The sequence below is a fragment of the Impatiens glandulifera genome, chromosome 4 (genome assembly GCF_907164915.1).
Source record: "Impatiens glandulifera chromosome 4, dImpGla2.1, whole genome shotgun sequence".
In the NCBI taxonomy this organism is placed as follows: domain Eukaryota; kingdom Viridiplantae; phylum Streptophyta; class Magnoliopsida; order Ericales; family Balsaminaceae; genus Impatiens; species Impatiens glandulifera.
The window spans coordinates 35,349,287-35,421,375 of NC_061865.1; the positions used below are offsets into that span (position 1 = coordinate 35,349,287).

Sequence of the window (72,089 nt, forward strand, 5' to 3'; positions counted from 1 at the left end):
CAGAACAATCTTCAACATAGGCATCAGGAATCCCTACTAAAGCATTGGAAGCATCGCTTGAAGCATCAGGAAAAAACCTATAAGACTTTTAAGCTGAAAACGGGTGGAAATAGGGTCGTTGTCCATTTTCCTCGGTCAAATGGTGAACAGAAGAAGGAAGCGGCTGATGATGCGGTCTTATGGCGAGAAAACTCAGTCGGGTGAAGAACAACAACATGTAGCATCAAACGGGTGCAGCAGCGGAAGTGTAGTGATTTTTTTTCTTTCCGGATGAAGTAGCAGCATCGGTCGAATGAATAACAATAGCAAGGAGGAAGTGTCTAAGCGTCGGGGAATCGTCGACTTTACTTTCTCGGTTGAATATTGAAAAAACATCCAAAACTAGGTAGGATGGATTAAATCTTGGGTCGGTTGACTAAATTTCTAGACGCTCAAGGGTGCAATTGAAAAAATCGAAACAATCGTCATCATAGGCGTCAGGAATCCTTGCTGAAGAGATGGTAGCGTCCGTTAAAGTGTCATGAAAGCGCCTTGTCACGGACTATTGGTATGGGGTGCACATGTCAAACCCACAAGGTGTATTTTCCAGAATATTCCAGGTTTTGTGGTAATTTCTAGAACTCTCTAGAATCCTCTAGGAGTTCCTAGAATTTGGTTGGTCATGGAACTCTCTAGATTTCTCTAGGAGTTCCCTTTTTGTGTGTGAGGTCATGGAACTCCATATAATTCTCTAGGAGTTTCTCTTTTTGTAAGTAGGGTCATGGAACTTTCAAGAATTCTCTAGGAGTTCCTTTTTGTATGTAAGGTATGAGAACTCTCTAAAATTCTCTAGGAGTTCTCAAGTATATAAGTGTTAGTAGAATTCTCTAGAAGTCTCTAGGAATTCTTATGTCTAGATTAGTAATAGAAGAGTCTAGAAATCTCTAGAACAAGGAAGATCTAGAATGATCTTCCTATTTGTATATAAACAAGTCCTGGCCATAAACCAAGACACTCAAGAATGTTCAAAACACTCAACACTTGTAATATCTCACTCTTATAAGCAATAAACAAGATATTCTCCAAACTCTTTCTCTCTCAAATTGTTCCATATTCATGCATCTATTAAGGGGATGACTAGTTAGGATTGAGGCAATCTAGCCTAGTGTCACGCAGGACGAGAAAATATTCGGTGACTGAGTTTCTTCCCGTGACAGCCTGTAAGCCTTTTGAGCATCGCTGAAGCACAAGAATTGGCTGCTCCTTATGTATTTCTCGGTCGGACAATCGGGGATCCTATCCTTTCACCAAAAGGTAGACAAGAAGGCTCCTTAACCAAATTATCCTTGGGCTCAATTGTTAAATTTAATACATTTATGCAAGCTATGCAAAGAAAACATAAAGCAAGACCTATTTTAAATTAAATGCATGGTTTGGGGTTATTTAAAACTTTTCTCGATCACGATACTTTAATTTACTTCTAAACTCAAATATTATTGGGATCAAATGGTTAATATATGATATAATTATAATGAGCAAAATAAAATCAAATTCTTAAATCAAATTTAAAGAAAATGACCGAGCATGGTAAAGAAGACCATCTTATGGTCGGTTTTGAGTTTTTAAATATTTTTCAGTCAACATATTTTAATTTGATCTTAGGTTCTGTTATCTAGTTTTATTAACATATTATACAATATTTATAAGTTTGGGGACAGAAACTAAATCAAATTCGTGCAAGATCAAGAATAAAACAAAAGTTAATAAAAGAAAGACAAGCATGCATGCATGCATGCATGGAAGTTTAAATTTTTTTTATTTAATTGAGAATGTAATGGAAAACAGGAGGTCAAGAAAATTTACATTGGAAACGGTGTTCTTGATTTTAAATAGATCCATAAATCCTTGAACAATAAGCTTTTGAAACCAACTTCACTAAGTTGGTGTTCCCTAGGGGCGTAGAGAATGAAAATTCATGTGTCATTGGATAGGTGCTTAAGGGTTGGTATTTGGAGATTAAGGGAAATCTTAAGGCCCAAGTCCACTTATAACTAACTACCTAGTCAAATGGGGAGTTTTTGTCATGAGACATACCTTATTTGAGTGTTGTATCAAGGGGAGAGCCACTCATCTTTCAAAAACTAAGAGTTTTCTTTAAGTTGTCACATATAACCAAGGAATTCCTTGATTATGACTTCATGACTTAGCTATTTTGAATTCAAAAGGAAAGTTCTTCCCTCCTTCTTCATGACCCACAATTTGGATGCTTCAAGAGGGTCTATTTCACCTTTTTGTTGGATCCTCAGTCAGACCCGATCACTCTTAGTCGGACCTTCGGTTGGGTCCTTGGTCGGGCCACCAGTTGTGTCCCTAAGTTGGATTCATGCTTTGACTTGACATTAACATGACCTTGAAATTGACCTTAAAATTGACATTAACCTGAAGTTGAATTGCACTTTCTTAGCCTTTCTTGATTTTACAGTTGGACCCTTAGTCGGACACGGTCGGCCGCTCGATCGGTCCTCAATTGGATACTCCATACACCTTTCGGTTTGTTAAGAACCCTACAAAAATGGCCATTCATAAATTAATTATTAAATTCAATCATAACTAACAAACTAACTAACTATTTATTAATTTACAAAACTAATTAAATAATTTTTAAACTAACTAACTTTTAATTTTTAAACTAACTAACTTTTAAAAATTAAAAAGAGGAGACCAAGTCATTTAATTTTTAAAAGAGTCATAACTAACTAATTAATATATTGAAAGTAAACTAATTAAAACCAAATTTTATAATAATGTTTTTTTATTTAAGATAATTTCTAAATAATCTTAATTTTAAAAAAAAATACCTTAAATAAACTAAGTATAATAATATCCCAAAGTGTTTTAACTTAAGCTAATTATCACTTTAACTTATTAAAAATCCGATATCAATTATACTTAGAATCTCAACTACTTCAAAAATAATTGCTCGTTTAATATTTCATGCAATGAACCTATATATGAATTTTGAATAACAATAGGCTCGGGATTTATTAAAAATATAAAATTTAAAATTTTGGGGTGAAAAGTAAATGTCTACAAAGTGATCAAAAAATTAGTGTCTATAAGTGATTTTTTTTAATTCAATGTTTTGTTACATGTGGGAAATAGCTAAAAGTGTTATGTCCATAACGCCACGTAGGACTCTACTATAATAATTTTGGTCTTTAGAAATTTATTTTTAAACTTTAAATTTTAGTTTTTTCATTTTTCTTATTTATTCTAGTATTAAGGGTGATGGTCTACATTTGTGTGGATCTTTTTTGTTTTGTTTACAAAGTATAGACAAGTATATAGACATATATGTACAAGTAAATAAAATACAAGAATGAAAATATACAAGTATATAAAAACTTACAACAGAGAAATCCACATGCATCACATCTCAAAAATAATCATTCCTTTCAAAGTGTCCTAGAAAATTCATAAAATGTATGAGTGCGGTAGGAAATATTACGGTGATCTCAAGTCAATCAAATTTAGAATTTTAGACTAGTGATTTAAAAGATGTAATCATGCAAAGTGAGGAAATTTTCATTTTTTTATGTTTTAGTTATTTTATACTTTTTTGGATGTTTTTTAATCAATTTAAAGGCATAAAAACACATATATAAAACAAAACAAAACTTACACAAAGCAAACCACAAAAACCAACTAAAACCTCGAAAAGTAAAAATAAGAAAGTAACTAAAAGAGATCGGTCGGATGGCTTCAAAAACATGGTTAAGCTCTCGGTCGGCTGCCCAAAAATGTGGTCAGACTCACGATCGTTGGATAGAGATTTGTGGTCAAGTTCTAGGTCGGGAGCCAGAAAACTCGGTCAGACTCTCGGTCGGCTGATTGAAGAGACAACCAAATTTCTTCATTCAGACTTTCGGTCGGTTGGGAAGCTGGCTAGTTTTCTCGGTCGGCTCCTCAATCGCTCCTCAAGAACACGATTAGAAAGTTATCCAACGACTAACTATCTTGGTCAGTAGTTCCTAGCCAAGAAAACAACCAAAATTAACCCAAAACCAACAAAAACCAAAATTATTTTGGGCTTGAATTTTTATTTTAACATTAATAACAATAAGAAGATGGATAGAGGTAGGGAATTTAGGAGAGGGAATGGGAGAGTGAATTACGTGGCATCACCTCATTAGTTGGAAAAAATAAAAAGTGAGGAAAAAAGATAAGATAGAGAAATTCTTTTATTTTTTGAGATTGTGTCATGTCATTCTCTCTCCCAAATTTTATCCCCAATCATTTCTCTAACAATAATTTACTATCAAATTTCAAATCATAACATCAATTGATCAAGATCATTAAAAAAACCGTTGAAAATTCTTGAAAAAATTTACTTTTGTTCTTTTAATCATGTAAAAACATTGTTTTTAAAGTGCTATTATTTTACTAAATTAATATACAAAAATGGGTATCTTTTGAACCATTTACTTTTATTTAACCAATTCAAGAAGACACGCCAATAAATTCATCTAACTCATTCAAATTTAGTTTTTTATCTAAATTAGGTTTAGGCAACTGGAAAAGACAAAAACCTCCTAAACATATTTAATTTCAATAATATTAACACAATTCATCAATTACAATAACATACCATCAATAAAAATCAACAAAATCGAAAGTAATCAAGTGCGGTTTTATTAGAAATTGAAAATTGAAATGAATGAATTACAAAATGAGGATCCTTACCATGGTTAAGGATATTCCCTGTAGGAGAACTATAAATTTCAAACTTTTTTTACCTAGTTAAGGCACCAAGAAGGTAATTCTTGGGTTTTTTCTTATAAAATTCGAAAATAGAAAATTATAGGGTATTTTTTATAGGTTATTCTGTTAGAATTATTCTAATTAGATCCTAATTTAATGTGTAAGAAATTAAAATTTGAATGATGCGAAAGCGTACCTTAATTTGATGAATCGTGAATCTTCTCTCTTTCTTAGACTTTACATGGATTGAATGATTCTTTAATCTCTTTCCTTGATCTTTGTGGAATGGTTCTTCCATTTGATGAGTACGTTCTCTTTGTTGATGGGGACTGTTGATGGGGACGCAAAGGAGAATTGGTCGTACTTCAATTGGGGACCATTACCGTTACATATAACTAACATTAAGTTAGTTATTATAGTTATGTTATTTCTAATTTAGCCCCTTCATAAAATTAGAAATGTTACTTAGGTATCCTCACTTTATATTAATGACAAATACACTCATAAGACATAAACTTAATTTCATATTAGATCACATTCTTTTGGCTTATATTAAAGATGATATTTGCACAATTAGTTTTTTATACTAGTGACCCTAAAAATTCCAACAATCTCCCACTAGGTCACGTATGTACAAAAATAAATGTATCAACAACCATAATGCGCCCGAAGTTTTGTGTCATCTCAATTATATGTTGTATAAACAATTTTATCAATTAAACATATCAATATAGGACCAAAGAGCTCGTCGTTGTATTTAAGCACAACTAGGCCCAACAATGATCACATAAATCAATACAATTAATTGACAAATCATATCATGAATGTGAGGAATGAAAAATCCATGCAAGGTGATCTTTTCATGTCAATATTCAACTGGTCTTACCTAACTTTAGTGAGATCATACATTAAACATAATTATAAAAAGTATAAGAACTGAATAATACATAATTTCTGATCAGAATAAGAAACTTCATAAATATGTATAAAATAACTAAACTGAAAGACAACCAAACTACAAATTCCCACTGAAGTTAGAGATCATCGATCTCTATGATACTCATACGAGCAATATTCTCATGAATTACATTAGGCGATAAACTCATTGTCAAGGAGTTTATAACCACAGAGCACATAAATATTTTATAGAAATCTATCCACTTTGTATCATAAAATAAACTTGATATCAATATTACTTAATTTGATGTCTAATAACATATCACAAATTCTGGTACAATATTGGATGATGCCTTAAGTGTTTGTTTGACACTTCTTCAAGAAACGATAAAACTAGCTAGCGAAAAATATAACCCGAAGTAGATTTCATACTATTTTGGCATCCCATAATATCGGAGTCTAAATACTCAATGATCTCAAGACTATCCGACTTCCTACATGTGAGCATTTAATTCTTAGTTCTTTTCAATTATATCGTAGTATTAACTACTTAATGGCAAGCAAAATTTGTGACAAACAAAATGTCACTCATATATAAAACCATAAATAAACGTTTACTCCCACTCAACTTGCCCAAAGTCTTACCCTTGGAGTTATCACCAAATGTGATCCTTGATCCAGATTCCTTTACAACGTTGGTAAGTAGCTTGTCATTTCCGGTCATATGCCTGGAGCATCCACTATCTAAGTACCATTCTGAATCCTCCAGGTATCTGACTTGTTTAGCCTGTAAAATAAAACTATTTACACTTTTTGGTGCCCACATTTAATTGGGTCCACAGTTAATCAGTCCTTTGGGGATCCATACTTGTGTTATCTTGATTAACCTCCTAGTGTTAGTCTTAATAAATCTGTTTACATTGGCTTGACATCTCTCTGTCTGCCTTAAGATGAGTCATAGTGTCTTGAGGGTGAATTTTGATGATACCTCTTTGAGTGCTTGTCATGTTTATTTCTAGTCAACCGGTTGGTTTTCCTTCTCTCATGACTAAGCCACCGTGACTTATCGGTTGGCTCCACATATTTTATTTCCCTTTTTGTTATTGACTCATCTACGTAGTGACTTGTTCGAATGTTGGTTGAGGTACCCTTGACAAAATTAATAAAGGGAAATTTGCCTTTCTTGGATTTCAACCCCTTGCATGACTTGTCTGGGTTGTTGTTGTCATATCTTAATCCAAACTTGCAGTTGGCAGGCCTATGATGGTTTGTCATTGATTTACTGCATCCCCAGACTTAGTCCATGCAGCAATCACGTAGTTTGTTCTCTCGTTTTCCTTGGTCAACAGTTGAATTGTCTCCTTGAGCTTCTCGTTCTCAGAGGATAGTTCATTTATTTCCCGGATTGTGTTATGAGGTTGAGTTGAGACAAGGACGGACAGTTTCTTGTACTTAATGACTATGTCATTAAGTGTAGTAACTAGATCGTCTCGAGTGAACTCTTTAGAGGCGAAATCAAATATATCTTCATCGTTGGCCATGAAGCACCTAACTTCTTCATTATCACTATCCTGATCACTTTGAGCCCATTTACTTTTGCTCTCCTCTGCCACCATTGATTTCTAATCCTTATTGTGCTTGGATAGTTGATGATCCTCCTTGGGTTTCTAATCGGCTGGTTTTTTTCGTCTCTCCTTGGCTTCCGACATTCTGACTTGTAGTGACCTAAAGTATCACAATTAAAACAACGAATGTTAGCCTTGTAATCATAAGAGTGGTTGGTGTTGTTGTGGTAGGCTGAGTTGGATTTCTTCATGAATCTGCTAAACTTTTTGACAAGTAAGGCCATTGCATCTTCGCTGAACTATTCAGCTGACTTGATGGGTTCAGGAACTGATGGCTCCACAGATGACAACAATGCCCTAGTTACGTTTGAGGATGATGGTTCATCTTCATTCCTTGAGTTCATCTTGAACTCATAAGCTTTCAAATCATCGAACAGATCATGTAACAGCATCTTGTGGAGATTTCTAGACTCCCTCATCACCGTTGTCTTGACTTCCTAGGCACTGGGAAGAGCTCTCAATGCTTTGACTATGATTTCCTTGTTCCCATAGTCCTTTCCCAATATGGAAAGCTCATTTACGATGCTGGTGAAACGTTTGTCAAATTTGTTCATCGTTTCTCCGGTGTGCATCTTGGGCCTTGTTTAATGTATGGGTTAGTTGGATAAATCCTATATTTTTTCCAAATAACCCTTGTTTGATGAAATTGATAAAAAAAACTAGGTTTTTTTAAATATAATAAAATAAATATTAAAAAACTATATATATATATATATATATTAATATTAACTTTATTAATATATAAATAATTTTTTTTATAAATACTTATAAATAACTATTATTATAATTCAAATATTACATAAAATAATATAATAGATTATAGTTTTATTTATATTGTGTATTTATTTTTATTTAATATAATTAATATAATTTTTTTACATAAAATTAATGTTATAAATATTTTTATTTAAATATATGTCACTTTATTTTCTAATATAATTATTTATTTAAACTATTTAAATTATATTAGATAATATAGAATGTTATAATTTTATTTATATTTTAAACTTATTTATATTTAATATAATTTTTTAAAATGAAATAATTTATTAATTTAATTTATATGAAAATAAATTTTATAATGTAATAAAATAATATAAGATATATATATTAATTTTATAAATATAAAATAAAATATTTAAGTAAGGGTAATTTGGGTATTTTAATTAATAAAAGTGTTGATTTGATTGATGATGGGATTGTTGGATTTTGGAATAAAATCTGGGTTTTATTCCAAAAACCCAAAGATCAAATGAGGCATTGATGTTGTCGAACTTTTAAGTGGCCACCATAATTTTGTTCTCTTTGGTTTGTTCATTGCCTTCATTCAGTTGGATGATCTTCTACCATACTTCCTTGGCAGTGGTGCATGTTCTAATCTTTGCAAAAATGTTCTTGTCCAGAGTAACGTATATAGCGTTTCTGGCCAAGTTATCGAGGTTGTTCTTCTTTCTATCATCATTTATCCAATCGCATCTTTCCTTCTCAATCTTGATCGGGCCGTCAGTAACAACATACCACATGTCATCATCTAATGATGTCAAATACATGTTCCTACGTAGCTTCTAGTCAATAAAATCTTCACTTTTGAATATAGGAGGCTCGGTGAAAGAAGTCATGATGATATTTGAGTGCTTGAGAATAGAAACTAGCTGCTCTGATATTAGGATCGGGATCGACGATGGAGATGAGGGTCTCACAAAGTTGAACGCGTACACACTTCGTTTGATATTAACCCTGTTAGAGATTAATATCGGTTTTATTCTACGTAAGACATCACAAACTCTTGAACCAAGTTCAAGTGCGGAAATGTTTGTTTCGACTTGAAGCAACACAACAGGATTAGAGCAATGCAATAGGAAAAAACACACGACACAAAGGATGTTTATAGATGTTCGGAGATAAAGCTCTTATGTCACCCCTTCTTCTCAACCTTGAGAAGGATATTCACTAGAATATTTGATTGAATACAACACTTGTACACAACCCAGTTGAACAACTAGGACTTAGTTACTGTCTGTTTTCGAACTCCTAGCACACACGCTCTGTTGAGCAGAAATAAATTCTGTCAACTTACAATACTAACAAACTCACACAGAATATGTAGAATTGTAATACAAATTTAGAGCTCTAACACACTTGAAGACTTATGACACTTTTAGAGTTTGAAAGAGTTGATGTCTTAAGGTTCGTAAAAAGATTGTTCAGAGAAAATCTGGTGTCAAGCAAGTTGTCATCTATCTTCTTAAGTAGGCAAATGTCAACGGACATATTTTGCTTCATAACAGACATATTTTGCTTCATAAGACATCTGTCTTGATCTTGATTGGTTGAGTTTCAGGATAGTACATCAGATGAGATATTCTTTGGTTTTGTCTGTACTTGAATGATAATAAGTCAAAATGGCATTAATGGGATTATGATTTATGAGGAGTGTAAATCTTAGGAGTTTGACTTGTCTTTGGTTCTTCTAGCAAAGCTCTACTACTACCAAAAATGTATTCATCAGTCTTTGCACCAAAATAGAAATAACTGCTTGAGAAACATAAAGTTGACTTCTGATAAAACCGGAAGCGTTCCAATGTATCACCAAAATAGAAAAGTACCAGACGCGCTCCAATTCGATATAATGTGGAAGTCACAAATTATCGGAGGCGATTTTTATAATATCGATATAATATCGGATGCGTGTTTTGCAAAAAGTCGACTTGAAAAATGTCGAATTGATGTAAAATACCGATTCATAAATAACCGGCTACGCTTCACAGATTGTCGATTTATGAACTGTCGGACGCGCCTTGTAAAAATGCCAAACACCTATGAAGCCGGATACGTTTTTATAAAATGTCGGATGCGTGCTTTTGATATAAAGTCGATCTGTAAAATACTGATTTTCCAAAATGCCGATTTGCCAAAATGCCGATTATATATAAAGTCGGATACGTGTTTGTAAAATTCCGATTTTATAAACTGCCGATTTGCCATAAAGTCGGACGCGTGCTTTTGTAAAGTGCCGATTTGCAAAATGTCGGACGCGTGTTTTTGATATAAAGTCGATTTGCAAAATACCGATTTGCCAAAATACCGATTTGTCAAAATGTCGATTATATATAAAATCGGATACATGTTTGTAAAATGCCGATTTTACAAACTGCCGATTTGCCAAAAAGTCGGACGCGTGCTTTTGCAAAGTGCCGATTTACAAAATGCTGGACGCGTGCTTATGATATAAGACCGATCTGTAAAATGTCGATCTTATAAAATGTCGATCTTTGATTAAATGCTGACTTTAATATAATACTAGGCATCTTTATTAACTTAATTATGCACAAAATTAAATTAACAAAGTTAAATTCTTTATTTAATTGATACTAATATTTAATTAACTATTTTTACTTAACAATTTCTCTCTTTTATTATTTAAACTAAATATTCAAAATAGTGATCTATTTCTTATTGGTTATTATTTTTCTTCTTCCCGCTCTGAAACTTTCCCTCTTCATCACATTTTACTTATTATCTTTTCTTTTGTTTTTGTTTATCCAACTTGTTATATTTTATGTCGTTTTCTTTATCCTTCATATTTATTTTCGTTTTTCTTTATCTCGATCCAAAAATTTTCATATTTATTTTTTATTTTTGATGAATGTGTTCCACTTTTTATATAAATAAAGTAAGAAAAACCCGAATATAACTCTCTTTCTCTTTTGTGCATATATAAAACATATTATCTTTTTGTATAACTTACATTTGGTTGGGTGGATTTTTCCATCTTTATTTTTTCCTTTCCTCTGTATTTTATATTTTGGTGATGTACACTTTATCAAATGACCTTATAATAAATGACTCTTAATTAAAAATAAAATATAACTTAATTCATATAAAACTGAGTCAACTTACATGAATGGCAAGAATAACGTTTAATTGCATTAAAATGCTAATAGCAGTAAGAAAAATTGAAGTGTTTATTCTTATTTGGTAAAAAGAACCATGGAAAACAAAAACAAAAAAGAAGGAAAGAATGAAATAATGTTGGACCACATTATTATTGTCCACAAAATATATGTACATCATGACCACCTCTAATAGAAGGCCAAAAAACTTCCTACAAAATGAATGAACGAATAGCTTGTACTCTCACTACAGTTATCGCTTTTGTTCACCCCATGTCTTCCCTTCAAAAAACTCGGCCAGCATTCTCTCAAGATCCTCTGGTGTAAACCTGATGTATTTTTGCGGGTTTTTCCCATTCTCAATCATATGCCTGGAGATTCATTAACATCATAATATATAATTTTCAACCATTTTTGTAACAAATGAGAAGACAGTTACAAATTTTTTAGACTTTTATTACCCAAATCGTTTGATGAAAGATCTGTAGGCAGGCAAAAGGACTTCAGCCACGGCAAGTCTAAGAGACTCACGCAACTCACTATCAGGAACTGTCCATTGTGATTGTCTCTGATGAAGCTCTTCAAATTGAACATTAAATGTTTTGTACCGATCTTTTACTCCTGCCCTTGAAATCGCTCCTCCACTATCATTTCCCTGAACCGTCATACACTGAAGGATCTACATAACCACCAATTATTTTGTTGAATATTATTATAACAATATTGCTACTCAAATTATTTTATGTTTAAGCAGCATCATTGCTTCTGCTTTTGATTATAATCTAACAATAAAACTATATGTTACAATAATAAAGACTTATGAAGCTACTATTCCATATTTTTACATTTAAAATGTTAAACTTATGTGGATGTAGCTAAGTGATTAGTTAGAGTGTCTGCTTCCTAAATGGAATGTCACTAATTCGATGACTACTTGCCATGGTTAAAAAATTTAAGTTATAATTAATACAAAGTCTGGTTATAGAAACTATTAACTGATGTTTGTAGAAACTATTCATTATATGTTGTTGTTTTGTCCCTTTTGTAAAAATATGTGAGACATGATTTGTCAAGTATTCAATATTTAAAAGGGACTGGAGGATGTCTGACTGCCCTTTGGTGAACAATATGGGCGAAAGAAAAAAGAACATTTGAAGGAACGAATTTTAATCAGGATAGAAGCAAAGAATTACTTTTCACATCTTTCAAAAAGGGCGGGAATGTCTCTAGTTTGGAGGTTCATAACATGATCGATTAAATGATAACAAATAGTAAGCATTTCAGGTTTCAATCTATCTTCAGTTAGTTTTGAATTATGATGGTTTTTGTTTAATGTTTGTTCCACATTGATACACATTGATGATTTTATGGGCATGCAAGCAAGCAGCCTATTTGTTGCTCTCTTTAGGAGGCATTAGACAAGTCTTTTTTATTTATGCTCTCAATTTTATTTTACATAAATATCTAGCTAAGGTCTTTTTATTTATGCTCTCAATTTTATTTTACGTAATAATCTATCTAAGGTCTTTTTATTTATACTGTCAATTTTATTTTACGTAAATATCTAGCTAAGTTGTTTTAAATAATAATTGAATATGAGACCTCAGCCTCTTACTTCAGTTCAAGATTCTTTACCAGTTGAGCTATTCTAGATGAATGTTGTTTATTAACAAACTCAACATCAGGTCATGTTGAATTTTAATTTGATAAACTATACAAGAAGAAATTGTGAGGAATATGGTAAATATAAAAACCTTGGACCACGATATCCTCTTGTATTGATTTGCATGTTGCTGAACTATTCTTCTGTGAATTTGTACCCAATCGTCACCCAACATGTCCTTCGCCTCTGACCTGAATAGAACTATTAAATGCTGATGATATAAAGAATATTTTATGTGTTATGGGAAAAAAAAATTTAACCTGCGGACAGATCTAACAATATAGTGGATGTTGTTCATAAGAAACAGTTGAGTCAAGGCAGGATCTTTATACTGCTTGGACTTCCCGTCGAGGTTATTCTGAAGAGCCTGCATGACCCGTGTTGTTATATTTGCCAACTGCTCATCTGGATCAGTTGCATCAAATTCTTGGAAAAGTAGTTTCAATGTGGACTGATAGCTGCCAATAAATTTGATTCACAAAGTTTGCAACATTAAATGGATCCAATGATTACTACTCGTAAAGGAGCAAACATAAAAATAAACAATCTATATTATTCGATAATGAAAAATAAATAACATTGTAAAGGACTATATCAACTTACTCATAGAGGAACTTCACATAATTTATCACATAACTTGTCAGCGGATGGACAGTTCCGTCTAGAACAGCATTCTTGGTTGCATCTTTTTCAACTGCATCCTCAAAATCAGCAAAGGTCTCCTGGGCTGTCTGTGCCAAACGCTTTGTCAAAGCAGCAGCAGAATCTCTCATATCCGCACAATGCTTTCCTTCAAAAATTGTTTCCATCTGTAGAATCAGAAGTGAAATGACTTTAACGTAACAAATTCAGTAAATAATGAATAGTAGAAAAAAGAAAAATTGAGTTCTAGACTACCGAGATTGGGGGGAAAAGTTAAGGCACCTACTCCCTAAAAATTGAAGATAATGCATCTTGATCATAGCTATACAGAAGACTATTTGGAGAATTTCAGGAAAAAGTAGTGTCACAGTCTTATAATTTCAAACAACCTGTTTAAATTAATGCAATGATTAAACTATTAAAGACCCAAAGATATCAAAACAGTTTAGATATTAATAGAGGTTCATCTGAAGCAGGGGTATAGTCATACAATTAGCATTTTAAGTATCTATAGCCAGTAGAACAAAGCAGGAAAAAGATCACCATCATGACCTAACATAAACACACCCATTATAGAATCCATCTATTCAAGTTCACCTAAATATATAACTTAGGACCACAAAATCAGGGAACTCTAAGAAACGACTGTGTTGACCAACTTTCTTCTGGCTATTGAAAAAAATATATAGGCAAAAACACGTAACCCATTAGAGAATTATGCTCATACCTCTGGCTGAAGCTCTCTCATTATCTCATACATGTCTAGAAGAACAAATAATTTCTCAGGTGACCTCTTGCTTTTGGCAATAGCTTCCCCAAAGCTGAGTAGTACACCAACACTGGCACCAGTAATTTCTGCAAAACACTGCTCCCTAAGAGAATCACAACCTTCAAATATTTGATCACTAATTTTCTTTTCCCCAGCAAACAACAGTTTGACCTATTAGAATTCCAGTAATAAGATTCAGAAAGGAGCACCACCTTCTATAATCATTGAAGGATTTGGGAATCAATATTTGAGTCTTACAGAAATTCGCATGTAATGAATCCAATTTCCAATTTTAGATTCCAAAACCTCCCAGGGCATCTTCTGCACATCATCTTTACTTAGTTTCTCCACTCCTAATTTTTTTATGCTTAGTTCCAAAGCTACGGTCCGGGTTTCACTGTCAAAAAATAGTCGCAGTTAAACATAAGCCAAGAAAGAACTATAAATATTTTTTAGCTCCTATATGCACATACAGTTTATCAGAAAAAGATAACTATGAATATAGGCATGTAGATATTTCTTCTTTATCATGAAATTGTTGACATCATTAAAGAGGAGTGGTCCAATAAACATAAATGCACTTTTGATATGAAGGCAAACAACCACTTTATTAGAAAGAGCCAAGTTTGATAACTCCATTCTCCGTCAAACTAGATGGAAAATTTCAGTATAAACGAGGAGACCAAAAAGATATTGATTCAACAAAATAGAGTAAGTTTGATAATCCTACCTTATAAAATTGAAATTATACTAATCCCATTATATATCAAAACATAGCCTTGATGTTATTGGAAGCAAACTTAATTATAAGACAATCCTAACACATTTATGTAAACTACGAAGACAAACTATACTCACATGTTAACTCAAACTCAAATATTGTTAAACCAAAGTCTACCCACCATCAAACACCTGCTTAAATAATTAACTCAAGCCTATTATGACATCAATATCTTTATTCAGAAAGACAATGGCACGCCATTGGGGACCATAGCAACAAGGCCAAATGAACTGAAAGAATACAAAAATTTATGGCAATATTTGGATCATTAGCTCCAAATAGGCAAATAAGCAAGAAAAACAGTAAAACCAGTTGAATACTAGGGTAAGAAGTGGAGAAAAAGAATAAAAGATACTCCAACATTAATCATAAAAGACTAAATAAAGGTTCCAAAGTTGAACCCGAATTAGATTCAACTTACATGCATGTAAGTATCTAAAATATAGATTAGAAAGCATGAAAAGGATATAAAACTGTATAATTAATTTCACCTATAAATATCAAAGAGTTGGTGTTGGTGCTCAGCCTTAATCATCTGTTGAGATAGATCATGTAGCAATGGCAGAATCCTTGGTGGCATAAGAACAGGAGGTGTGAAAACAGTAGTATCCAAGCTGGCGTTGGATGGTCTCTTGTTGCCTGATTCGCCAGCTGATGGTCGCATGTTATTTGGTATTAGGTCAACAAGACGATCAGGTTCCACAGGCTTGCTAAAAATACATTTGAAAATAGTTTAGTAACTCTAAATCATCAAGATTAAATAGAAATGTACAATGCAAAAAAAAAACAGAATAATTTGTGTTTTAGGATCACATTTAATCTAGAGAAGTGATATGCCAATCAAAAATACTTCCACATCATTCAACTTTATATCAAATGAGAGAGCAACTCAAGTACAAGCATAATGTTTCTGGGCAACACGTATCCTCTAACAAGTTGTCCTCACATCTTCTTTAAAGTGTCGAAAGATTTCACTCACATGACAATCTGTGAAGGGGACATGTTAGATTACATGGAGATAAACAAAAACTTCTTTTAAACATTCAAAGATTGGAATTTATAGTTGTTTTCAATTGTCTAAACAAGAATTCAAGTATAAGAACTTTTTTTTGAAAGAGGTCAACTTTTTATGAGCGCAAGAAGCGTTCAAACGTTACAAAGATTTGAAAGGGGAAGAAAAAAATCAAAAACAAAAGCACAAGAGCTTGGCTAATGTTCATGAAAAATGCAAGTATTTTGAGAAACGAGTCTGGTAATAATTAAACATTCAGTATACAAACCATGTATATATTACACATATTACACATGCTTAAATGGCACTCTCATTTTTCCATATCTAGAGATGGGATCCATAAGAAAATAATGCAACCATTATAGGACAAAGACTATATAGAGGTAGAATAAAAGAACAAGTCTAGAGAATTTGTGACAAAAGCAGGTAAGAATTGAATGTTGTATATTAATATGCTCAAAAAGTGAACCTAATAATATTTGTTGGATTTCTCCGCCATTTTACTTCACGTTAGAATTGAAGATATAATTTTAATTCTAATAGAATTGGATTTTGATTATATTGAAAATATTTTATGTTGGAATAATTCTTGGAAAATTTAATTCTTAATGAGTTGTTATTTTTCTTCTTCCATTTTATTAATTTCTCATTGCAACAACCACTATCATTCCACATTAGTCATGCCATTGGTCTTCAAAACTCAAAGTAAACAACATGAGGTTTTGTCTCCCTTTTTTTCCAAAACATGAAAGGAAACTATACTGCAATGCAAATTAATCGAATCTATAAATCATATAAACCTGTGCAATGTCAAGATCTGTCGAAATTCCTCTTCTAATTTTAGCATTGCCTTTGATAATAAGTTGTTCGCATGGTTAAGCACCCCCATACTACTCTTGAGGCTTTTGTTACTACTAAAAAATGTCACAATGTTCCGCATCTGGTTAACCGCTTGTATGTAACTCTCCAAATCTTCATGCGGCCCTCGCAATAACTTTGCCTCGGCCTGAAGAGGAAAACTAACAAAATTTTCAAAACCCATCAAATGCATGTCTTAAGATAATGTATCATAAATCAAATGAAATTAAGCATGTTTCAACCGGGATCATAATGTATTCTAACACCAACACGATTTCTCTTCTTTTAACTTCTTACATGATTTTGATCTAGAAAAGGCCCTCCAATTAATCTAGACTTTTGGGCATACTTACTATGCTACAATATTTAAGAAATTCCCTTATTAATTAATGATTGTTTTACCCTTTATTAAGTCATGATCCTAACTTGAGTGCAGTGATATCTTCATTAAAAGCATTACACTTCACACTCCTGTCTCTGTCTAATTAGATATGCATTAAGTTAAGACCAAAGAGAGATGACAATAACCTGTCGTGATAGGTCAAATTGACCTAAATACACTTCAGCAGACTTCAGTGCCTTATCAATGTTCTCATGAGCCCTCCGAATCGAATGCGTCTTTATCTGCCACAGATAACCTAAAGCGTTAGCATTAAGGAAATATAAAGAAACCTAACTTGTACATACGTATAAATAGAAAGATATAGGTAAAATTACAGACGTGGAGAGAAAGATGCATGCATGAAAATATGGAGACATTTTGAAATGCATACCTGGGTGGGGCGCATGGCGGTCTCTAGGGCGGATAGACGGTGATCGAATGAGCCTAGAATGGTAATCATGTTGTCAGTGATGATTTGGCTCTTCTGCAGTGACTCCCTCGTCATTATTGCCCTCTCCGCTAGGGTTTCCTTCGCAAAAGGTCCAACTGCCATGCCTCCTGAGTTTTTCATCTCTCTGATTATGCGATTTCCACCTTCTCTCAATCTCTCTCCTCCATGGATGAACTTTGCATGAGAGAGAGTCAGCTAGACGTTACTTTACGTTCATTATATCTTTATGTTCCTACTTAATAAGGAATTATATTATAATATACATTATATTACATGGAGCAAAAGACCAGGGATAGGGATGAGGTTCAAATCTTACTCTACCTTACAAAAATTAATTATTGCATAGAATAAGTCAAAAGAAAAATAAGAAAAGGAATGAAAACTCTTTCTATTTTGTGAAGGTTATATAAAATGAAACATAAATATTGGAACATCATATATAAGGGTTTAAATGAGCTTAGCTGAGTCGCTCGGTAAAAATTGAATTCGAGTCAAGTTTGAGCCAGCTCGTTTAAGATTCGAGTCGAATTCGAGCTTAGGTAAGACTCGCTTGATGGCTCTTCCAACTTTTTCGAGTCTAATCATATTTTTTTTTTATATATTTTTTTTAATGAAAATTTAAAACACCCCTAAGACTATTTATAGGCTTATCTATATATATATAATGATGCTTAATTTTTAAAGTGTCCGGATTGCCGGGTCGAGAGCTGTGGTTAATTTGGATACTTGGGTCGGATTGTGGTTGACCCGTTTTTAAATTTAAAACGGTTAAAAATAAAATTAAAAATGCTAGAGGTATGTTTCGAACTTGCAACCTAACAAAACAAGTACAACTCTTTAACCAACTAGGCTACAAAGACTTTATATTTTAAATTCAACACCAAATTTGATAAACGCGGGACGTTTTAATATTAATATAAGTTCAACTTTTTAACTAACTAATCTATATATATAATGATGCTTAATTTTTAAAGTGTCCGGATTGCCGGGTCGAGAGCTGTGGTTAATTTGGATACTTGGGTCGGATTGTGGGTTGACCCGTTTTTAAATTTTAAACGGTTAAAAATAAAATTAAAAATGCTAGAGGTATGTTTCGAACTTGCAACCTAACAAAACAAGTACAACTCTTTAACCAACTAGGCTACAAAAACTTTATATTTTAAATTCAACACCAAATTTGATAAACGCGGGACGTTTTAATATTAATATAAGTTCAACTTTTTAACTAACTAATCTATATATATATAATGATGCTTAATTTTTAAAGTGTCCGGATTGCCGGGTCGAGAGCTGTGGTTAATTTGGATACTTGGGTCGGATTGTGGTTGACCCGTTTTTAAATTTAAAACGGTTAAAAATAAAATTAAAAATGCTAGAGGTATGTTTCGAACTTGCAACCTAACAAAACAAGTACAACTCTTTAACCAACTAGGCTACAAAGACTTTATATTTTAAATTCAACACCAAATTTGATAAACGCGGGACGTTTTAATATTAATATAAGTTCAACTTTTTAACTAACTAATCTATATATATATAATGATGCTTAATTTTTAAAGTGTCCGGATTGCCGGGTCGAGAGCTGTGGTTAATTTGGATACTTGGGTCGGATTGTGGGTTGACCCGTTTTTAAATTTAAAACGGTTAAAAATAAAATTAAAAATGTTATCTGTAATTTTTTTTCAAGGTTTTTATATTATTACTCGTGCATTTGCACGGGCTAAATTCTAGTTGTTTATTATATCAATACCAAAATTATTAGTACATAAAAGGTATGAGATTTTCAATATTTTAGTATATCAAGATATATCAAAATAATATTTATAAATTAAAAAATATATATTATGTAATACTTATAAGAAAATAAATATATTGATATTAATTTAATTACGAAAATATAATTTTTAAAAATTAAATAAAAATATATAATTATATTGTAATATTATTTAATATATGTAATCTCAATATATTATATTTTATAAGATATAAAGGTATTTTTATTTTATTATAAAGTATTTTATTTTTCGAAACTATATTGCAAGAAGACTAAAGAGACTGCTCATTGATACTTCTTCAACAAACTTACATCTCGTTTCGAAGCCCTAAATCTCGACTCCGATAAAACCCTAAATCTTGTTCAGTTATTGCTCTCTTTAAGCACTAAATCTATATAGTAGTTGTTGACATAACCCATTTTTGATATAAGATATTTATATATAAATATATTTAAATTCGAACTTCGAGCTTATCGAGCCTATCAAGCAAACTCGAGTCTATGGTTATTTGATCGAGTCGAGTTCGAGCTTAATATTAAAAGCTCGATCGAGCTCGAACCGAGCCAATAAAAAACAAGTCGAGCCGAACTCGAGCCAGGGCTAGTTCGAGCTCGGCTCGGCTCGTTTACACCCCTAATCATATATGATTCCAGAAGGAATCGTGTATCTCAATTTTTGTTTTATTAAAAATTTTATTATTTTAATTAAAAAATATACAATTTTAAACCGTTGTTTTTTTTCTTATTTATTAATAAAATATCTTAATATTTTAATTATATATATAATTAAATTAAAAAAATATATATTTTTTAAATTATTAAAATGTTATATATATAAGAAACTTAAATACATTTTTAAATTATATATATTAATATATTTATATATCTTAATATTTTATTCATACATCACCTAAAATTTCGGTATAGAAAAAATGCATACATTTACCTTACCTTAGTTTTGGTATACTTTTTTCAGTATACCTTAGTTTTGGTACTTAATATCTAAAAAAAATATTAACTTAAACAAAAAAAAACAATTCAACTAAGAATAAATAAAAAAACCATATCTGCAGCTTTCTTTCGATCAGAAACCTTGAACATCGGTTGTGCTTCATTTAATAAGTTCACAAACTCTTTTCCTTCGATAACTTTGAATGACACTTCATCGAGAATCACATACTCGGTCAATTTTATTTTACATTTTTTCTGGTTAAAAGTATGTGAAAACAAAGCACTTTCTTGCCTCATCGCCTTGTTCGTCAATATAGTTCGAGTTTTATCACATCTACAGGCTTTACTTGTTTCATAAAGTGGACTCAACTTACACCTTTTTAATAAGTTGTTTTCAACCCACTAGTACTTTCAGAAACGGCTGGAATCTCAACTTGACAGTACTTGCATACTCCGATTGGTTGTATTCTTCCATCAACCAACTCTTTTCTTTTATTTTTACAGTGTTCCCAAAATATACTCTTATTATGTTTAAGAGTTATAGAGAATTTTTTTTTAAGTTTTTCTTACTTTTTTTCGAGTCGTATTTTGTATTTGAGATGAATATGACAACATATCAAACTTCATTAGGACTGTTTTAAAAAAAATATTAAACACCTTACTATGTTTTACATATATTAAATTATATTATAATATAATTATATTTTGATTTCATTTTCTAAAATTATAATTTTGTAATTAAATTAATATTATTTTTTTTATAAGTATTATATAATATATATTTTTTAATTTATAAATATTATTTTGGTATTTCAATATACCTTCATATACCAAAATTTTGAAAATCACATATTTTTACTTTATCAATAATTTCGATATCGATATCGTACCATACCTTATTAGTATAACAAAAATATTAATATTTGTGATATAACACTAAAAAACACAAATCTTAGTCATTGATTCTTTTAAATTAAATATCCAGATTCAAATTGATATTTTAATATCTTCGTGTCATTCTCCCATACTTTTCCCTTTATAAAATAAATATAATATGGAGTTAATATTTTCATTTTGGATTCCATTCCAAAATAGACTTTAATTATTTGAAACAAAAATAAATAAATGTATAAATAATAATTTTAAAAAATATATATATAATGAATAATATCAAACAAAATTATATATAAAAAATATTTAAAACCTAATTAAATTTATATAAAATATTTTATTTATTCTCTTAATTAATTTTTATCATCATTTTCTGTAAACCCATATCAAAATTTTAATTATTTTCTTAGTAATCCTAACTATAATTTATAAATTTGTGATTAATTTATTTATATACATTCAAATCACGGGATATATATTATAGATAAAAATATTTTTGTTTAGACGAGAGTTAGACCATAAAATGTTAATACATATATTTTTGATTTGAATATCTCGTTTAAATATAAGAAGGAAAAACATTGTGTAATAATATTAAAATACATTAAAAAATAATTGAGGTCAATAAAATAAAGACTACAAAAACTGTGGGGGTTCAAGGGCCTGCAAATGCATCTTTCCTCTACCTTCGCCATAACAGCCAACTGTACATTAATCCGCGTAAGAGCTCTTCTGCCATTGTCGTTGTCTCATACCTTCTTCATACGCGTATCAACCATGTCTCACCGTCCTAACTTCCAAGGTGGCCGCCGCGGCGGCAGCGGTGGAGGACGAAACTTTGGTGGCCGTGGTTCCCGTGGAGGAGGTCGCGGCGGCGGAGCTCGTGGAGGTGGAGGGGGCGGCGAGCAGCGATGGTGGGACCCTGTTTGGAGGGCCGAGCGTCTAAGGCAGCAAGCTGCTGAGGTATATCTTCTGTGAACTCTATTATTTATTTATTTATTTCAGGTCTCATTTGAACTCCCAGTTATTATTTAAGTTCTCTTTAACAATCCCCTAAGATTTGTTCCGGAGACCTTGATTATTGTTTCTAAAGGAACTCTTATTCAATACCCTTATAGAATCTGCATATAGACTTCTCTCGTGGCCTCTTGATAGGACTGTCTTTGCTTGCAGCTGGAGATTTTTGATGAAAAGGATTGGTGGGAAAAGGTAGAGAATTTCAAAAGAGGTGGAGAGCAAGAGATGGTAATTAAGCGAAACTACAGTCGGGGTGACCAGGAAACACTCGGTGATATGGCTTACCAGTTAGGGCTTTACTTGTAAGTATGAATATCAGCAATTAACCACTAGACTATCACAAATGCAATTCTTGTTCATTGAAAATCTATTCTTTCAAGCGGACAAAGTTTCAATATAATGCAGTTTACAGAAATATAGGGAAGTAAGAAGCTGTTACTATGACTGAGCTTCAAATGAGATCCTTCGTACTAGTTTACATTTCAGAGGTTTCAACTGAAGTGGGACACCTAATGTTGCTCTCCCTTTATGCAGTATATATATTACATAATGACAAACCCAATTTTTTTTACATATCATTCTATATGATATCAGAGGGAGATCTTTTTATCATAGGAGAGGCCTTTCACATTTTATATAATTCCTCCTTTTATACAAAATAAATGAAAAAATTATTTGAGAGATATGCTTAGATTTGAGCAAGTAAAGGGGAAATGCAAATTAGATTTATGTGTGTGACTGAAGAAAACAAGAGATTCTTTGTAGACGAGCTTAGCTTTCTAGGTTATTCTTTTGATACATATGTATGTCTGACTGCCTCAAATTGGTTCATCATCTCCTAATCACTTTAGAAAGAGATTGTCCAATTTGCAATCACTACAAAGTTGGATGGAAGGACAAGTTGATTAGCTAACAAAATATGTGTTTATCCAATGAATCAACCCATATATATATATATGTTTTTCATTGACATTGAATTTTCCATACAAGATGTATGATATTACTACCTTCCTCATCTTTGTTAACAAAATTTAAAGTCCATGGTGGTTAGATGAATGATAACATGGTCAAGTTCAACAATAAGTTGAAGTAGATCAGACAAAAATATATTATGAATTTTACACTCTAAATTTCTTTCTTCTTTTTGTGTTTGTGGAAAGAAAGCCATGCATATAACAAAGGTAAGGCCCTTGTTTTGAGCAAAGTTCCACTGCCAAATTACCGAGCTGATCTTGACGATCGTCATGGATCCACACAGAAAGAGGTATGATTCCATGCCCGTCACAGTTATGGTATTTGTGTTTAGTTTTTATCTCTATTTCTTAACCACTCGTGCAGATATGCATGTCTACTGAAACTGAGAGAAGAGTGGGGAATCTATTGCATAGTTCAAGGACATTACCTGAGGAAAATTCTCCTAGTGCATCCTCTCAAAGTATAAAAAAACCAGTGCAGGATGATATTGTTTCGAAAGCTTGTCATGTCTCAAAAATGGACTCATCTAAGAAGGAACTGAGTATTGAACTCAAAGACAGACAGGAGAAAATAAAGGTGCACATATGGGATACAACTGTCAATGATCTAGTATAAACATGGGTACATGGGAATTAATGCTCATATTTCTACCATTCTTTTCCTGATGCAATTATTACTTTCAGGCTTCTGCAAGTGTGAAGGCTATGCAAGTGTTCACTGAGAAGCTTCCTGCATTCAAAATGAAGTCTGAGTTTTTGAGAGCTGTCTCAGAGAATCAGGTTTGTTACCTCTGTAGCTAATTGTATTGCTTACAATATGTTGTATGAAGCTAGCATTCAGTATTTGTTGTTTTATAGGTCAAAAGCTTTACAGTCGTTTTTGGTGGGTATCAGATGCCTTTCTTATGAATTTTTGTCTGGTGTTTTTCATGTGGATGACATTTTTATTCCTTACTGGCATTGTCTCAATAGTGGCATTATATTACGCATCATAACTGATACGATCTTTGCTGCTTGTATACACTGAAGTTGTTCTTCTCTTCTCTTTCTTTCTTTCTAAAATAAATGTGACTTTCTTATCATCTTATACTTCATCCAAAGAAACAAATAATCATTTTAAATCTGTGGACCTTATGAAAGACCAATATTTCACATGCTAGGATAATTTCAAGTCAAATTGCTGCTTGGTTGTTACTCCCTCAGATTGTATTTATAAGCCTGCTTTGGATAAATTTGATATAAGGGGAAAGAATATTAGGGCTATCACACTACGGTGGAAGTGACAATTATTGATAGAGTAGTATAAATAGAATATTGGTTGTTAAGAATAGTTATGAAATTAAAATGATTTGAATTCTCTTGTTAGAGATTTTCTCTCTCATCCCCATTGTATTCACCCTAGCGGTTAAGGTTCTATCTCCCTCCATTAATTCTTCACTTCTCATCTTGATATAATTCTTCTATCCTTGTATCAGTTATATTTTTCTATATTCAAGATTTATACATAATTCTAGTTAGACTAATTGTCTGCCAATAGATACGATAACTATGGATTAGTAACACAAGATGTCCAAGAACTACACAACCCAGCCTTTTTCTATGATTCTTCTTGGTAGTGGGTGGTTTACTCATTCATGTTGGTCAAACAAGAATTATTATTAATGCATCTATTTCTTAACATTAGCTATATACATAACTGCTCTGTTAAACTGACCAGAATGAAGTATGCACTTTTTTTACCCTGTCCTTGTGCATATGATAATGTTCTTAAACTATTAAGGCCTCCTCCACATTCTCATTCAAGGCAATCTTCTCTAATTTGATAAGTTGGATTGCTTTCACACAATGTCCTTTTGATCTCATATTGGTTTCATGTGCAATGATTATATATGTAAGTATGTCATGGTTGGAATGTTTCTTTTTACTCCCTATCGTGATATCTCATGTAGGTGTTAGTTGTTTCTGGAGAAACAGGTTGCGGGAAAACAACTCAACTTCCTCAATTCATTCTAGAGGAGGAGATTTCTTCTCTGCGTGGTGCGGATTGCAGCATAATGTGTACGCAGCCTCGCCGAATATCTGCAATATCTGTTGCAGCTCGTATATCAGCTGAAAGAGGAGAGAGTCTTGGTGAGACTGTTGGCTACCAGATACGTTTGGAATCAAAACGTTCAGCTCAAACACGGTTGCTATTTTGCACCACTGGTGTCTTACTTAGGCAATTGGTAATGTTTTACTCCTTACGGCATTTTAATTACTGAGTTGTTTCGTGTTCTTTCCTTGCATTCTGAGGAGATTAGAGACTTGTTTGATGTAGTTTTTTTCTAAATAAAACAACTTTTTCGAGGAAAAAACTTGTTTGACAAAAAAGTGGATTATTTAGGTTAAATGACCAAAAATATCTTTTGTATTTATTATTTTAAAATGTTATATTATAGTAAATATATTTTGGTATTTTAGTTGATGATTTTATTGATTAGAAGAAGTAATGAAGGTTGTTTATTTGGATTAAATCCAAATAATCCACATAAATCAAACTCTATATTTTTTCTCTTCTTTGTTTGAAGATTGTAAATGAGGTGTATAGTGGCAAGGTCATTGCCATATCAATTCTAAGACTTCTATTTAGATTAGAAGAAATTCAACATTGTTCAATTTTGGTTGCTTATGCAATACATCCCTCACAATTTGGCTTGGACCAAACTATAACTTGCTATAAGAGATAATCTTCCCCATTGTGGTTGCTCTAGTTAAATGACTTTATGTGTTCTGAAGCAAATGTATGCTTGTCCTTCATCTGATATAGATAGGGGGGACATTTGGATTATTTTCCTCCCAATGAGTCTGTCTGTTTTCCATGATTTAATAATCCTTATTAAGTTAATTCTGGAGATTTCTATGTGCAGGTTCAAGACCCCAATTTAACTGGAGTAACTCACTTGTTGGTGGACGAAATCCATGAGAGAGGCATGAATGAAGACTTTCTCTTGATAATCTTGCACGACCTTCTTCCCCGCAGACCAGATCTTCGACTTATTCTCATGAGTGCCACAATTAATTCTGAGTTGTTCTCTAAATACTTTGGAAATGTCCCAACTATTCACATCCCTGTACTCTTCTCCTCTACCTCATATGAACTTTGAAGGTGTACTACAATCTTCATGTAAATTTCAATTTGTATTATTGTCAATATTTGCAGGGTCTGACATTCCCGGTATCTGAGTTCCATCTGGAAGATATATTGGAGAAAAGTCGTTACCATATAAAATCAGAACTAGATAACTTCCAGGGAAGTTCAAGGAGGAGGAGACAACAAGAATCTAAGCGGGACGCTCTAACTGAATTGTTTGAGGTCTGTTTACTTGGTTGAGATGCTGAGAAATTGTGCTCTTGTGTGATGGGCATTTTGTTAAGATATTTGTTAGTGACAATGCTATCCTTATGCAGCATGTTATTTTAATCTCAAGTCGGAGCTGAGATATATTTTAAAGATTGCATGAGTGCAAAAGCTGATTTTATGTGTTCTTTGTGATTGTATCAATCCTTTTTTCATGCAAATCAATCTAGTTGATCACATATAAATTCCTTTTCCTGTCTATTTGATATGCGCAGCTTCATTTACAGAGTATTTATTACAATTTTCATTATCTTCTAATGGTAATGCTGTTGAGCTACATATATTTTGAACAATTATTTACCGTTTGAATTAAAAGGCTTTGGACCCACCATGTTTAGTCTCTCCTTTTTGATTGATTTATGTTATTTACTGAAGAAAAAGTGGGCCTTGGTTGATGATTATGTTCTTTACTTGCAAGTTTTGATCATCATTTGTTTCTCCCTTGAGCATAGATTCCTTAGGTTGCATGGCTCTTAGAAGAACTATGTTAATGGTTACCATTGTTTTTTTTGTAGGATATTGATATTAATTCTCATTACAAAGGCTACAGCGCTGCTACAAGACAATCTCTTGAAGCTTGGTCTGGATCTATGCTTGATCTTGGACTTGTATGTATGCAATTCTTTCTTAACCACATTTACTAAATATTTCTGCTATTCTCTTATTTTTGGAATGCTGTCCTTCTTACACGTTTTTTTGCTTCATTTCTTATCAAATACCCCAATTTAGATTGTCTAGTCTATATTCTCCACATACTATCTTGGATGAAAATGAATAATCCAATTGGTGTCAATTTGATGGTGAGAGATTGTAAATTGCAATTTTATTATTTTATTGTGAGATGGTGAGCCCTTCAGTTGGAAGTTTATAATGTTGAAAGGACATGAATCTGGTTATAGTTACAAAAGTTGTATGTGTGGTGGTTCATGATATTTTCTGTCAACTGTTGAAATCCTTATTAATCCATTGAACCATTTGGTTATCATTGATAGATAATACTCCGGTTGCACTTTGGAAAGAAACTTACAATTACGAGCCTATTTGAAAATTAGTATGTTGTCACAATCTGTTTCACAGTCACAATCTGTTTCACAGTCACAATCTCACTGAATAATTGCCAAAGTTAAAATTAGAAGTTTAAAGATTGCATGGTTTAAAGATTGTTTTCTTGTGCTAAAGTTTTGTTTGACTTTAGGTGGAATCAACAATAGAATATATAAGCCGTCATCTAGGTGATGGAGCAATTCTTGTATTCCTTACTGGCTGGGATGAAATTTCTAAGCTGCTTGATAAGATTAAGTCAAATAGTTTCCTTGGAGATTCAAGCAGATTTTTGGTCATTCCTCTTCATGGCTCAATGCCTACGGTCAACCAACGTGAAATATTTGATCGTCCGCCTACCAATATGAGGTAATAGTCCATCTTTACTTCTGCCCTTGTCTTGGAAGAAACAAATAATTTTTTATGTTAAATAAAGGAGACACCCACATTTACTTGACTTTCTCACTACGTGACTGAGTTGTGTACATTCTCCTTGATCACCTTTTGTGCTAAATCTCTTTACACCATTGACCTATCTCATATATGTTTCATTCAGCTGTGGAATAATTGATCCAAACTTCATAACAAGTAATTGTTTCAGAAGTTCTCTCCTAAATGTTGGGAAAACTTGTGGTTTTTCTTATTCTTTGAGCTGGAGTTCATATACGAGTGATGAACTCAGTACTCAACTACCTTCACCTTATCCAGTATAGAACTGAAATATCTTATATGATGTTACTTCAAATATTATATTGACTTGTTGGATGCATGCTTTTATGTTTTCTTTAGTCTTCCCCTTCTAGTATAAAAATGTCAAACCTTTGTCTTTGTACTGTAAATGATGGAAGAATCTATTCATCTTACTTAAGGGGGTTCTAACCAAGTTAACTGATCAAACCAAAAAATACCCGACCAAAAAGACGCTAAACCAACCGAAAGTTGAGTTTGGCTCTCCTAATGCCGAACAGATGATTTCGTTTCGGTTGTGCGGATCTAAGGGCTAACAGCCGGCGGTTTAGCTGACCGTATATGTATTTATCTATAGATTTGAAAACAATGAAACTATTCATATCGGTGGAATGTATTCCTGTATAGCATTTTGTCAAAATTTGACAGCCACACAATGGTTGTTTTTCATTTTAGTCTTGATAACCTTAATGTATATATATTTATATTCTTGATTATTTGTATCAATCATCTATTATTTTATTTAAAATTTAAATAGATAATGTAGTTTGTTTCAAATTGTTATTTTTGTTATTATTTACTTGCTAAAGTGTTGAATATGGTTATTATTTACTTTATATCATTTTTAAATTTAGTTATTGTTATTAAGCTTGATGTTAGATAATAGAAACATAGATCTCTTTGATAAAATTGGTGGTTTATAATTTTCTATGTTAATTAATACCGACCGAACCGACCAAGAAACTAAAAACCGTCGGTTTGGGATTTAGGTAAACTGACACCTACATTTCGAATGTGCATTTTCGTGATAAAACTGATCAAATCAAACTGCTTACATCCTTAAACTCTTACTTGTGTTAAATCTAATTCCATAGATGGCCATAATCTTCTTCCTCAAATCATTTGAAACTTCTGCAACACACCCATGCACAAATGCCCTTTACACTTATCAAATTTTATGTTCATAGTTATTGTTATAATCCTCTACTCTTGCAGAAAAATTATTCTGGCAACAAATATTGCTGAAAGCAGTATAACTATAGACGATGTTGTATATGTTATAGACTGTGGAAAGTCTAAGGAGACTAGCTATGATGCTCTAAATAAGCTGGCTTGTTTATTACCATCCTGGATTTCAAAAGCTTCCGCGCATCAGGTTAACTTATTTCCTATCTACTTTCAACATGTTTTTCTGTTTTCCCTGTCCTCGATAATTTTTTCTGATCAAATCTATTTTGTAATTCATCGGTGATGACACAATTGCAGAGACGTGGTCGTGCAGGTCGCGTGCAACCTGGAGTTTGCTATAGATTGTACCCAAAAGTTATCCATGATGCAATGCTTGAGTATCAGCTTCCTGAAATTCTTCGAACTCCTTTGCAAGAGCTATGCCTGCATATCAAGAGCTTGCAGCTTGGGGCGATAGCTTCATTTTTATCAAAGGCGCTTCAGCCTCCAGATTCTCTCTCTGTTCAAAATGCTATTGAGCTCCTCAAAACCATTGGGGCTTTAGATGATAATGAAGACCTCACTCCTCTTGGTACAAATAGATTTTTTAGAATTTTTTTTTTTTTATTGGGATAGACTTTAGTTATTTCTGTCATGTGTGAATAAGAAAGTTCTCTCTGACATGATTGGTTTATGTGATTAGGTCGTCACCTCTGCACTCTTCCATTGGACCCAAATATTGGAAAGATGCTCTTAATGGGTTCAATTTTCCAGTGCCTTAATCCTGCATTAACTATTGCTTCTGCTCTTGCACATCGTGACCCATTTGTCCTTCCATTAAGTAGGAAAGAAGAAGCTGATGCTGCAAAGAGGTCCTTTGCTGGTGATTCTTGCAGGTTGCTACCTTTTTCTAAAAATGATTCAAGTAATTCTGGTTTTGCACTACATGGAATGTCTCTCTCGTTATTTCCCTTTTAGCTGGCTTAAAATAAATTATCTCTTTTTAAGTGGGAGGTAGCAATTTTTTCCTTTCACTGATTTTCTGCAATACAAGTTATTTTTATTATAAAAATTTCCCAAGACAAATGATAATTTTAATAGATTTAGTGAATTATCTTGTTAACACTCAAGACTAAAACATTAACCTATTTGGCTTCTTACAGTGATCACATTGCGCTTCTCAAGGCATTTGAAGGATGGAAGGATGCAAAACGTATGGGTAATGACAGATCTTTCTGTTGGGAAAACTTCTTATCGCCAGTAACCCTGCAAATGATGGATGATATGAGGATGCAGTTTCTGGACCTCTTGTCTGGTATTGGATTTGTTGACAAATCCAGAGGCCCTAAGGTACAATCAAAATCATCTTGTCCATCCTAATTCCTTCGCAATCCATATTCTTTAGATATTTTGCCACTTTTGTGGAAATGTTTTTCATCATTCACCTACGACTCTTTTCATTTCTCCAAATGGACTGACATTGAGCCTATTAGTAAACTTGTATCTTATCACGATCTTCACAATCTCATTGGAAAATTGCCAATGTTAAAATTGGCAGTCTATTTCTCATTTGGTATAAATTTTTTTTTGCATTATGACCCAAATTATAGTTATGGTATACAAATAATTTTCTAGATCATGATCCAAACTATAGTATAATTTATTTGGTATATTGATTGTTTTTCTAGATCATGATAAGTTTTTTTTGGTCAATCCAGACCAATACCAATCCAACCCATTTCATGAATAAAATGGGACCAACTGTGATTTTTTGAGAACATAACAAATATAGATTTTTCTGGATCATGATCAACACAAAAGAATGCTATACCGAAACAGGCCATTCTTTCCCTTATCCCCATTTGGCTTTCATGAGTTATCTGGTAAAGTCTTGATTAAAGTAATGTTTTCAGGCTTATAATCAATATAGCAACGATATGGAGATGGTATCTGCAATCCTATGTGCTGGGCTGTACCCGAATGTGGTCCAGTGCAAAAGGAGAGGAAAACGGACAGCATTCTACACAAAAGATGTTGGAAAAGTTGATATCCACCCTGCTTCTGTTAATTCGGGGGTTCACCTTTTTCCTCTTCCTTACTTGATCTATAGTGAAAAGGTGAAATCCTCGAGCATATTCGTAAGAGATTCAACAAATATATCGGATTACACCCTACTCATGTTCGGTGGTAGTCTTGTTCCTAGCAAAACTGATGAATCTGGTGGTATCGAGATGTTAGGGGGGTACCTACATTTTTCTGCTTCAAAGAGCGTATTAGAATTGATAAGGGTAAATTTCCTAAATTGCATCGTTCCACATGTTTTTATTAATAAACTCGTATATATTTCGGTCACTTTGAATGAGATGATGAATTGATTGGATTTTGTTTCCTTCTTTTTGAGCAGAAACTGAGAGGGGAACTTGACAAGCTTTTGAAAAGGAAGATTGAAGAACCTGGGTTGGACATTTCAGTGGAATGTAAGGGAGTTGTGGCTGCAGTGGTTGAGCTAATGCATAGTCATAATAATGTCAGGTATTGAGATTTCGTGTTATTTCTGTGTTGAATAGAAAGTGTGTTCTCTAACCTAATATTGAGTTATTTACATGTACACTAGCTGATAGACCTATCATAGGATATTCACTTATTTTGGATTTTGAGTTTGAATTTAGTATTTCTATAATAAGCTCATTTTTTAAACTGTTTGTGTTTTAAAATTTTAGTTAATTTGTAATTGTTGCCATATTTTTACAAATTTTAGGGGTAGCCCTCTACTAATAAAAATGACAGTTTTAGGGGAATAGATTACTAGAGGGGTAGCTGAAATCAGACCTGCAATTTATCACCAGAAAAATGATTTTATCATAATAATTGTCGATGACATCTAGTTCTCGCACGTCGTAACCCTTCACGACGACAATGGATTCACGCGATTCACTTCATGAAAGATCTCTTATCGGCTTTGCATGTTTCTAAAGATAAAAAAAATACGCATAAATTATAAAAACATTCAAATAATTATATTAATCAAATGCTAAAAAAATAAATAAAATTCAAATAATCATAATCAAAATATCTCTAACCAAATAAACATTTAATAATAATAATAATTAGTAGATTTATCTCACATCTTTCTTTATTTTTTTCTCTCAAATAATACCAAAAAATCAATTTCATCACCTCCTCCCTAAATGGAGAGCTTTCCTGTTCTACCCATATTTTAAATAAGTTTTCTCAAAATTCATTCATTTTTTCATTCTACATTATTAATTAACCCTCTCTCTCCATCTTAATTATTAATTAACATCCTCTCTTTTTAAACAATTAATTAACTTATTAATTAACACATTCTCTCTTAATCGACTAATTAAAATATATTATATAAATATTAAAATAAAATATCACATATATTTTATTTTTACTTAAATTTATAAATATAATATATATAATTAAAATTAAATACACTAAATTAAATAATTTAAATAACTATTATAAATTAAAATAAAATATAATACACTAAAATAAAATATATTAACTCCGTCTTTCTTGTCTGCATCGTTCACAAACTCTCACTTTTTGAGGGTTGTCGATTTCAGTTCGAATAAGCGAACTTTGACCCCTCATACCAGGCTTTTTTTTCTTCTTCATGTCTTTATCAACAATGAGAACACCATACATTTTCTAATTATTTGCGAATGGAAACGTCCAATATGATTTATTAAGAATTTGGTTAAACTCGGATTTCCACATTTTACAAAGTGTTGATAAATCCATTTTCTACTAGAGCAAAAACATAAACATAATGTTGTGTTATGTATTTTATTTTAATGTAATATTTATGTTATGTATTTTATTTGTGATGTAATGTTTATGTAATGTATTTTATTTTAAAGTTTAATATATATTTTTTTAAATTTATAATAGTTATTTAAATTATTTAATTTTAACTATATATTATATTTATAAATTTAAGTAAAAATAAAATATATGTATTATTTTATTTTATTTTAATATTTATATAATATATTTAATTAGTTGATTGGGAGAGTAATGATTAAATAATATTTAAATATTAATCAATAGTTTAAAGAGAGAAGGGATTAATTAATGGGTTAAGAGAAATAGTGGGTTAATTAATGGATTAATTAATTATATAGAGAGGGAGGTGGTAGCTTGGAAAAATGAATGCAAAGATGAAAATTTTGGAAAAATTTGTTTGAAACATGATAGAACAAGATTTGGTTCCCCAAATTGTGTAATATATATATAAAAAAACAAATTAGGGATGATAGCTAGGGGTGGCCTTGAATCCCCCAACAAAAAAAATCCATTTTATCCTGAAACGTCTTCCCAAAGTGTGTAATATATTTATAAAAAAAAAATAGGGACCAGGTTGGTCGGGCTTAAGCCCCACAGCCTAGCCTCCCTCCGTCTCTCTACTCTTAACAACCATGGTGGCGAAAGTGTGAAGTGTTAAACCGGTATTCACAGTCGGTTGTATCTTGAATCTAATGGAATAAATTCTTGATTTGAACAATTTTCGATGTTTTGGAGAACGTCTTTGGTGTTCTTCATTCCTTAGAAATCTTACGTTGACGTTTAGAAATCTTTTTGACGCTCAATTGTAAAAATAAATAATATAATGTGGATGAAAAAACAAAAGTTTATCAATTATTCCATATTTGATAATGATGTAAAAATAATAATTAAAACTACTATATAAAAAATATATGTAATTGTTTGGTTAATTTTTCAATAATAAAATTTCAGTTTCAAGACATGGTATCAGAGCTAAGGTTAAGAATTTTAGAAAGTTTTCGCTGCCTCTACTCTGCTTGTGACCGGTACACCCACTTGTGGAGGGTTTTATTGTATTATTACTATTTAAGAAGAAGTGGAATAAATAAAAGCTGAATTAGTTGAATGCACAAAATTGAGAGATTCTTTCATTGTTGAAGATATGGGTCATGATGCAATCAAGAATACTGACGTGCCGGATGAATTGGGTGCTGTTGATATTGATAATAGAGATGATACAATCAAGAGGTGACGAAAAGATAGAGAAGAAAGAAGTTAACAAACGAAGACTGAACTATCTATATAGGGTAGTTCGAAAAAAAAATAGAGCTTACTGAATTGGGCTTACTCGGCTGTCTATGATGGTAGTTGAAAAAAAATGGAGTTTGCTGAATTGAGTTTGCTCGGCTATCTAAATTGGATAGCTAAAAAAAATGAAGCTTATTGAATTGAGTTTGTTGAAGACGATGGCTGCATGATCGTAGTTTGATGTTTCATCGACTTGTTTTGTCAAGGTAAAACATTGTTTCTACTACGTTTCTCCTTGAGGGGAGGATGTAAAAATAATAATTATCGATTTATTAAACCGTTAATTAGTTAGTTTGGTTAATTAGTTAATATTAAAACTCCTATATATAAAAAATATGTAATCATTTGGTTAACTTTTCAATAATACAATTTCAATTTACACTTTTCTTCTTCAACATTTTAACCAACGATAACTCTAATGAATGGACTCATCTAGAAGATATTTGGTAGAGTTGGATGGAAAATGCTATTAAAGATTTTTTTGAAAAGTTTTTTTTTGTTGGAGGTTAAGATTAGATAATACTTCAAAATATAAATTAATTAGATATATATTTATAAATTTATTAACTTGTTTTTCAAATTCATAGACAAATAAACAAATATAACTTCTCCTAATAAATTATTTTAAAATGTTTCAATATTAAATAAGAGAGAACTTAAGACAATATATATATGTTGAGATACTTTGTATTAGTTACAAAAATACGACTATAAATAAAAGGCTATGTTTTGATGTTTGCTGATCACAAAGCCCAAATGAACAGGTAACTAACTTTAATTTTTATTTCACAACAATTTTTTCTTTTCATTTCTTTGCAGTTCTAATAATTTTAATTTTTCTTTTTCTTTTCCTATTTTTTAAGATTTTTAATTGCTATGAAATTTTGATTTTGACTTTATGTTGAAGTAATTCGGGCTAAGGTGCAACATATTTTTATTGTTTTTCCACAATTTTAAATTTGGACATAACTTTTATATTCAATAAAGAACTATATATTCGGATTGATTTGATGAATTGAATGTTATTAGTAGGTTTAACAATTTGTTTGGATATAAAACTTTATAGTCAAAGAATTTACATTCCATTTATTTATATAATTAATTAAACCAATTTAAATATAAAGACATCAGTAAAATATTCTTTTTAAAATAAATATTTCAAAATAGATTTCCTGATTAAATAAATACTAGAGACAAATAAAGTTAATAAATATTAAAAGTTTGATTCTCACATCAAACTTTTTAAGTTTCACCTTTGACCATGATAACTTGGTCATTGACTATGAATCTCAACTTTTGATAAAGTGTTGAGGTCAAAGTCTTAGCTTGATGCAGCCATGGTCTTTCTAAAATAAGATTGTAGGAGGGTTGCATGTTATAATACAAAAGTCAACTTGGAAGGGTATGCCGACCACTTGGATAGTGAATTTTAGGCAGCCCATTATTTCGTGTTGTGAGCGGTTAAAACCTATGACACACAAGTCAAATGGTAGGATTTGTCTATAGAGATGCCTATTTTTTCGAGAGTCCTCTAAGGACATATGTTGAGAACTGAACCATTGTCTATAAGGGCCAATATAATGGTTTTTCCTTTCATTTGGACAAAAATATAAAGGGCTTTGACATGATTTGTCTCGGCTGTTGGAAGATCCTTGTCTTTGAACCTGATCATGTTTGTTGTGAACTGACAAAAATTATTCCTATTAGTTACTCTAAGGTGGTGTTGGCAGAGACATTAGCCTTTCTTAACTCGTTTAGGATAACTTTCATGTGTACTCAATAGAGTACATAAGGATTTACCATATGGAAATGTTAGTGTTTGTCTTTCTAATTGACTTAAGAGACTGTCTCTTGAATTTAGAGCTCTGGGCTCATTATGTGATCGATTTTTTACGTCGAATCGTCATCTTGAATTTTTTTTTTGGGATATCTCTAGTTGAAAAAAATGCATTGCTTTGAAAAAATCAAATGTAATGGGAATTAATTTTAAGATTTGAAAATTTTAAAGTTTTAAAACTGAAGCTTTATAGACGACTCCATAACTTACCTTTCCGTAGAATCTAGGAGAGATTGAGAGTTTTTTTAATGGAAAGTCGTCATAGGTCTACTTTTAATTTTTTCAATTTTATTATCCTCACTACTAGATAGTCACCGCCTAATTTATAAAAGTTAAGAAATTAAAAGAAATGAGTTCGACGTTTGGTTACTTGTAGGAAAGTGTTTTTTAGACGCCATGTCCCACAATGCCCCTAAGGTTTCTAATAATTAATTTTGGCTATTTTTAAAATATCTTACGCTTTACAATGTTATAATTTTATATACTACCCTAGGATCACATAAGTCACAAACTTACATAAAATAAAGGCTACAAAAACTCAAATGAAATTCCTAGCCTAAACAAGACAAAAATATATGAAAAATAGACCAAAGGACCATGGTTAGCCTCCACGGTCGGAAAAACTTGATATTAGCCGAGGCATGAACCCAGCTCGGTCATAGGTGAAGTGAGTTTACAAAACGAAGTTAAATGAGAAAGGAGAAGTAGACAAACACAAGGATAGACTCGTAGCCAAGGGCTATGCACAACAACAAGGGGTGGATTACAATGAAGTGTTTGCTCCATTAGCACGATGGGACACTATACGCATGATCTTAGCATTGGCGACTCAGAAAAGTTGGTGTATATTATAGTTGGTTGTCAAAAGCGCCTTTCTCCATAATGAGTTATCTGAAGATGTGTATGTTGAGCAACAACAATGGTACATAAAAGGAGGAGAGGAGCACAAAGTATACAAACTCACAAAGGCTTTATACAGTCTAAAGTAGGCTCCCTACGCATGATATAGCCGAATCGAAGCATATTTCACTAAAGAAGGGCTTGAAAGGTGCGAATACGAACATACTCTATTTGTCAAAACTAAAGAAGGTAACAAAATCCTCATTGTCAGTCTATACGTGGATGATTTGATCTTTACGGGGAATGATTTATCTATGCTTGAGAAGTTCAAATCATCTATGAAAGAGGAATTCGACATGACCGATTTAGGAAGAATGAAGTATTTCTTAGTGATTTTTATTCATCAAAGGAAGTATGCTGGAGAAATTCTAAAAAGAATCAATCTACAGTATAGAAACACAGTTAAGAATCTAATTGTGCCGGGTTCAAGACTTAAGAAATTAATAGGGAGCTTAATGTACATCACGTTCACAAGACCAGACTTGATGTACACGGTATGCTTACCTAGTAGATAGATGGCTGCTCCTACAGAACAACACATGCAAGATGCAAAAAGAGTGCTCTATTATCTAAAAGGTACGTTGTCATTCGGTTTGTTCTACAAGAAGGGAGTTGTTAAAGAATTAACAGTCTATACGGATAGTGATTATGCTGGAGACATAGACGATAAAAGGAGTACAAGCGGATATGCATTTCTTTTGAGTGGAGGAGCTTTAGCTTGGGCATCTAAGAAACGACATGTTGTAACGTTATCCACGACAAAAACCGAATTCGTTGCATTCGCTTATTGTGCTTGTCAATGCATTTGGATGAGAAGAATTCTAGAGGAGTTTGGGTTGACATTGTCAGGAAGCACTACAATAATGTGTGATAACAGTTCAACTATCAAATTGTCAAAGAATCATGTTCTTCATGGTTGAAGCAAACATATTGAAGTCATGTTTCATTTCTTGAGGGATCTTACTAAAAATAGAATTGTCAAGTTAGTGCACTGCAAAACTAATGATCAAACTGCAGATATATTAACCAAGCCATTACGGTTAGAAGTCTTTGTCAGATTGAGAGAAAAGCTTAGAGTTTGCGAAAGGTTAAACTGAATGCTACTGCTTTCAGTTTAGGAGAGGCATTATTAGGTTTGAATTAGTCATTAATTTGTTTATGAGTTTGAAATAATCTCCTACTAATCAGGAGCCAAGTAATTGTCCTATTATTTTGTTATGTTTTCATAAGTTTCTATTACGTTGATTGTAGAAGACTGAGTCTTCATTTATTGGCTATTTATAAAGCCTAGCAAGTTATGCTTAAAAAGTATCGAAGTATTTTCACTTCTGTTTGAGTGTTAAGTAAATCGTCTGAGAACAACAATAACATAGGGGGACATACACAAAGATTTCAGATATAGAATTGTAAGTATATTACCTTTGTTCATAATGATTGTTTATAGGTTTGAAGATGCATTTATTAAGTTGTGTTATTGTGTATTAACAGAAATATGACAAAAAATTCTTTACTAAGAAATTTAAATATATATAAGAATATAAAATGTCTGAAAATGGGGTCATTGAATATAATTAGCTTTATTTATGAATTTTAGTTTGATATACCTCTCAAGCTATCATGTTGGTATAAAACTTTCAAACTATCATGAGGTGGTTGCCCGTTGGTATAAACCTATCATGCTATCATAATGTGGTTGCCCGTTGATATAAATTTGAAATAACCGATGAATGTTATAGGGCTAAATTCATTTCCTCAGTTTTCTCCATGGTTTTTTATTCAAAGATTTGTTTTGGATTTGTAATAAAATTTTAAGTCAAGATAAATGAATGGAACAGTAAAATCTCTTGAAGACAAAAATGAGATTTTAAAATTTGCACCATCTCATCAGCGTGTTAGTATGAATTCTCTCTTCCAATTCCAATGACATTGAAACTGAATTGGATTAATTGAAAATTATGTGTACGGTAACTTTAAATTGTGAATTTTGAAAATTGTTGCTAATGGATAATTTTTCATTTTAATATTTTACAGGCCCTGGAGAATGAAAAGAAGTTTAAAATCTTTGGAATTTGATAATTATTATTGATATACTACTGTTTATTTTGTATGACTTTGATTACTACATAATTATATTTTGATGTAATCATATAAAAATTGAATGTGAATTATATAATATTATTTTGAATGATTTTTATTGTTTTTCTTAAGAATACTACCATGAATCATGGGTATTTGTACGGATAAGAATATATACAAAGTATTATTTATCTATAAATGTTTTAGATAAAATTAATATTATTCAAATTTAATTAATTTAAAATTGGTTTTAGTTTGTAAAAATTAAGTTTAATCTTAAACTTAATGTTAACATATATTTTATCCTTTAGTACTCCCACTTAACTTCTCAAATGACCATCATCGTGTGATTCACAATTTTTCATATGTCTTTTTTATCCTCTCGACAAATCACTCACCAATCTTAGTCGACCTCTCTTTTACTCTCATTTCAACAAATCAAAAATCAATCCCAATTGATCACAGACCTCTTATCCAACGTTAAACCAATCACTAACCACCACATGACCTTCATCTCGTGACCTCACACTTAATCCCTCAATTGATCATCATCTTGTGACTCACACTTTTTCATATGTCCTTTTATCCCCTCAACAAACCACTCACAAATTTTAGTCGACCTCTCTTTTTTACTTTCATTTCAATAAATCAACAACCAATCCGAATTGATCACATACCTCTTATCCAACGTCAAACCAACCACTAACCACCACCCAACCTTCATCTCATGACCTAACACTTAACCCCTCAATTGACCATCATCTTGTGACTCACACTTTTTCATATGTTTTTTTTATCCCCTCGATAAACCACTCACCAATCTTAGTCAACCTCTCTTTTACTATAATTTCAACAAATCAACAACCAATCCCAATTAATCATAAACCTCTTATCCAACCACTAACCACCACCTGACCATAATCTCATGATATCACACTTTCAAATGTTTTTCAAACTGACCACTAATTCTGACCTCACACTTGACAAACCACCCACCACCCGGCCTCCATCTTGTGACCTCACACTTTCAAATGCTTGCCAAACTAATCACTAATTCCGACCTCACACTCGACAAATTACTAACCACCCGACATTCATCTCGTGACCTCATAGTTTGAAATGCTAGCAAAACCAACAACTAATTCTGACCTCACATTCGACAAATCACCCATAACCCGACCTCCATCTTGTGACCTCACACTTTCAAATGCTCGCCAAACCAACCAATAATTTCAACCTCATACTTGACAAACCACCCACCACTCGACCTCCATCTTGTGACCTACACTTTTTAAATGCTCGTCAAACCAACAACTAATTCAGACATCACATTTTCAAATGCTCGATGTACCAACCACTAATTCCGATCGATCTCAGACTCGACAAACCACCCACCACCCGACCTCCATCTCGCGACCTCACACTTTTAAATGCTCTCCAAACTAACCACTAATTCCGACCTGACACTCGATAAACCACCCACCACCCAACCTCCATCTCGTGACTTTACACTTTTAAATGCTCGAGAAACCAATCACTAATTCCGATCTCACACTTTCAAATGCCTCATATCCTTTGTTTAAAAGTTGCGCGCCACCATATATTATAGTCAAGAATGCAATCTTGAAAATCTAAATTTGCATGTTTTGAGATTCAAACCCTAGTCAAAATATGAACACTTTAACCGCTAAAACACTTGAGATTGTTGAAATAATTTTATTATTTTGTGTATGTATATATATTTATTTTATATTTAATATTTATTACCAATTAGTTAATTTTTATATTAATCAAAAAATTATTTATACTAATAAAGAAAATATTATATATATATATATGATGAGAGAGAAAATGTATAATAAAAGATAAAATAAATTTAAATAAAATTAATAATGAAAAATTATATATATATATATATATATATATATATAAAAGGTAAATATATATATAAAAGGTAAACTACATTTAATATATATATATATATATATATATATATATATATATATATATATAAATTATTGATAAAAAAATGTATAATAAAAGATAAAATGTATTTATATAAAATTAATGATGAAAAATAATTATTATATATATATATATAATGTAACATTTAATATATATATATATATATAAATTATTGATAAAAAATAATTTTTTTATATATATAATTAATTAATGAAAGAGAATAAAATTAGGAAAGAAAAAAATATAAGATAAAATATATTTATAGTCAAGAATGTATTCTAAAAAATATAAATTTGTTTGTTTTTGGATTCGAACATTGGTATTAAGCATTAAATATTAATACTTTAACTACTAGACCACTTCAAGTTATAGACTATTTGAAATTATTGAAATAATTTTATTATTTTATGTGTATACATATGTGTATATATATATATATATTAAGAGAGAGAAAATAATTATTAGAAAAGAGAATTGATGACGTTGGTGGTTTGTTAACTTTAAGCATCATTATATATATATATATATATATATATATATATATATATATATATATATATATATATATATATATATATATATATATATATTAATTAGGTAGTTAAAATGTTGAATTTATATTTTTAAAATGTCTTGTTCATCAAATTTAGTGTTGAAGTTAAAATATAAATTTTTATTAACCTAGTTGGTTAAAGGTAGTACTTGTTTTGTTAAATTGCAAGTTCGAAACATACATATATCATTATTAATTTTATTTTTAACCGTTATAAGTTGGGCGGGTCAACCCACAATCCGACCTAAGTATCCATTTACTCTCACATATATATCCAAATTAACCACAGCTCTCGACCCGACAATCCAGACACTTTTAAAATTAAGCATCATTATATATATATATATATATATATATATATATATATATATATATATATATATATTTAGATTAGTAAGTTAAAAAGTTGAACTTATATTTTTAAAATGTCTTGTTCATCAAATTTGGTGTTGAATTTAAAATATAAAGTCTTATTAGCCTAGTTGGTTAAAGGGTTGTACATATTTTGTTATGTTGCAAGTTTGAAACATACATATAACATTTTTAATTTTATTTTTAACCGTTTTAATTTATGGATATGTCAACCCACAATCCGACTCAAGTATCTATTTATTCTCACATATATATCAAAATTAACCACAACTCTCGATTCGGCAATCCGAACATTTTTGAAATTAAGCATCATATTATATATATATATATATATATGTTAGTTAAAAAGTTAAACTTATATTGTTAAAATGTCATGCGTTCATCAAATTTTGTGTTGAATTGAAAATATAAAGTTTTATTAGCCTAATTGGTTAAAGGGTTGTACCTGTTTTGTTAGGTTGCAAATTCAAAACATACATATAAAATTTTTAATTTTATTTTTAACTGTTTTAAGTTTATGGGAGGGTCAATCCACAATCCGACCCAAGTATCCATTTACTCTCACATATATATCCTAATTAATCACAACTCTCGACCCGACAATCTTAACACTTTTGAAATTAAGCATCATTATATATATATATATATATATATATAAATTAGTTAGTTAAAAAATTGAATTGATAATATTAAAATGTCCCGCATTTTTCAAATTTTGGTGTTGAATTTAAAATATAAAGTCTAATTATCCTAGTTGGTTAAAGGGATGTACTTGATTTATTTGTTTGCAAGTTTGTAACATGCATATATAATTTTTAATTTTATTTTTAACCATTTTAAGTTTATGGGCGGGTCAGCCCACAATCCGACCCAAATATCCGTTATTCTCACATATATATCCAAATTAACCACAGCTCGCGACCCGACAATCTGAACACTTTTGAAATTAAGCATCATTATATATATATATATTAGTTAGTTAAAAAGTTGAACTTATATTGTTTAAGTGTCCCGCGTTCTTTAAATTTGGTGTTAAATTGAAAATATAAAGTCTTATATGCCTAATTGTTAAGGGTTGTAACTGTTTTGTTAAGTTGCAAATTCAAAACATACATATAACATTTTTAGTTTTATTTTTAACCGTTTTAAGTTTATGGGCGGGTCAACCCACAATCCGACCTAAATATCCATTTACTCTCACATAAATATCAAAATTAATACAAACTCTCGACCCGGCAATTCGAGTACTTTTGAAATTAAGCATCATTATATATATATATAGATATATATATATAGATTAGTTAGTTTAAAAGTTAAATTTATATTATTAAAATATCCCGCATTTATCAAATTTGGTGTTGAATTTAAAATATAAAGTCTTATTAGTCTAGTTGGTTAAAGGGCTTACTTGATTTGTTAAGTTGTAAGTTTGTAGCATACATATATCATTTTTAATTTTATTTTTAACCGTTTTAAGTTTATGGGCGGGTCAACCCACAATCTGACCCAAGTATCCATTTACTCTCACATATATATCCAAATTAACCACAACTCTCGACTTCACAATCTGAACACTTTTGAAATTAAGCATCATTATATATATATATTATTTAGTTAAAAATTTGAACTTATATTGTTAAAATGTCCCATGTTCATCAAATTTGGTGTTGAATTTAAAATATAAATTCTTATTAGCCTAGTTGGTTAGGGTTATTTTGTTTGGTTGCAAATCGAAACATACATATATTATTATTAATTTTATTTTTAATCATTTTAAGTTGTGCGAGTCAACCACAATCCGACTCAATTATCCATTTACTCTCACATATATATATCCAAATTAACCACAACTCTCGACCCTACAATCCAGACACTTTAAAAATTAAGCATCATTATATATATATTTAGATTAGATTAGTTAAAAAGTTGAACTTATATTGTTAAAATGTCATGCGTTCATCAAATTTGGTGTTGAATTGAAAATATAAAGTTTTATTAGCTTAGTAAAGGGTTATACATGTTTTGTTAGGTTCCAAGTTAGAAACATATATGTAGCATTTTTAATTTTATTTTTAAACGTTTTAAGTTTATGGGCGGTTGAACCCACAATTCGATCCAAACATACATTTACTCTCACATATATATTCAAATTAACCATAGCTCTCGACCCAGCAATTCAGACACTTTTGAAATTAAGCATCATTATATGTAAATAAATATTGATTAGTAATAAAATGTCATATTTATAATTATTGATGGAATAAACCAACTAATTATTAACTACACATATAGCTCTATTAACTCCTGTTTTTAAAATATAGTTCAAAACAATTACTTGCGGTAAAAATAATGTCTGTATATATAGTCAAATAACTATTAACTACGATTTTTTGTACCGCTTTTATAGAGGGTTCAAATATGTTGTTTTAGATTTGGTGTTCCAATATGTTCCACTTTCACAAAAATTGGTCATTTCATAGATTGAGTCAAAAAGAATGAAGAGAGAAGTGAAGAGTCAACCTATTTTGTGAAGGTTGATACATTTTGGAAGACCAAATCTGGAACAACATATTTTATCCGCTTTATAGATACTATTAACTGCAATTTTAAAACCGTAGTTAGAGACTAGTATATACCCACTATTAACTACGGTTTTTAAACCGCAGTTAGAAACTATTACTTGCGGTAAAAATATTGCATTTATAAGTAAACAATTTACTTCGGTTTTAGGAATCACAGTTAGAGACTATTAACTGCGATTTTATAAACCGCAATTAGAGATTATTAACTGAGTTTTATAAATCGCAATTAAAGGCTATTATCGGTGGTAAATTTATCGACTTAAATAATAAAATCTCTTTAACGACGAAATTATTAACGACGACTACGATAATTTTATTGCCGCAATTGTCTTTTAACAACGGTAATTTATACAATAATGACGGTAAAAGCCGTCCTTAAATCTTTTTTTTTACTAGTGTATCATCAACATCAAATCTTATTCGGAATCTTTTCATCGAAATTTATAAAATAGTCAAATATAACGTTTTAAGAATATAAATATTTTTTTAATTTTAAAAATATATAAAAAAATTCATATATATATATATTCATACATAACATTTTAAACATAATGGTACCGAATCAGTGTATATATAATCTTTACATATTATACATAGTTAAGTTAATTTGAATCTCAATTTGAGAGAATCAAATGTGAAAGAATAGTAGTTTTTGAATCTTGGTTAATGTCTATGAGAGAATCATATATTAGAAAGAGTCTAAAACCATTGTTTTATTCCCAACTGATTTTATTAGAGATAAACTAAGTAAATTTAAATATCCGTATAAAATTTAATCTACAATTATAATACATAAATATCACATCTATTTTTAAATTATTGTTACTTTATACGTACTGAATGAATATTTTGTTATTGTTACTTTATACCCTATGAATATTTGTTTGTATGTTTTTGTCTATATTAAAACTTTTAAGTTCCAAAATTAGTTTAAATAAAAAAAAATATTTTTTAAAAGATAAAAAATTACTAGTTAAATTTATATTTCAAACCACTTATTTAAAAATGGGAGGACATATTCTAACTTATAACCTTCAAAATAAAATCTGAACATTATAATTATATTTTCATCTAAAGAAAACATAAACATTTTATTAAAATAAATATTGATATAATTTAAAAAATATTAAATCCAATATTTAAAATATATAATTAAGATACTAGATGGTAAATATAAAACTAAGAAGTTGAAACATATGATATTTTTTTATATGGCATTTTTTGTTTACATGCATTAAAAAGAAAGAAACGTGATGATACTTTCAAATTTGAAAAACGTCTTACTAAGAATATCCTAATTAAAAGGTAATTGCGGGACATATAATAGTCACCTCTAAAGAAATTAGGATAAAAAAAAGGGAAAAAATGGAAGATAAAGAGGAAGCCGTGCCAGAAAAACCTTCAAAATAGTTAGAATCAACTGAATCTTCTATTTATCGACAACATTGTCATGAGATACAAATAAGATGAGAGGCAACAATATCTAATTGATATCATCTTAAAGATCCTATTGTCCAAATATATTATAATATGAAGTTAATCACTTTGTGTGAGATCCAAGAAGCACATGATCCAAGAATCCTCCTTCCTTTATTTTCTCTCAATTTTCTAGTGTTTATGAAAGCTATCTATCTCCCCAACATTCCACTCATTAATATCTTACTTTCAAACTTACCATATAATAAAGAGTTTTCATTTCTCAATGCAGATCTTGTATATCATTTAGAGTAACATGTAAAAACATGTCTCCTTCATGAAGCCAAGTTCATTTAGAAAATCAATGCCTTTGCTCCCATCACCACCCTCAATCCCTGCCAAGTGGCACAAACACGGACACCCAGCATCAGCCTGCGGGTCCCTTTTGCTAATCTATGCCAAAACCCTCATCATCTACAAAACCCACCAACTCAAGAATTCTACATTATTCTAAACATTTAGAGGAATGGAAAGGGAAAGGGAAAGGGCTAATACCGGTTGGGACCCGAGCTTGGAACCATCGCCAAACTGCCCACGCTGTGGCTCGTGTAATACTAAGTTTTGTTACTACAACAACTACAGTCTCACTCAGCCAAGATACTTCTGCAAGGGCTGTAGAAGATATTGGACAAGAGGCGGTTCTCTAAGGAACGTGCCCATTGGTGGCACTTGCAGAAGAACCCGTAGGGTGCTTAAGCCAAGGCTTCTAACGACCCTTCATATTAATGAGAACCTTCCCACTACTATGTACCCAAAAAACAACCCTAACAATATTGAACTTTCCCGAATCTATGCTTCTTTCTTGAATCAAAACACTACAACCCATATCTCCAAATTTCCAATCCACAATTCCGTTCATCCACTTCCGACTAGTGGGTTTCCAAGAGTGGATACGGAATCCACATATACATTTCAAGACGGAAACTTCGAATTCATTTCTAAGTTTGGTCAGATTCAAGAAGAAGGGATTCTTCTTCAACCATTCATGGGATGTGATCACTTGATGATGACTACTAGCAACTTTGGCTTCATGCCCCCATTTCCTGGTCTAGAAGGATTGGGTTCACCAAGACTTCATGTTCATGCTCCTACCAATTTAATGGTTCATGAAAACACCGTGAATTCCAAAGATTTGTTTCCTACCCCTCAAGATCGCTACATCGGAAACAAAGAGCTTGTTTGATGTAGGTTTTTTTCCAAATAAATAAATCGATTTTTGGAGAAAACGGCTGAAATATCATTTGTATTTTATATTTTAAATATATAAGAAGCAAGGAAGAGTACTTCTCTATTTTGGTTCGATAATTTGTATAATTAATGAATAGATAAGGGTTCAATCCAAATAACACATCATTAGAGGAGATCTAAATCTCTCCTTTGTTCATGAAGTGAAATAAAAATCTTAAGCTTTTAAGTGTCCAGTCAAGGAAAAACAAGAAAATGAGAATATATATATATATATATATATATATATATATATATATATATATATATATTCAATTACGAGTAGGATTGCGAGTTTGTCGTCAGACATTGCCTTAGTGTACCGGTATGATATTGCATCACGTTGAGTCCCCACGGCAAACGTAAACGTTAGTTCTACGATCAAGAAAACGAGATAAGTTCAAGACCTTTTCAAGAGAAAATGAGCAATGATGCGTTACTCGAATGCATGTATATTCTATAATTTGGATCCGATTTTGCAATTTTTTCTTCTGCAGTACCTCGACGTGACATGAGTGTGAAACTTCGTTTCTCAGGAAATTCGCGCAGCGGCTGCTGGCACAGAGTTAGCCGATGCTTATTCCCCAGATACCGTCATTGCTTCTTCTCCGAGAAAAGAAGTTCACGACCATAGACCACTAGTTACTGGATCTAATCCTCCGCGAAAAGTCAAAAATTCTGCATATTTTGACCGATTTAAGGTGAAAAATGGAGTTACTCCCTCGGCAAAATTGGGATAAAGTTGAGCCAAAAGATCCCGATTCAAAAGATGAGATTATGGAAGTAAATATTCTTGCATTTATTGCTACTGCACTCTTCATTCTAGTTCCTACTGCTTTTTTCCTTATCATTTACATAAAAACAGTAAGTCAAAATAATTAATTTTTTTGAATAAAACTCGACCACCCTTGTGTTTAGTTGTCATCGTTGAGAACAGACTGCCGATGATAAGCCGGAGGAAGGTGAGGATGACGACAAGTCATAACATGTTGGTTAATCGTATTCTGAAACACGGAAAAAAAATCATTGGCTTATCAAATTATCTATCGAGCCATGAAAAAGATTCAACAAAAGACAGAAACAAATCCACTATGAAAACGTATACGTTTATTATCCATTCGTAAAAAAAAAAATGTAGAAGAGATGAGTATATTAGAAAAAGCTATTTTATTTATTTTTCTAGGTGTGTGGATAAAGAACCAAACTTAAAATCACAAATCATACCCCCTCATCCTCACGTTACAATGTCGCTCGGAAATTTAAATGATGTTTACATGGAAACAAAATACAAATAAAAAAGTTTAGTCTAATCTTCATTTTCATAGTCTTCTCGTCTCCACATCTTCACGTCTCATTCCGCACACGCTACACTAGAGGTCCTTCGTTCGATCATCTACTCATCATCTAGGTCTAAAATCGTTATAATAATTTGAGTATTAAAGACACAAAAATAAGAACTAGTTAAGTTATACTTTTTTTCTCTTCTTGAGTGTATGTTTCCTATCTTTTCTCTTTCCTGGACTTTCTTTTCTAGACTGTCTTTTCTTTGTTTTTATCTTTTTTAGATTTTCTTTTTTCTAGACGTAGTCTTTTTTTTTTTTTTTTTTTACTTTTTCTGATCTAGACTTATTTTCCTTGACTTTTCCTAGGCTTTTTTCTTAACAACTATAATAACTATAGTGTTTACCTGTTAATTTAATTGTCTAATATATCATGATATTTATCTTAGTATATTATGTTCTTTTATATTCGAATAGATAGAATGAGTGCCTAGGTATAGCTACATGTATTTACATATAAATAGTAGCCATATAACAAACAAAAGGCTTCGTAAAGTGGCTTTATTGTTCGACATGACGAGACGAGACAACGTCTTAATTGAATTGGCCTTTTGGATTTTTGTTCTAAAACATGAAAGGGCTTAAGAGAGTGATTTCACCGGGAAGGACGAAGACCGTCGATGCAAGATGGACTCTCAATTGTACATACCCATCACCTCTTATATGAAATTCGTCATTTTTAAGAGTATGGGATGTTCGAAAAGGAAGAGAGGGTTAATTCAAATTTTTTCCTAGTGTATCTTATCGAATAAATTCACACAAAGTCTCAAAATGCTGGATTGAGGTTATCATCCATATAGACAAACCCTAGCACAGAATAATATAGATGTAGGCTTCGTCCAACGACGTATACCTTATATTATCTTCACATATGAGCCCCAAACTCATATAATTGGAAACAATTAAAGTGTATTTGGGGAAGACCATTAAAGTGTACATTAGATTTTAAAATTAGCTCAAAATTGATTTTCATGCTAAGCATCGAATATCCCCAGCAGAGTCGCCAAAACATTGTGCGCGATAGAAATCACCAAGTTTGGATGGGAAGCTTTCACCATTTATATCTACTTTACTTTTGAAAATTTGTGAGAAAAGTCAATTTTTACGTGATCGAAAATTTAATGTTTAAAATAAGACTTTATATACCACTCCATAACTTACCATCTCGTCGAATTTGGGAGAGATTGAAATTTTTAATGAGAAGTTGTCATAGGTCTATTTAGAGTTTTTCGATTTTATCAATCTCATGTAGTCGCCACCCAATTTTTATTAAATTAGGAAAATAATTTATATATATGCACGCCACAATTAGAAGTTCTTTCGAGTTCGGTGCCTAGTTACGTCCAGGAAAGGGTCTAAGGTAACTGTGTCCCACAACGCCACTTAGGTCTTTGCTACGTTAGTTTTGGACTTTTAAAACATAATTTACGCCTTACATTTTATCATTTCAATTTTTTTTATTTACCCTAAGACTAATAGTAATTTTGTCCACTTTTGATGTGAATCTTGTGTTTTATGTACAGCAAATTGAAATGAAAGAAATGTACAACAAAATGAAAGATAGTCTAAATCCTATAAAAATAAAATCTCACATAAGTTTCATAAATGTTAATGAGACTAAGAGTTTAAATATCCAAAGATTAAGATTATTCTTAGTTTATTAATTTTTAGGCTTTTAGGTGAGTGTTTACTTAAGTGTTTAAGTCCAAGAAAATTCATATCTTTTTGAACTTTTATGTTATTATAAATATTTTTTTTGGGTTTTTGAAGTTTTATATTTGAGTAATGATAGAGGGAGCGAAAGATTTGAAGCGAATGATATGTTGTGGAAGGGTGACTTGATGACTAAACATAATTTAAAATGTTTATATATTTCTCTTCACTCCATCAATAAATTATCTCACTTCTCTTTATTAATAATTTTTTTTATCTCTTAATAAATAATTTATCTCTTTTTACTTGTTAATTTGTAAATATATGTTTATATATTTTTTTGTTAATTAACTTATTTATTTATATAATTTGTAGAGTAATAATAAGGACAATAATAAATCAAATAAAATTATATATTATAATTGATAAATATATATTTAAAAGAATACAAAATTAAATATAAAATTCTTAATTATTTTTTTAATTAATTATATTTGCAGTTAATAATTTATTTATTTATTTTTAAAATGACTAATAATAGGAAAAATAAATCAAATTAACAAAATATATAAATATATTTACTCAAACACTCTCCAAATTGTTCCTCCCTTTTCTCTCTTTACAAGTTTTTTTTATATTTTATTTTCTTATTAAATGTATTATAAATTATCAATTATCATTAACTAACTCACAAGGTTATATATTCTCTTGTACTATCGTCATATTATATTAGGTTAACTCTTATCTATGTTAAATATTAACAGTTCATAGTGTGAGTAACATTTATCTTGAATATCAATATGATTTGAGTTGATTATCTTGATAAATAAGAATTTGTCTTGGTCCAATATCAAATAAAATGAATAGTAACAAAAATGATTTGATAATATATTTAAAATTATAAATAATTATATATATATATATATTAATAATTTAAAAAGGTTATTTATAATAGTTTAATCATAAAAATTAAAGAGAGATAAATTATTAAATACTTTTTTTTTAAATACTCCCTCCATCCGTCCCATGCTAAGCTTAGTTGACACAATTTATAAGAAATAATATTATTATATGTGTAGTGGGTGGTTGAAAAATGTGAAAACAAAACAAAAGATATATTGGCCACTTAAAATTAAAATTAAACTACACAAATTAAGCTAGACTCTCTCAAATTTTCCCTCTTAAAATACATAAAGATTTCCTCTTAATTTTAAATTTTTTTACCTACTATAAATAATCATTTTACATCAATAAATTCATATTCAACCACTCAAAAAATGTCCAACTCAAAGCCAAACACCAATGATGAAATCAAAATTTCAATTGCATAGTTTTTTTGGAAGGCAATAATGAAGGAAAACCTCGAAAAGGCAAGTTTAAAGAGGCATCTCCAAAATTTGGATACAATCGAGAAACAATCAGTGCTATATGGGCAGTGGCAAGGCAACAACTACAAGCATGTATTCCCATACATGTAATCAATAAGAAAATGAAAAGAGTTATAACAAGCAAATTTGATAGTGCAAAACTACATCAAGAACATGGAAGAAATATTTTGGGTAAATTTTGGTTCTTTTCTTGAATCTTTTCGGTCAAAACATTCTTCTATAGTCTCATACTTAGAATTATTCTAATGTGTATACCTCTCTAGAGCGGTATTCGCCATTTACTTGGGGAAAAGTTGAGTCATTGTATCCTCTCCAAGCTGATAGAGCATTATATTCGTGATGTACTCATTCATGAAGGTCGAAGATCCTTTTTTCTTGTGTACTTAGGAATACTCGGCATTTTCAATACGTGTGGTATAGTAGCCTTCTTATCCACTTACAATCTAAACCTCCACATCTTAGTGGCTCGAGATGTGTCTGAGTCGAGGGTTCATCTAACTACTTGAGGATCTTAGTCTGTATTTCCTTAATTCAACTTGCTTCTTCAAAATAGTCATAAGCTTGTCCTACCATCTTAATAATAACAAGCCCTGAACTAGCTTGTCCATCAATGGATCCAAAGGCTTTGTTATCTAAGTTCTCTCTTCTAGATTGTCGGGCTTCTTCATCAGAATTATCATGCCCCGAACCAAACCATAAGGCATGCAGTCGCCACATGTTATACTCTAACATTCTAGGCTAACAAAATCTTCAAACATGGATATATTAAACTAAGAACTTCATTCATCATCCATAATTTCCAAGCTTACATAATTTTTTTGTCATTTTGACATTAGTTCAAAATAGATGACTACATGTCACTAAAAACATTCATTTCCTACTACATATTCTCTACACTGTTATACAAAATAGAGTTAACTTGTTTTATCAACTAGTCTAGTCTAGTCTAGATATAGTATTTTTTTATTCTGAAATCTTTCTATCTAGTCTCGGTCCTTATCTGAAAAAGAGTGCATATAAATGGATGAGCTAACCATTCTCAATAAGAAACTAAATCATTTTAACATTTTGACCAAGACACAATATATATATATATATATATATATATATATAACAAGCTTTTTTAAACAATTAAGACACAAAATAATATATTCTTAGTAGTTAGTACTAACTTTGGGATCAAGAAAATGACTGAAATATCATAATAACTTAATAATAAGGCATCTATCAAGACACAAAAGTCTTGTATAGATGCATGAGCCATCAACCAAAATATAATGGTCTTGCATTGACGTATTAGCCTCAATGAAGACTAAGGTCTTGCATTGACGCATATGACATCAACCAAGACATAAAGGTCTTGCGTTGACGCATTAATCGTTATAAGCGGCACTCGTGGCACTCGTAGACTAAAAGTTTTCCTATAAGTAGAAAAAGTAGAGAGAGCATTAATATTGTATTTTTTCTTGAAGATCTCACATAAAATTTCTCCAAGTGTTAGTGAGTTTTTTTGTACATGGCCAAAAATTGGTATCAAAGCATCGAGTGAATGCCTAAAAATCATCCGGTGAGATCAAATGTCGATTGGTGCAGAGTCATCAGGGTTGCAATAAAATAATGACATATTCCACTATCTACAGCTAACACACACAAACTACACCAGTTGGGTGATTTGTGTACAAGCAATGATGGAGGACAAATGAGTGTGAGAGGCAGTTGAGCCATCAACAGTCACAAAGATTGATGTCCAAATTGATAAGAAGGCGATGTCGCATCTTCTAAAAGCACTTCCGGAGGATCTTTTCAAATAGGTGATAAATAAGAAGACGGTGAAGGAAGTGTAGGACTGTCTTGATACGAGGTTCATCGGTGTAGATTGAGTGAAGAATGCACGATTGCAGACATTGAAGAGTGAGTTCGATACGATGTACATGAACGATAGTTAGTCACTCAATCGATATGTTGGTCGACTCACATCCATCTCGGGCAGGTATTAAAGCCTTGGAGAAACACTCAATAATATTGAGTTAGTAAAGAAGCTCTTTGACACTATGCCAAAAGGTTTATCAGTGTGGTAGCTATCATCGAGCAATTTTACGATCTTGAGACGTTAACATTTGAGGAAATAGTTGGAAGGTTGAAGCCCTTCGAGGAGCGCACACGCAAGAAAGAACAAGCACTAAAGGAAGCGAAGGACAAGTGCTACTCACTTAGAAGGAGTGGAAGTAACAACTTAAAAAGGATGAGAAAGACTCGTTGAAAGTGTATTCCACATTTGGTGGGACCCGTGATCGAGGAGGTAGAACCTGAGGCAAAGGCCAAGGGAGAGGAGGCCAAGGAGAACATTTTAGAAAGACAAAGAAGGTGGTTCAGGTGGTCGAGAAACTCCTCAAGAAAAAAATCACATTCATTGTTTTATTTGCAAAAAAGATGGGACATTACTCAATACAATGTCGAGCAAAACAGAACAATGTAGCACACCTTACCCATGTAGACATTGTCGAACCAACATTGTTGGTGGCAATCTCAATAGAGAATGCGCCAATTAATATTGTCATGATGAATGAAATGAAGCTGGCTCAAGAACCCAAGGAGCTAAGAACGACGAGACATCAAGAGATGTTTGTTTCTTGGACAATGGTGCCATCAATCACATGACTAGCGATAAAGAGAAGTTTTTTGAACTGTACGAGGCATTCATTGGGAAGGAAGTTCAGAGATGGTTCCACAATAAAAATTTGTGGAAAAAGTTCTATGTTGTTCGAATGCAAAAATGGAAAATAGTGGCTTCTTGAGGGAGTTTTTATATTCCTTCATTACAATGTAATCTGGCAAGTCTCCAACAACTTACCGAAACAGGTCACATGGTGGTGATGGACGAAGAAGAGCTTGAAGTCTTTGCTAAGAACCCTTCATGCCTTATCATGAAAGTGAGACGAATACATAATTGACTATATCAAATTTGTTTGAAGTTTACAAAATCGATTAGCCTTTTGGCTAATCTTGAAGATCTAGCATGGTTATGGCATGCTCGTCTCGGTCATGTTAACTTCCAAGCACTAAAGTCCCTTGTGAATAAGGGAATGAATGCTGGTGTTCCAGAAATTTCTCCTCCAAAATAATTTTGTCGAACATGCCTAGTTGTAAAATAAACGAGACAATCATTCGTGCTAAAAGCCAAGTTTCGAGCGAAAAAGCCACTCGAATTGTTGTACATTGACTTATGTGGGTCAATCACGCCAACAAACCTATAAGGAAGTCGTTATTTTATGTTGATTTTGATGATAATTCTAGGTGGATATGACTCTATATGTTGAAAACAAAGGACGAAGCATGCTCTTCGTTTAAGAGGACGAAACAATTGTTCGCTAATATGACCGAACTTCAAATAAATATCCTTCGTTCGGATCGAGGAGGTAAATTCTTCTCGAGAGAGTTCGTAAAGTTGTGCAAAGAAGTAGGGATATATTGACAATTCCTCGCACCGTATTCTCCTAAACAAAATTGTGTGGTGAAGAGGCAAAATCGAACCATGATGGCATGACTAAGTCGTTACTCAAAAGCATGGTTGTCCTGAGGAAGTATTAGGGGAGTTGGTTCATCATGTAGTATATCTTCTTAACCGACTTCCAATCAAAGTTGTTCGAGACAAAACCCACTTGATATTTGGACTGGAATGAATCCGCACTTAGTGCACCTTCGTGTGTTTGGTTGTACTGCGCCCCATATGAAAACATTAGACGACATAAGCCAATCTTTTGTCTTTTTTGGTGTCGAAGAAGGAAGCAAAGCACACATGTTGCTCGAACCACAAAATTGAAAGATCTATGTGAGTCGGGATGTTGTGTTTGAAGAAAGTGTAGCCTAGGATTGACAAAGTGAGAAGAATGATCAACCCTTCAAAGTTCACAAAGAGGTTAATCATGAGCATGTTAGAATTCGAATGATCCCATTCGAGAGTGGATTGACACAAGGACAATCTACTTCAGAAGTGTTTCAACAAGCTGTCTTGAATCCTCCACATCTCGAGCAAGTGGTTGAATAAACAGACCAAGAAGATAGTCTACCCACTCAATGGTCAGGTGGACATATTAGGAGTGATGAAGGACCTATTCGATACAAGAACATGATCGATATCTTGGAAGAATCACCTCGAGTGACACTTTATTTTGAAGAGTTGATGTTAGAACAGACGGATGAGTTGTCTTACTATTCATAAAGGTTATGAACCAATTTGGAATGCTTAATTGCAATTCAACAAAGGCACCAATGGAGCATAGGATTCAACTCTATAAGGATTCCAAAGGACAACTGGTTGATGCAAATCGAAAATTCATTGGTTTATGTGTTATCTTCTTCATACAAGGCCAGATCTTTCTTATATTGTTGGCGTTGCCAATAGATTCATATAGAGGCCAACTGAGATACATCACAAGGCAGTGAAGCATGTGTTTCGATACCTTCAAGGAACTATACACTTAGGTCTAGTGTTTCAAAAAAAAGATGGTATAAGGAAATAGTGGGTTACTCTAACAATGATCTCACAGGTGACCTAGATGACCGAAAAAGTATGGGAACATGCCATTTTACATTAATGATAGTCTTGTTTCGTGGAACTCCCAGAAATAGAAGACAGTGGCACTGTCCACATGTGAAGAAGAGTTCATGGTTGTAGTAGCGACAACGTGTCAAGCACTTTGATTGAAATTATTGTTGTTCGAACTAAGTGGTTTGAAACCTAAGGCAGTGAAGCTCTACGTCGATAACAAGTCAGCACTTGCACTCATAAAAAATCCAGTTTTTCATAGTCGTAGCAAACACATCGATACGAAGTATCATTTCATTCGATGGTGTGTTTAAGGAATTCAAATCAATGTAGAGTTTTTTCGAACGGATGAATAGAATGGCGACATACTTACGAAGATCTTACCAATATCAAGATTGGTGATGATGCGACACATGTTCGGTGTCTGTGATCTCGAACCACGCCAGGACTAAGGGGGAGAATGTTGCATTACTCATGGCCGCTGTAAAGAAATGAAAAGTATGCAATAATGTAGAAAATGGAATGTCTGTAATAATATGAGAAATGCAAGGTCTGCATTAATGAGGGAATGGAAGGTCTGCAATAAGTTTGATTAAAATTAGTAGATTGAGAGTTTTTCCTTATTCGTATAAATAGAAAAGTATAGAGAGCATTAACATTGTAATTTCTTGAAGATCTCATATAAAATTTCCCCAAGTTCTTGTGAGTTTTTTTTGTACCTAGGCCAACAAGTTACTTTGGGATCAAGATAATAACTGAAATATCATAATAACTTAATAATTAGACATCTACAAGACACAAATGTCTTGTATAGATGCATGAGCCATCAACCAAAATATAATGGTCTTGCGTTGACGCATTAGCCTCAATGAAGACTAAGGTCTTGCATCGACGCATATGACATCAACCAAGACATAAAGGTCTTGCGTTGACGCATTAACCGTTATAAGCAACACTCGAGCACAAATAATCCATTATCTGTTAAACAATCACAAAATCAAGTTCAAAGTAGTAAAATCAATTTAAATATTCAACATCATTTAAATCACATTTTCAAATACAGCATAATCCAATCAAACTATTTCAACTCATATATCACAAAATTACTTTATCAACATGTACAACTATTCTTGATCAATATTAAAAACAGTTTAGTCTCATACTTTATATACAATTTAATAAAGTTTGTTTAGGTTGAAAATAGCATTTAATAAGAAACTAGTATTCTAAAAACTCATTTCTCCAAACTAGTATTCTAAAAACTCATTTCTTCATACTAGTATATATACATATAAAACTGTAAAAATATAAGATTTCATACATTTTATTCCAACTAACACTTAGATCCACCAACTCAACCAAGCCTTAGAATATTTTCTTCTCCAAATTCTTCAACCTGTTGGAACACTTTTCTCCCTATTCTTTCACCCTCTCTATTTCTCTTACTTTCACTCTCTTTGCTAAAACAATTAATATAAAAAAACTTAAGTGGACCTCCTCTAGAGTTGTCACCACTTACATATATATATTATTTATTTACTTATTATTTCGTTTGTTTACAACTATTACAATCTTACCTCCTTAATAGAAGTTTGATCCTTCAAACTTGAATTAATTTCAAATAGTTGAGGATATTTCTCTTTAATATCATCTTCTAGTTCCCGGATGATTACTCCACAGAACATTGACATGCTTAATAATGCGTCGACAAAGAATATGTTCTTTTCTATCCAGAATTCGTATCAGATTCTCCTTATATGCTAAGTTTTTCTCTATTTCCAACATAGTGAGTTCAATCATATAATCACTATTATGGACATATTTTCTTAACATTGACACAAGAAATACATTATGTACTTCCTCCAAAGCTGAAGGTAATGAAATCTCATAAGCAACCTCCCCAATTTTCATTAATACTTCAAATGATCCCACAAATCGAGGACTCAATTTTCTAAGGTTTCCAAAACACATAACACCCTTTATTGGAGATACCTTTAAAAATACATGGTCTCCAATGTTAAATACTAAAATTCTCATGCAATTATCAACATAACTATTCTGTCTAATATGTGAAATGATCAAATTTTCTTTAATTGTATGTATTTTGTCAATTGTCTCTTGTACTATCTCAAGTTCCATTAATCTTCTTTCTCTTCTTTCTCCTACCACATTCTAACACAATAGTGAACGACATTTTTGACCGTATAATGCAGAGCATGTCTTCCATTATTTATTTTATCCTTTTTGCTTGTCCATCTGTTTGGGGATGAAACTTTGTACCGAACTTTAGCTTTCTCCTCAAACATTTATGTAGACCTTTATAAAAGTGAGATATGAAACGACTATCTATCTGAAATAATAGATGATGGTAAGTCATGCAACCGTACAATTTTTTTAATATATATACGTGTTAAATTATTCAACAAAAATCAAGTTTAAATAACTAAGAAGTGAGCTAATTTAGTTAACCTATCAACGATCACCCATACCACAATATTTCCTCTTCTTGTTCTTTGTATCCAATGTACAAAATCCATAGAAACGTCTTCCCAATTACATGTTGGAATAAATTACATGTTGGAATAGGGAAAGCATGCGACAATCCTGTTGGTCTTTGATGTTTTGCCTTTACCTGTTGATATGTTAAGAATTGTGAAACAAATTGGGCGATCTCTCTTGTCATGTTATTCCACTTTTAATGATCTCTTAAATATCGATACATCTTTGTACCACCATGATGTATAATAAATCTAGAGTAATGTTCTTCCTCTAAAATATATTTCTTTTAAACATCATCATTAGGGACACATAATCGATTGTGAATATGTAAAATTCCATATTTATCTAATTGAAATCATCTCACTAATTTTGATTCTAGATCTCTTTTAATATTGATGATGTGAGGATCATTTTGTTGAGAACTCTTGACCTTTTGAATTAATGTAGAACGAATCACAATATTTGAAAATAGACTTGGCTCCTCTCTTGATGGTTTCCCACTCAAAGAATCAACTACGACATTAATTTTTCTATGATGATAGTTTATCGTCAAGTTATAATCTTGAATCAGATATAGCCACCTCCTTTGACGCATGTTCAATTCTCTTTGAGAGTAAATATATTTCATGCTCTTATCATCCATATAAATCTCAACTTTTGGTCCATATAGGAAATATCGCAAAATCTTTAATGCAAATACTACCATTGCCAATTTCGGATCATGTGTAGGATAATTTCGTTCATGTGGTTTCAATTGTCGAGATGCATAATTAATAATATGTTTATTTTGCATTAAAACACAAATCAATCATGTATGTGAAGCATCACAATAAACATAAAATCCTTCATCCTCTAATGGTATAGTGAGAGTATTGGAGTTGTAATCAATCGTCTTTTGAGTTCTTGAAAACTCACTTCACAATTCTCGGACCACTCAAATTTTACGTCTTTTTAGTTAAGCGAGTCAACGGTAATGATAAAGCCAAAAATCCTTCCACAAATCTAGCGAGTCAAATACTTTTATATCAAGCACTGTAAGGTCAACTCGTAACACATTACCTTCTATAGAAATATCACGAAATTTACATACTAAATTCATAATAATTTTTATCACCTAATAAAGTTTCAACTAATATATCATTTCTAGGTTCAAAAATCCAGTCATGCTTTTTCGAAAAATATTCGACGACAAAAGAATTTTTAGCACCAAAATCAAATAATACCCAACCATAAACATATGATATTAGAATAGTACATGAAACTACCATGTTAGAATTATGGGCTTGTTCTTTGTTCGATGAAATACTTGTTCCTCGCTTCTTTGTGGATTCGTCTGACTTCGTTGATTGTTCACGAATTTTTGGTTGTGCGGTCCCTTGAATTCTCGAGAAAAATTCCCTCTTTTTTGTGGGCAATTTTCTTTTTGGTAATCACATTTTATGTAGAGATACATGAACTAGTAAGCAATCAGCAATCCTTTGTCTCGTGATTTTTGTGACAGTAAGAACATTGAGCATTAGAGTGTGAAATATTGCCTACCGATCTTTGAGTCATTATCTGATTGTTTTTATTGGCTTCTCGACGAGAAAGACCCTTGTGAAATGGAAAATTTTGTTTCCTCATTTGTTCTCCTTCAACAAATTGCATAATATTTAGTTCTCTTTCAACCAATAGCGATTTTTCAACCATTGTACTAAAAGTGTTGAACTGAAATGAAACTACTATTTATCGAATGCGAGGTGATTTCAAATTTTCTCGTTTGCCCACTACATCTCCAATCCATATTCTAGAAATTTGGCAAGTTCTAAAAACTTGACTCGATATTCTAACACTGTTATTGATCATGTTCAAGCTTTACAACTCTACATCTTTTTGTTGTTGAGTACTAATGGGGAAATAGTTATCATAAAACAAGTCTTTGAACTTTTTCCAAGATATTGAAGTAGCATCTAGTTCACTTGTCATCTTCTCCGCTTTCCACCAATCAAATTTATATACAACAAAGAATATATTTTCTTTATCATCACATTCCAACACTTCAAATATAATCTATATTTCTTCCAACCATTTCTCATCCTTTAAAGGATCCATTTTCCCCTCGAAAACTAGTGGATATAACTTCTAGAAATCCTTGAAATTTTTATGTAATACACGCCTTTCTAGTTGATATTGCTTATTCGCTCCATGATTCTCTATTTAATTACTTACATTGTGCCTTTCAACATTTGAGTCAGGCCTATTCTTTTTTCTTTGAGAAAAATTTGCAAATAATTCATTATCCTCCAAGCCTATATCATTTAAATCACTCATAAACTTGATATCCCAATTGATTCATATATACTTATGTAGAAAAACTATGTAATTTATATTTGGGGTTAAACCGCTTTGATATTACAAAAGTTGTCACGCCCCGAACCAAACCATGAGAGGGTGTAGTTGTCACATGTCATACCCCTAACATGTTAGGCTAACAAAATCTTTAAACATTGATATAATAAACTAAGACATTCATTCATCATCAATAATTTCCAAGCTTACATAATTTTCTTGTCACTTTAACATTAATTTAAAATAGCTGACTATATATCACCAAAAATATTCATTTCCTACTACATACTCTTTATATTGTTATACAAAAGAGAGTTAACTTATTTTACTAGCTAGTCTAGATATATTCTTTCTTTATTCCGTAGTCTTTCTATCTAGTCTCGGTCTTTATCTAAAAAAGGATCCATATAAAGGGGTGAGCTAATAACGCTCAGTAAGAAAATCAAACCTTTTGCAGCTGAATCAAGAAACAAAAGATATATAACAACAAGTTTTTTTAAACAATTAAGACACAAAATAATATCTTCTTAGTAGTTAGTACTAACTTTGGGATTAAGATAATGACAAAAATATCATAATAACTTAATAATAAGTTATCTACCATGACACAAAGGTCTTATATAGATGCATGAGCCATCAACCAAGACATAATGGTCTTGCGTTGACGCATTATTCATCAATCAAGACTAAGGTCTTGCATTGACGTATAAGTCATCAACCAAGACATAAAGGTCTAGCGTTTAGGCATTAACCGGTATAAGCGACACTCGAGGCACAAATAATCTATTATAGGATGGACAAGCACAAAATAAAGTCAAGAGAAGTCAAAAGGCACAAATAATCTATTATAGGATAGACAAGCACAAAATAAAGTCAAGAGAAGTCAAAACATAATCAGCCTTCACAATCATTTAAATCACATTTTCAAATTTAAAGATACAACATAATCCATTTTAATCCATTGCAACTCATATATAAAAAATTATCTTATCAATATATACAAATGTTCATGATCCATATTTTACAAACAATTTAGTCTCATACTTCATAAACAATTTAATAAACTTGTTTGGGTTAAAAATAACATTTAGTAAGAAAGTAGTATTCTAAAAACTCATTTCTCTAAACTAGTATATATACGTATAAATTGGTTAAATAATTAAGTGTGTTTCGGGCTATGTACTTAACCTTCTCGTGGCTACATTTTTTCATATAAATTGTAAAAAGATAGTATTTCTTAACTTTTATTCCAGCTAACCCTTAGATTCACCGACTCAACCAAGCCCTAAACTCTTTTCTTTCCTAAACTCTCCAACCTGTTAGAACACCTTTCTCCCTTTTCTTTCACCCTTTCTATTTTCTCTAAATTTCACTTTCTCTCTACTAAAACAATTAAAATAAAACATTTACCAATATATATATATATATATATATATTATTTATTTATTTATTTATTTAAATCTATTACAAGAATCATGTCATTCTTCGGCCTTAACTCCTTCATCGTTACCAAGAGTTTTCTTTGGTGGAAACAAAAGATCGAGATAGAACCTACTAGAAGTAGGTGGCTGGAATGAAAAGGTTGGTGCTTGAGTAGATGCAACAGGTAGTGGTTGAGAACCAATAGGAGGAACTATCGATGTGAATCGCTCCATGAAGCTAGTTAGCTTATCTTTAATGGCCTTTAGATCAGTCTTATTAGCCATCGTTTTAGCTTCGATGGTTGTGAATCTGGTTGGCCTTTGACTTGGAGAAGAATTGTATGCTTCATCGTCTGACATTGCATTAGTGTAAAGACTAGATGTTGGATCAAGTAGAGTCTCCGTGGTGAAATTTGGTTATGCACCCAAAGGACGAAGTGAGTCTGAGATCTTGAAAAGAAAAATAATGTGTTATGTATATCCTGAAATAAAAAACATAGGCGCTTATTTTCCATTCATGAAAAGGAATAAATTTATTAAAAAGAGTTACATTTTATTTAGGTGTGAGGACCAAATCAAAATCACAAACACATGCATTGCTCATCCTCACGTTAAAATGAAAAAAGGCGTTTGAAAGAAAAAGAAAAATTTACACGAAAGCAAATTACAAAAAGAGAAATCTAATATAAGTCTTCTTCTTCTTCGTAAATGGGTCGAGCTTCCAAGAGCCTCTTCTACTACTTGCGAACAAAAGAAACATAGAACGTCTTGCAAGGATGGATGAAGCTTAGTTTATCGAGCATGCATATGTATAGTTTGAGTGAAATCTCATCCAAGACATTGTCGGAAGACACCGATTGATCTTGTTAATTCCCATGATAGTCTTATCTAGGATCATAATCGAGAGGCCTAGCCTATCATTCTCCATGGCTATGACTACCTCAATGAGACGAGTTGAAGGTTGCTCGAGCTCTAGTCAGGAAAAGAGGAAGTGATCAATAATGATCACCATGGTCTTACGCTATATTAGTAGTTTATCATCATTTGAAGAAAACTCTCATCGAACTCTCACCACATGCGGATATATTAATACATTTATTTCAGAAAAGATGTCGAGTAGTATTCTCCACATGAAAGTAGTCCATCATGAGATTCCCAAAATGATACAGACTCGTCTTTGAGAGATAGGTAGAGCAGCTCGCGAATGTGCAACATTAGTATCATCATGAACTCCTCTATAGTATGACAAATTTGTTGTCAACCATGATGAATGTGTGACACTCCGGATTCCACAAGTGTTGCATGTACACCATGAAGTCTGTGTGAATCTTTGTGTCGATGAGAAATAAGATGGAATTTAGAGCATAGTGCTCAATATAGAATCTAGGGAGGCAAGGCTAAGGAGATACATGTCCTACATTATAAAATAATAATTTTCATTATATTTAACTATCTTAAGAAAATCATATTTTATACTCATGAGAACCTATTTCTTCTAATAAATGCATGCACGTATACATGATAACACATAGAGTGTCTTAGAACATGTGTTGTTGCAATCAAGAAGGGTAAAATTAGAATCGTGTTGGGTGACATCGCCCTTGTAATCAGATATAACGAGTGAATGTCAGTACATCTTAGACCCATAATCATATAGATGTGTAGGTGATATCACAGAACGCACAGTCTACACTATCCTGGCATGTAGAAGGCAATGTGCCTAATTGAGTTATTCCTGTGCAAGCAAAAAAGCAAATGTGAACCCAGAGTTCACATTGTTGGTTGAGTTATGTAGCCTTTCGCTTAAGATGTGTTTAAGGGAGTGTAAGACCTTCATGTATATTCAGTTTTGGCCAATCGTTAGATTCGTGCTAAAAATTTGAAGTGGTCCCTAACAGAGTCGTCACTCTTCTCTACGCATCAAAATTTGGTCCCCCTTCGTTCGAGATGAAATGTCGTCATTCTTGGAGAGATCCCAAGATCTTCAATGTTTATTTGGGCATAACTGACTATTTTATATTAGAATCGTCTCCTTAATTTACTTCTTATAGAAACTAGGAATGAAAGTCAGAGTATTCTTGTTTAAAGATTCGGTGCTTAGTTACGTGTAGAAAAATATGAGTATTATGATTCACACACCCATCTTAAACACATTGTCTCTACTACAAAATGGATGGCCATTGAAATGTGAAGGATAATTATATTGTATTTGAATTCAGAATTTATGTTGTTCGTCTAAGGTTTTGAACCAATGTCTATCAAGGGACTATGCTTATTTTGATCCTATAAATTATTCTAGAAAGTTAATAGTAATAGAAATGTTGAAAAATGAAAGCGATAGACAAATCTAATGAAATGAGAGTGCACAAAAGATACCTTAAAATTCAAGTTGGCTGAAAGAAGGATTTATTTGCACGGAATCATTTAGGAGAATTTTAAGAACATGTAGGAATTTTTTCTTGTTATTTTTTGAGTTATAGGACTCAAGTTATGGAATCACGAAGTTAGAGAAATTTTCAAACATGTCTTAAATTTTATGGACTTTTTTATTTTGGTCAAGAATAATTTTATAGTGTGTAGAAATATTTCTTATGCTTTTTGAAGATGTAGACTCAAGTTATGGTATCACAAAATTAGAAAATTTTCCAACCACATCCTAAAAATCATGAATATTTTGACCATTTTGTATGATTTTTGGAATTTTATGGAGTGATTTAGACGTTTAAATCAATTATTGACGTTGATTTGGTAAAAAAATATAACCAAACAAACCTTAGAAAAATTAATTTTAAATCGAAATTAGGAGTATATAAACGAGACAGGGCCGGCCCAAAATTTTGGACTGCCTCAAACCCGGTAGAAAAATATGTATATATTTTTTTGTTGCCTTATGATTAGTTTAAAAAGTTGATAACCAAATAAAAAAACTTTAAATTTATGTCTTAAACTACTCAGCCACAATAATTAATATTTAAAAATATAATAAACTTTGAACTTGAACATTGCTTCCATAATTTTCGACAATAAACAGGATCAAACGAAGTGATCCAATTTCCAATCAATGCTACGTGTGAGTTATGTCGAGGATAAGCTCACTACAACAAAACAGACCTACGGCAACGCTTAAAAAGACTTCTGCCAACCCATAAAAGCGTCGCCAAAAATATCACCGACACTTATTCTTGCGTCGCCATAAGCAGGGTGGGCGAATGTTTTAGCGACGCTTATTTTAGCGTCGGTAACATCAATTTAAGCGTCGCCAAAAGTCCATAATTTTTGAAAACAATTTTTATTTTATTTTTGATTTATTTTAACAATTTTATCCGAATTTTTAGGGTTTGAAATTAAATATTCATTGAAAAGGACATTCAAAAATAATTAAATAACATTTTTAATAATAACAAAATTAGTATAAATTCTCACATCAAAATATTTCAAACAAAAAAATAGTTTTATTCAATAGAGAATATGGTATTTATCCACTCAATCTTCTGGACATCAACTTCTTCTTAGACCACATCTGCAAATATATGAAAGAGATTATTTTTAAGATAAGAAAGATGGTATATTGATATGAATTAAATCGACACAAAATTTGAAAAACAAAACCTGATTGCTTCTTCATGCAATTGACAGCTCAAGGATGAAGACGAGCATATAACATCTGAATTATTCATGCTTCACAATTAAACCGCTAAAAGGGAAATGAATTGATCTTCAATTATTGGAATCTAGATATATATCCTCTTGCAGTGCAAATTTGTTTCCTCCATTTCTGTCTGGATATCTTCTTAATGGTCTTTTGAAAATAGCAAAAACAATTATAAAACATTTAAGTAGACGATGATTATTAGTAAAAAAAACTTTCAAATTAATTTACCTGGTGGTGGTACTACATTTGTATTCTTCTTTTTCTTAGAAAATATACTCTTGAATAATCTTGACAAGTGATCACTGAATGGTGTCTCCGGAACTGGGATCATTTTCCAAACTATTGTGTTGCATGCATTGACCCACCACCTACTAACAACAAATTAATTAATTTACTACAACTCACCTCACAAATCCAATTGCAACAGATACAAGCCACAGTTTCCAGCTAAGCCTAACAATTGAGTAGAACTTCCCAAGGAGAATATTATGATCACCTATCATCAACATAAACAACACATTATTATTATTATATCATCATTCATGCATGCAAATTAAAATAAAAAAGACAACATATTGATCAGAGTCAAACCTGAAGCACAATAGTTAGTCCAACTATCAACATGAAGAGACAAACATGAAGAGACAGTTCTTAGTCACTCCCTTAAACACATTCATCTCATCAGGCTTCCTTACATTCACCTCATTGAATATCTGCACAAATTAACCATTTTCTCTTTATTTCCTTTCATTCTACCTAGGGTATATATATATTAATATCATACATACCTGACAAATAACAAAAGCATTGAATATGAGCGTGTTCTTCATTTTTTTGGCATGGCCGGGATTATCATGCCTCAAGTTGAGGATATTTTCCCCTTGGAAGTTCAGAACGAGCAGGACGCTTACTTGATAAGCTGCCTGCAGTTGTATGTGTGTTCCAACAAAATTACCCAACCAAAATATTTTTATTCATTTCTTGTCTTAGCTAGCTAGCTAGAAATTGTAATTTATCAAACAACAACTTACACCTGGGAATTACACCTGCTTCCCTATCAACGGTTCCCTGATCAAGGTACAAAAACAACAACAATACTCATGCAATCAACCATTCAACAATATTATTAATATGAACAAAAATGGTTGAATCAATTATGTTTTCAAACTCACCTCCGACCAACCAGAGGTCGATGCATCAGGTGATCAGTAGGTAGTTTAGTGGCCAATGCAAGTGTATCCATTATGAGATTAACCCAAAGAAGCTGAATTCATTCAATCATAATTTTTTCCCAAACAAAACAAAATAAAAAGAACCCATTAATTACCTACTATTTATTTCTTTCTCTTTTTTCTCATATCAGGTGCGTGCATAGATTATTAATTATATTTACCAGCACTGCATTCAGAGGGACATCACCAGAATAAACTGCTGCAACAACATTAATAATAAGTGCATCAGTATTGACAGTGAGTTGAAACTGGATGAATTTCTGAATGTTTTCATAAACAGAACGCTCCCATCTAACAAACTGTACAGAAAGGAAGGAGATGTCATTCGATGAACAAATTCCAAATTATAATACTTTCCTCACAATTTAAACAAACAGTGCAACAAATTCTCGCTTTTAAAACAAGGCAACAAGAGTGCGCAATAAAATTCAAAAAGCAAAGAACCAATTGAGAGATCAAGCCATATTATTAAGCATAGATCGTCTATGTTTCAACCTAATAATAAACCAGCATGTACTAGTGACTAACCTTCACAACAGAAGTGAAGTTATCATCCAATATTATTATATCTGAACTCTCTTTTGCGACTTGTGTTCCTTGGATGCCCATTGAGAGACCAATATCAGCCTAAAACAAGGATAACATATCACCTTTAAATTCCAAAGGTGAAAAGAAAGGTAGCAAACAATTTCAACTGAATAGAGAAAAATAAAAATCCAACAGCTGTAAAAATGCACAATAACGATAGCAGATTGATTAAAGATTCACAACTAGGTCAATTGAATAGAGGGAAAAAGTCTACTGTGTAAAAGATTCACATTTGAAATGTATTTTGTATAGTGAGCTAGATAGAAAAACATAACTGCATACAAAGAAAATTCATATTTCCATTGGTTTCACAGTAGAAAAAATAAGCAATAGAAGATAAGAATTTAAAGAGCACACTGTCCAAGGAAAACATAATGGTTTGACACAAATACCTCATTCAGTGCGGGGGGCATCATTGGTTCCATCTCCTGTTACACCAACAACATGTCCTCTCTTGCGCAAGTCTCGCACAAGGAGCAACTTATCATTTGGAGACGACCTTCCCATTACCTACACATGGAATTAGAATCATTTCTTTCCTTACTTAAACTAATCAAATAATAAGAGTAACATCAAACTAATTCCAAGTTGAGTTGGTCAGCTCATGACATACTGATATCTTCTTAGCAACTTCTAGCTTCTCATCATCGGATAATGCACGAAAATCTTTCCCTTCAATGACATTTCGTACAGTAGTGTCTGCATCTGATTCTAGTATCCCACATTCTAGGGCTATAGCTCTAGCTGTTTGGATATTATCCCCAATGACCATGCGCACCTGTTTAAACACAAATCTCAACCAATTCAGCCATATATAACAGTGGTGCGCACAAATATGAACTTCACATACAACGACCCTTATCACTATCTTAACCAAAGTAAATACTAGCATACCTTAACTCCAACATTTGTACATAGCCGAACAACTTCTCTGACACCAGGTCGACAAGGATTCTGCAAGATGGGAGTTAAATTTGAAATGTGGAAGGCATCAGTAACATCTTACTTAAGTCCACAAATTTTCATTGTATCAACTTGGAGTTGAGAGGAATAGAATTAAGATCACACAACGACAGAATTAAGTCGACAGTCAATAAAGTGCCTACCTAATTAGTTACAGAAGCAAAAAACAATTATTGAAAATAAAAAATCCAGCAAGGATGGCTAATGGGGATTCTTAGATGCTTCTGTAAGTTTTAAAATACAGAAATGCAAATGAAAGAAAAATAAAATTCTAACATACCTTGTCTTCATCCATCGGTACCAAGAGATCATCTTCATTGATATATCTGGTGCAGGAAGCTAAAACTATTTCAGCAGCACCCTTCCAATGGACATTTGCCAAGTAGTTAAATCGCGATTTAACTCATTGAAATTGATAAACGCGGTAAAATCAGTATAAACGGACGATTTTACCTTAAAAATTTCTTTCCCGATCTTTGGTCCGTAGATCTATAAATGGGAGTAAGGAAGTCTTGTGAAGGTCGTAAGAGATGACAGTGTGAATGGATCGAAGAGAAAGATCTATGAAGAAGGAAACTATTTAGAGTAAGATTTGAGAAAAATGTCTTTGAAGAAGAAAAGATCTATGAAGAAGGAGACTATTTAGGGTAAGATTTGAGAAAAATGTCTTTGAAGAAGAGCTAGAGCCACGGCCGCCATTGATGGAGAGAATAAAGAGAGAGAATGAAATTTAAAAGATCAATTAGGTTTCTTAAATTAAAATATCACGTTTCACATTAAATAAATAATAATATAATATATATTTATTATTCTGAATTTTATTAATATTTATTATTTTAATATATATATATATACGTAAACAATAATATTTTTTTAATTTTATTATCTTTAATTTATATATATAAATAATAATTCATTATAAGACAGATATTATTTTTTAATAATGATATAAAAATTTAAAAGTAATTTTATATAAAAATAATAATTAAATTTTAATGTTAATAAAATTTTAAGTCAAATTTAATTTACAAAATTAAAATAGTGAAATAAAATATTTATAAAGTTTAAAAATAAAATATTAAAAATATTAAAATTTAGAATAGTTAAATTATAATGTTTAAAAAAAATTATATAAAAAAAAAAATTAAAGGTGGTAGTATATATATAAAGGTGGGCAAAAGTATTTTTTCTTTTAACTTTTACCCACGCTTAATATGCGTTGCCATATAAGCGTGGTTGAAAGTATGTTTTGGTGTAGTGGCTTCACAAACATGCGAGAAGTAACGCTGAATTAAACGAACTAGTATGCAAATGCGCTAAATTGTACGTGGAGAGCTTAATTTCCAGCGAACTCTCGAAATAACAGATAGTATGATTGTATGCTTGATTTGATTTCTAGTTAGGCGTACGTTAGTTAAGAATTCAATTAGGTTAGATTCATAACGTCTGTTCTTGAACCAAATCTCAAGAACGATGTTGGATTGATAAAAATCTTCGGCTGAAATTTGAGTATTGTTTTGGCCTAATTTAATCATAGAGTAACTCCAAATTATCAACCATCATAAAACAACGAACAATCAATTAATACAAAAATATCTAGCTAATTCTATAATTCAAGCAAATATGAGCAAAGTTCACCGATGAACTGTTCAAATTGTGAATTAGAACTACAAAATGTTGAGAGACCTTATAAATCCCTTAAGATTACCTTAGAAGTGTAGTAGAGGGATGCTAGAAGTAAGAGAACAAGCTAAAGAAGCTTTAATCGGCCAATCGAGCTCTAACGAGGCCAGGGGAGCCACACATGGGCTAGGGCGGGCTCCAGCCCCACCTAAATTAAAATATTAAACTAAAACATTTTATATATGTGTTTGATATGGTACTCTTAGTCCAGTCCAGTTGGCTAAGTAAGTAAAGGTCAAGTGATCAAACCTTGCCTCACACTTTTAATATTATATTTTGAAACTAATTTAATTTATCTATAAACTATTATTTTATACTAACAATATTTTCTAATATATAAATATTTATAATAATACATAAATTTTAATTAATAAATAAATAAAATTTATTTATATAAATAAAGTATAAAAAATTATATATAAAATAATGTAAATCATAAAATAATATTATTTATTTTAAAATTATATTTATATAATAATTATACATTATTTTTGTATTTATTTCAATATAATTAATAATACAAATTATTTATATGAGTAAAATATAAAAATTAAAATAATAATAGTGTTTTATATTTCTTAATTTTAAACTATTTCAAAATTTTATAAGAAAATATAAATTAATATTAATAAACAAGTTAAAATAGTTACATTGGTTTGGTTCGGTATTTAAATAAAGAATTCGATATTCCTGCTCAAGAACTTAACAAATCTCCTAGAATTGATGTTGATGCAAGTTCTCTTAAACTTAATCCAGTATCACATATTCCGATATGAAAATATCATTTTAATCAAAGGGATGAAATTAGACGAGCTTATATCAAGATGGTGTAATATCAACCTATTAAGGATGAGTACCCGTCGACCAAATTTGGAAATCAAAATCGACGGTTCCAAAGTCATTGGTTTAAGAAATTTACTTGGTTAGAATACTCTACTTTGAAAGATGTTGCTTTTTGTTTCCCATATTTCTTGTTTGTGAACATAAGCAACCCCAAAAACCTACATTTACAATAGATAGATTCAAATATTGAAAGCGAGTTAATGATGGGGATAGATGCTCTTTTGTTATGCATATAGGATGTAATATTTCACCACATAATAGGGCAGTTGAATATCTTGATAATCTAATGAATATCCTTGTCATATTGACAAAGTACTGAATGCACAGTCTTCAGATGAAAAACAAAATAACAAATTACGGCTTACAGCAACTATTGAAAGCACTCGGTGGCTCACTTTACAAGCGTGTACATTGAGAGGGCATGACGAGTCTCCATCTTCTAATAATCGTGGAAATTTTATTGAAAAAAAAA

The 72,089-nt window shown here is 31.6% G+C and overlaps 4 protein-coding genes and 1 pseudogene across 5 annotated transcripts; 3 read left to right on the forward strand and 2 right to left on the reverse strand.

The window, feature by feature from the left end:
- Window positions 1-11,395: 11,395 nt before the first annotated feature.
- LOC124936275 (exocyst complex component EXO70A1) lies at window positions 11,396-17,829 on the reverse strand. Its single transcript, XM_047476758.1, has 11 exons — window positions 17,654-17,829; window positions 17,409-17,504; window positions 16,823-17,028; window positions 15,502-15,720; window positions 14,488-14,626; window positions 14,188-14,400; window positions 13,422-13,627; window positions 13,079-13,276; window positions 12,910-13,009; window positions 11,617-11,834; window positions 11,396-11,526 (listed from the first exon to the last, which is right to left on the reverse strand). The coding sequence occupies exons 1-11, from the start codon at window positions 17,813-17,815 to the stop codon at window positions 11,409-11,411; spliced, it is 1,875 nt and encodes a 624-aa protein (XP_047332714.1). The 5' UTR covers window positions 17,816-17,829; the 3' UTR covers window positions 11,396-11,408.
- A 4,150-nt stretch (window positions 17,830-21,979) lies between these two features.
- LOC124933936 (DExH-box ATP-dependent RNA helicase DExH1) lies at window positions 21,980-32,084 on the forward strand. 2 transcript variants are annotated; one of them, XM_047474381.1, is made up of 16 exons: window positions 21,980-22,292; window positions 22,503-22,648; window positions 23,511-23,610; window positions 23,685-23,897; window positions 24,005-24,100; window positions 25,270-25,545; window positions 26,227-26,430; window positions 26,520-26,672; window positions 27,233-27,325; window positions 27,913-28,127; window positions 29,442-29,601; window positions 29,712-29,985; window positions 30,097-30,289; window positions 30,557-30,743; window positions 31,307-31,681; window positions 31,798-32,084. In XM_047474381.1, exons 1-16 carry the CDS (start codon window positions 21,999-22,001, stop codon window positions 31,930-31,932), a joined length of 3,114 nt encoding a protein of 1,037 aa, XP_047330337.1. In that variant the 5' UTR covers window positions 21,980-21,998; the 3' UTR covers window positions 31,933-32,084. The 2 variants fall into 2 exon arrangements, with proteins under 2 accessions (XP_047330337.1, XP_047330338.1); XM_047474382.1 differs by lacking the exon at window positions 21,980-22,292 and having other exon boundaries at window positions 22,509-22,648; window positions 23,507-23,610.
- Window positions 32,085-37,748: 5,664 nt separating this feature from the next.
- On the forward strand, window positions 37,749-38,153 carry LOC124935064 (secreted RxLR effector protein 161-like). Its single transcript, XM_047475525.1, has one exon. The coding sequence runs from the start codon at window positions 37,749-37,751 to the stop codon at window positions 38,151-38,153; it is 405 nt and encodes a 134-aa protein (XP_047331481.1).
- An 8,570-nt stretch (window positions 38,154-46,723) lies between these two features.
- LOC124935065 (dof zinc finger protein DOF3.5-like) lies at window positions 46,724-48,221 on the forward strand. Its single transcript, XM_047475526.1, has 2 exons — window positions 46,724-47,434; window positions 48,018-48,221. Exons 1-2 carry the CDS (start codon window positions 46,724-46,726, stop codon window positions 48,219-48,221), a joined length of 915 nt encoding a protein of 304 aa, XP_047331482.1.
- A 17,926-nt stretch (window positions 48,222-66,147) lies between these two features.
- Window positions 66,148-69,781, reverse strand: LOC124936830 (annotated as a pseudogene).
- Window positions 69,782-72,089: the final 2,308 nt, after the last annotated feature.

Bases quoted from the DNA above. Each gene is read 5' to 3' on its own strand.
- LOC124935065 (XM_047475526.1), top strand. From the start codon at position 46,724: ATGGAAAGGGAAAGGGAAAGGGCTAATACCGGTTGGGACCCGAGCTTG. The intron at 47,435-48,017 runs GTTTGATGTAGG...TTCGTTTCTCAG, and splicing joins ACATCGGAAACAAAGAGCTT to GAAATTCGCGCAGCGGCTGC.
- LOC124935064 (XM_047475525.1), top strand. From the start codon at position 37,749: ATGGCTGCTCCTACAGAACAACACATGCAAGATGCAAAAAGAGTGCTC.
- LOC124936275 (XM_047476758.1), bottom strand. From the start codon at position 17,815: ATGGCAGTTGGACCTTTTGCGAAGGAAACCCTAGCGGAGAGGGCAATA. The intron at 13,628-14,187 runs GTATGAGCATAA...CTGATTCTACAG, and splicing joins TGAGAGAGCTTCAGCCAGAG to ATGGAAACAATTTTTGAAGG. The intron at 11,527-11,616 runs GTAATAAAAGTC...ATGAATCTCCAG, and splicing joins TCTTTCATCAAACGATTTGG to GCATATGATTGAGAATGGGA.
- LOC124933936 (XM_047474381.1), top strand. From the start codon at position 21,999: ATGCATCTTTCCTCTACCTTCGCCATAACAGCCAACTGTACATTAATC. The intron at 22,293-22,502 runs GTATATCTTCTG...CTTTGCTTGCAG, and splicing joins TAAGGCAGCAAGCTGCTGAG to CTGGAGATTTTTGATGAAAA. The intron at 26,673-27,232 runs GTCTGTTTACTT...TTTTTTTTGTAG, and splicing joins CTCTAACTGAATTGTTTGAG to GATATTGATATTAATTCTCA.